This window comes from Dermochelys coriacea, chromosome 2, assembly GCF_009764565.3.
Source record: "Dermochelys coriacea isolate rDerCor1 chromosome 2, rDerCor1.pri.v4, whole genome shotgun sequence".
NCBI classification, from domain to species: Eukaryota; Metazoa; Chordata; order Testudines; family Dermochelyidae; genus Dermochelys; species Dermochelys coriacea.
The window spans coordinates 91,004,065-91,076,153 of record NC_050069.1 but is presented as its reverse complement, the minus strand read 5'-3'; the positions used below and the strand labels follow the sequence as shown (position 1 = coordinate 91,076,153).

At 42.8% G+C, this 72,089-nt stretch overlaps 1 protein-coding gene and 1 non-coding gene across 2 annotated transcripts; one reads left to right on the top strand and one right to left on the bottom strand.

The window, feature by feature from the left end:
- Positions 1 to 17,010: 17,010 nt before the first annotated feature.
- Positions 17,011 to 61,212, top strand: APCDD1 (APC down-regulated 1). The gene is made up of 5 exons (XM_038393116.2): positions 17,011 to 17,568; positions 35,601 to 35,784; positions 39,317 to 39,848; positions 55,114 to 55,435; positions 58,023 to 61,212. Exons 1-5 carry the CDS (start codon positions 17,187 to 17,189, stop codon positions 58,472 to 58,474), a joined length of 1,872 nt encoding a protein of 623 aa, XP_038249044.1. The 5' UTR covers positions 17,011 to 17,186; the 3' UTR covers positions 58,475 to 61,212.
- A 2,305-nt stretch (positions 61,213 to 63,517) lies between these two features.
- On the bottom strand, positions 63,518 to 63,590 carry TRNAK-UUU. Its single transcript has one exon. It is a non-coding gene; the product is annotated as a tRNA-Lys (tRNA).
- Between the last annotated feature and the right edge of the window lie 8,499 nt (positions 63,591 to 72,089).

Here is a 72,089-nt window from a genome sequence, read left to right as displayed (position 1 = left end):
CCTTAGCACTGCCAACTGCATTTTTAATGGCACGGTTAACGGTGCTGACCGGAGCTGCCAGGGTCCCTTTTTGACCAGGTGTTCTGGTCAAAAACTGGACACCTGATTACCCTAGCTCGGTGCCACCTCAGAGCACTTACTCACCCCATCCAGTTTCCTGTCATGCTCATCCCTGATGATTCAGAGGAAGAAGATTTAAAAAAAAAAAAAAAAAAAAACCACAGAATACACTGGGGAGAGGAATCCCTTCTGTACCTCTGCCGGTGGCTGTCTGAAACCCTGAAGAATGAGCCCATAGGCACAAAGATGTAAACTGGAAGTGAGACCCAGGTCTGCTAAGTCCTAACCTCCACTAACACAAGCAACCCCATCATACAATCGCACGCATAAATTTGTCCAGCTCTCTCATGAAACTAATTAAGTTGTTTTCCCCTACAACTCCTACTGGGAAGTTGTTCAAGAACCTATCTGATGGTTAGAAACCTTCTTCTAATTTCCAATCTGAATTTGTTAGTGGCCAGATTACATCCATTTTTTCTTGTGCTAACATTGTCCTTTATCTTAAATAGCTCTTCACCCTTCCTGGTGTTAATCCCCTAATGTATTTATAGACAGCAATCATATCCCCTCTCTGCCTTCTTTTTGCTAGCCTAAACAAACCACATTCTTATAGTCTCCCCTCATAAGATAGACTCTTCATTCCCCTGATCATCCTAGTAGCTCTTCTCTGCAGCTGCTCCGGATTAAATTCATCTTTCTGGAACCTCTTTTTGTTGCAGATAAAAATCAAGAATATTTCTTTGCTGTTCCAATAAATTATACCAGCTCAAAAGTTTCTACAACAGCTTCAGACAGAAAATAAATCTCCTTTTTTGTGTTTGTTGTCCCATTATTTTACCTCCAAAATGTTATTCTTTTGGTATAATTTTAACTCTTACATAAGTAATATCTTTCAGATGAGGTTTTGAAAGTGTTTTATAAAAGTTAAGGCTCCTCTGTGAGGTTTTATGTTTACATTATACTGATTAAACTGAGACCTAGAGGGATTAAGGAACTCACCCAAAGTTATACCAGTTGATGCTTAAGATGGTAGTGGAAACTAGGAGTCCCAAGTCTCAGCTGTTTGATGTGACCATTAGATTGTATTGTTGTGGGAAAGACTGACATCTTGGACTCTCAGAAGAAAGTGGTCCAGAACAAAGTAATCACTGGCATAAGGGAGTGTAACTCCACTAAAGTGAAGCTGGGGTGAATTGGGCAACTCATCTTCAAAGAAATAGAGTTTAATATATTCTTTGCATTTTGCCTTCACGAATATTACCCATATGTTGGTGAGAATGGGAGTCCAGGTATATTTATGCGATGCAAGTTTCAACATGCAAATTTACCGATTTGTTGCCATTTAAGTTGTTTGCACTCATTCATAAAGAGCCATCAGATGGTTTGTTAATGGACACAATCCTGCTTCTGTTGAAGCCAATGGAATGGTAAAACACTTATTGACTGCAGTAAAATAGGATTGGGCCATAAACCTGGAAGAAACCTTAATCAATTTAATTAATCAAAGGGGTGTCATAGAATCTGAAGAAGTGAATAAAGGAAGTAAGAAGTGAGTTTATCAGTACCTGACCTGACAGGAGAATTGTGACCATTTGTTGAAGAATTGCGCACCTCTATTCCTGAGACATAAGCTACCATGGATGGCACACCCTAAATCATATGCAATACTTACAGAGTATACTTCATAAATGAATAAGAATTGTATGGCTATGAAGAGTCCAATCCTACATTCCTTGAGCACCCAGAACCTGCACTGAAGACAGAACTCAGTTCCGTAAACAGAAAAAGAATAATGATATATTGGTAATGTGTGACCACAAAAGCATGTAAACTGCTAGAATGCATTTTTTAGAGTTTTTGATTTCAAGAGAAAGAATAAATTCCATGTTTTGTCAAAATAAGTAAGTGTTTTATATCCTCCAGTCATATTGCACAATACTAGGAATACAGCATAGTTAGGTGAGAGGGTCAGTGTTCATGTTACTGCAGAACTACAAAAATAATCTATCACTGTTAACTCTGGCACCACTCCTTCCAAAACTGTAAGAGTAAATAAAACAAAATGGCTCATTTCATAATGTGAAAACAATCAGCAGTCTGCATATTCTTTTAGTTGACAATAGTGGAAACCTATATGGAACTCCTAATTTTGGTAGATAAAATTACACAAAGTCAGCCACATGTTCTTGTGGTTCTAAGACTTTCTGTGTAGACTTTAGTTGAGGCAAATTAAAGAACAAATACATTTGTAAGTATCGAACATATTGAGAAAAGGTTTCCTAACAGCGCAATAGGCTGCTGTGGATATTTTTAGTAACATACTAGTTTTCAGATCACCCATGTATCTGCCAGTAGTAAGCCACACACAAGAATGGCTATAATTGTAGCTGCTAAGTTTATCCAAACAAATATTTATCTAGGCTCTGTATGTTTGTGTGTTTAAGAGAGAAAAGAGGGATACAAAGATCAACGTTCCTTTGAGGTCCCATGTGTGATGCATGTCCTTGATCAATTTTTTCCTCTAATAGTCTTTCTAGAGTTAAGTATCACACACAGGGAATCCACACAATACCATGGAAGTGCTAATAGATCATTTGTGCCCAGATGCTTTGGTAACCATAAAGGGTCATATGTTCCCCACCACTGCAGATCATAAAGGGCACAAAAAGAGGTGGAAATTGAGCTGGGGAGCAGAATGGAGAGGTTAGGCCATTAAAATCTCCCATGGGGCAACAGCATCAACACAGAATCAATGCATGATGCAGATACACATTTTGGATAGAGGGAAGCTAGCCAGAAGAGGGTAAACTGTGGAAAACCCACTCTGCACTGCATGCTCCTATGCAAACTCTCTCTGATCTACACAACAAAATGCTGTGTATATTTTTGATTCTAGTGGGTGGTTTCCACTCCCACTTTCAGAGGGAAAGGTAATTGCATGGCTTGGGGACCCAGAACCTGCACTGAAGACAGGGGAACCAGTAGCAATAGAGCCATCCAGCTGTCCATGCTGCTGCATGTGAGGAGGCCAGGAGGGCACATAGAGGGACTACCTCTTCATGGTGATGACCCAAAATCGGGGATTCCTCATGGATCCTCAAACTTCATGCAACCGGCAGGTAGCGTCCCTTATACTTTCTACCTCACCATTAATCCTTCCCACAAGAGAGGGAAAAGTAGAACAGCTTTCTTAATATATTGTACTCTATGTATTTTGATGCAAGTGTGAATGTAAGAATGTCCCTTCTACCCAAAAATTTGCATTAGGGGAAGATATGGGGCCTAATTCTCCATGCACCTGCCATACAGCATAAAAGGCCATATAGCAGGCTGAACTGGGTCCCAGAAAATATCTGGTGTTCTAGGGGTTTTCCCTGCTTGGCACAGTGGCCATGAAACAACTCTACGCCGCCGCTGAGAAGCCCCCATTGTAGGGAAACATTATAGGCAAAGAGATGGAGGGAAAGGTCATGGCCAGAGCACGTTGTGATCCAGCTATTCTCAACTGCCAGTGTACATTTTCTGGGGTGTGTGAGTTAAAACTGAGCCTAAGGCTTACGAGAGTCAGGATGTGTGAGGTAATATCTTTTATTGGACCAACTTCTGTTGGTGAGGAGACAAGGTTTCGAGCTTACCCAGAGTTCTTCCTCAGGTCTGGGAAATGTACTCAGTGTGTCACAGCTAAATATAAGGTGGAACACATTGTTTAGCATAGGTTTCAGAGTAGCAGCTGTGTTACTCTGGATCCACAAAAAGCAAAGGAGTACTTGTGGCACCTTAGAGACTAAAATTTATTTGAGCATAAGCTTTTGTGAGCTACAGCTCTGTTAGTCTCTAAGGTGCCACAAGTACTCCTTTTCTTTTTATTGTTTAGCATAAGTTGTTAACACATTTCAAGGGAACATTCAAGGTGAAGTGGCCTATTAACACCCCTCTAGTCACGGGAGGGGGGGAGGAGGAAACAAAAGCTGAGGTGGGGGCAGAGTGGGTTATACATTGTTGCAATAATTCATACACCTAATGTGTCTATTCAGTTCATGATGTTTAGTGTCTAACAGTTATGATTTTAAGACCCTGGCTTACTTTTTGAAGGTGCTGTGCAGGTTTACTTTGAAGATGTGAACCAACAGGTCAGCCATAAAATGATTGCTTTGTGATAGGGTACTTTTGTCTTACCCTTTTTCTGTGCGAGTTCATTTGAGAGCATAGTGATTTTATCATTTCAGCCAAATAGTTGTTATTGGGGCATTAAGTGCACTGGATGAGGTACACCACATTTTGTGATAGGTATATATAGGACCCAAGAATCTCGTAAGGTGTGTTGTGGGGGATGTTGATCATTGCAGCAGTGGAAATATGTCTGCAGGTTTTGCATCTGTTAGATCTGGTGCAGCTTTGAGATGGTATGTCTTGGTCTACGGGGAGCTTGCTTCTGATGAGCTTGGAGAGGTTGGGGGCGTTTGATGGCCAGAAGAGGGGGTTTAGGAAAGATTTCTCTCAGGATGTAGTCCCCATCAAATCTTGGTTGTAATTATTAAATAATACCCCATATGAGTTCCAGTATGGGGTAATAGGTGACAACTAGGGATGTGCAGTCAGAAAGGGTTTATTTCCATATTGAAGCAGATTCTCTTGGGGTATTCGGGTGGCCCATTCCATGATGCAATCTACTTCCCTTGTAGAGTGTCCTTGCTTGGTGAAGGCAGTTTTAAGTTTGATATCCTGGACTTTCTCCTTGGAGCACATTCTATGTTATCTGAGTGCCTGGCTGTAGATAACATTTCTTGGTGCGTTTGGGGTGGTTACTGGATCTGTGAAGGTAGGTGTGATGATCCAGGGGTTTCTTGTATATAGTTGTCTGTAGAGTTCCATTGTTAAAGACAATTGTGGTGTCCAGGAAGTAGATGTTAGTGTAATGTAAATATTCCAGAGAGGGTTTAATGGATGGTGGGTGGTTGTTGAAGTTGTGGTGGAAATCTATGAGGGAGTTTTGGTCATCTGTCCAGAGGATGAAAACATCATCTATGTCTCTCAAGTACATCATTGGTTTTGCAGTGATTTGTCGAGAAATTCTTCCTCAAGGTGGCCAAGGAAGAGATTGGCATATTGGGGAGCCATCCTAGTACTCCTGGCTGTTCCCATGGTTTGGACAGAGTGTTTGTTGTTGAATGTAAAATTGTTATGGGTGAGAATGAAATGGATGAGTTTGGTTTAGCTCTCTGGGGATTGTCCATTGTCTTGTAGATATCTGAGGCAGGCAGCAATGCCATCATTGTCAGAGATGTTGGGTGTAGGGAAGTGACATTCAGGTGGGGGGAAGGAGGGTGTTCTGAGGGAGGTTGTTCTGGGACTAACAGTCTGCAGTGATGTTGTGGCCAATACCTGAGGTTTTATGTCAGCGACGTGACAGTTTCCCAGACCACCCTGAATTCAGGAAGCATAGAAGCATCTTGAAACCACCTTTGCTGCTCCTGCAACCACCTGTTCTTGTGCCAAGCACATGAATAGAGAGAGATAAGCAAGCCCTGGCCCCTAGGATTAGCTGGCCATTTTTCTTTTCTGTGTCTACATTTATGTTCTTGGGGCTGGGCTGGGCGGGGTCAGCATGAAGAGATGCCTGGCCATGCCTCCAGCTAGGAGCAGCAGGGACATGTTGCTGCTTGTGGGGAATGGCCCAAGGTGAGTGCCACCCAGAGCCAGCACCCCAAACTCCCTCCCAGACCCTATGCCATGTACCCCCTTCTGCACCCCAATCCCCAGCCCTGAGCCCCCCTCCCACACCTAAACTCCCTCTTCGTTAACCAGAATTTCCCCCCCCCCCCCACACACACTGGCACCCTCCATTCCCACAACATGCCAGATAAAGCTTTTACTGTAATACCTTGTTTTCTGTTACAGGTCAAGGAAACTGCATCTGTATTTCCCCTCAGTGGTTCAGCAAAGGTGCCCACTCCCAGGCTTCCAGCTCTTCAACTGTTGCCTCTCTTGGGTGAAGACCTGCATCTCACTCCCTGACCAGTGTATGTGCAGGCTGCCAAGGGTATTTTATTTTTCTGAAATAGATGTAGCGTTTAGCCTGGATTTCCTTATGGAAAAATATTTGAGAAAACTGATTTGTGCATGAACATGCAATGGCAGAAAACACCTACAGCTTCTTGTCTACAAAAGGGGCCCACAGGAGGCCAATACAGCCCTAGAGCTGGGCTTGGATGTGCTGATTCAGCACTTTTACTGCAGACTCCACTGCAAAGTCTGCTTCAGAGATCCCCTGATGGAATGTAGCCCTCTTCTGGCTAACCCCTGAGGAGGGTGGAAGTAACGCTGCTTGCATCTCTAAGGAGTCACTCTTTTCTATAGCACAAGCAATCTTGCTGGCATAAGGAGGTTCAAATTGCCACATGCTGTGCAGCATAACGTGCTGCAGAATTTGACCAAGCAGAAGAAAGATAATGAGCAGAGCTGCATGGAGGATGGAAATTTGGCTTCGTGAAGTATTTTGACAATTGTTTTCATTCTGTTTCAGCATGACACCCAAAAATTTAAAAGTTCTCCATTAAAGAATGTTTGTAAATCATTGAGTCAATTGAAATGTTTTGTAACAAAACCAAAATGTTTCATTTCAATTTTGACCTTTTTACGTTGCAGTGTAATGTAGAATATATAATAGAGAAAATACAGATTTTGAAACAGTCATTTCTAAACAAAAAACCTAAATGTTTCATTCCAAAAATGTTATGACGTAGTCAGAACCTTTTCACCCTCATTTTTTTCCTAAGCATTTTGGTGAAATTGACATGATTTCAAAGAGTGTTTCAATTTTGACATAACCGCATTTTCTGCGGGAAAATGGTTTCAAATTTTTTCCAACCAGCTATAAAAATAATATCAACCACAAACACACTGCTAGGAACAGGTGAACAAGTGTACATCAGAGTTCTTGGCAAGTTTGGTAACTGACAGATGGTAGGAATAATGTTCCAATAGTTAGGGACACTAGTCTAGGACTTTGGAGACTTCTGTTCAATTCTCTGTTGTGCTGAAGGCTTCCTTTGTTAATCGCTTGGGGTATGTAAGCTCTTGTAGACATACCCAAGCTAGCTTCACACTCGCTAGTGGTGAAGTTGCAATAGCATGGGCTGTACAAACCCACCCAGAACCCTGGGTGGTTACTTGGTCAGCTTGCCTGCTGCGTGATAACTGAGCTAGATAGATTAAAGCTAACTTGCATATGTCTACATCAAGAGCAGTCACACCCTGTGATTACAGCGTAGATGTACACATGGGTTTATCTTCATATGCAACACTGCAGCGACGCCACTGTAGCACTTCAGTGAAGATGCTACCCTACACTGACAGGAGAAGCTCTCCTGTCAGTACAGTTAATCCACCTCCCTGGGAGGCTGGAGCTATGTTGATGGGAGAAGCTCTCCCATTGACATAGCACAGTCTACACTGGGTGGTAGGTGAATTTTTCACACCCTGAGCAAAGTAATTATACCAATTTAAGTGTGTAGTATAGACCTGGCCTTAGACTCTCTGTACCTCAGGTCTGTAAAATGGGGATAATAGTACTTCCCTACCTCACAGAGATGATGCGAGGATAAATGTGTTAAAGACTGAGGTGCTCAGAAATGGTAGGGTGACTTGGAGGGTGAACCATAGTCATTGAAATAGGATATTGGGTTCATGGACTTGCATATGTGCATAGACAAAACAAGTTACACTAAAAAAAATACCCAGACACTGCATCACTGATTTCTCCTTCAACAGGAGAACAACCTACAAGACCTGCTACTGCTCACCAGATGGATGACAATACTATGTCCAGTTAAAATTGCAGAGGGATTTATGCTGATGAAATGTCCTGGAATGGAACTTGACTAGGACAACAGCTTGAATGTGAACAGCACTGCATGTGTGTTTAAATTGTTCCAGAACATTTCTTTGTCTTCAGTAATGGAAACAGCCATTTCTCCAGTTGCATAATTCTGCATAAATATAAGTTATATGCACAGCAGTTTTGCCCAGACAGAGACCCATTTAACATCAGAAAATCAATGTAAAACCAGTAGAAAATGGACTCAATACCTTTATAGGCATTTTTACCACAATCAAATAAATGAATATATGAAATCAGTAGTAACATTGGAGATGGTTAAAATGGCTGCTGCACATACTGGATTAGAAGATACCTTTGGTCTCAGTTTTCCTTGCTTCCAGTTTAGTGCGTTGTGTGCTAACAGCAATATCAGGTCCACCTGGCATTCCTAACCTCAACAAGGGCTTGATCCAGCTGTCATTGCAGTTAATGGAAAGACTTCCATTGAGTTCATTGGGCACTGAATCAACACCTTAGAGCTTTACTTGCAGTGGCAGTACCCTGCAAATTGTCAGGGCCCATGGTTAAGTGATTATGTCAAACAAAGCAGTTTGACTTCAACTCTGAACAACCACTGGAACATTTTAAATATTAGAAACAAATGAAGATGTGGGGGAGAGGGAGCTTTTGGTTTTGTTTTTTGGCCAGGATTGTTTAATTCTGCAGGAGTCTTCTCTTTTCCTCACATTGATTTATAATCTTTCCTTCTCATTTTCATACTCCCGAGTCCCCTGCAAGGACTGAAAAAACTATTTTTCAACACTGCTTCTCACTCTCCTCCAGCAGAGAGAAGCTGGTATGCGAGTGTACTACTGGTAAAAAAAAAAAAAAAAGAATAACCAGGACTTGCATCCTAACCTGGGTTGAATCTATATTTTCCATACCTGGTGATTTGTGTACCAAAATTGTTGCAAAGTTTCAGAGTGTGTGTGCGTGCATGCATATTCACTGTGGCTTACAAAACTTAAAGCTCAATGCTAAAGTGTGCTTTTTCAGAATAGTGGTTAACAAGCAAAGGGGAGGGAGCAAGAATAGCTCATGTGGTCACTGTACCACCTCACAGACCCAGGACATGATCAGTAAGACCCGTATGCAGGAAAAGATAGTATTAGCTTGCATGATCTATTTGGTGACTTAAAACTCAGCTAAGGCCAGATTTTGCTCTCTAAAATAATCATAAAACTCCATTGAATTCACTGGGTGCAAAATCAAGTCCCTAGTGGGTTTGCAAATAGCTGAAAGAGAAATCAGTGGTAATAGAAATATCATGTAGGTTTGTGCACATGTCACCCAGAGAATGTTACCCAAGGGTTTGTCAGTCACTTTTGTTGCCAAGGAATTAAAAAAAACCCACACACACCAACCAGTTTGTGTCATTCTAAAAATTGACTATTAGTTCTTTTCTGAAGATACCAGAAGTCAAAATGATAGATTCAGCAAGAACAGTACTGCGAGCCTGGCTGAGAAACCCAGCTACATTAGATGCACTATAGCTTTTCAGCCACATTTGTATGGAGAAATAAAGCAATTGTAACATGTTCTACACTGTAGAACAGTAATTTCCCCCTCAAATAGCCAAAGCAAGACGTAATACATAGGAAAATGCATTGTATCAGACAGAACTTAACTTGTTTTGAGCATTTTAACTAGAGCTGAACAAGTCATAGGAAAACTTTTTGTAGCAGATTGAGCGCTCATCACCATAGCAGCTCCTGCTGGTTGCCTTGGGAATTAGCCTCAGCCCCCCACCATGTCACCCACAGACCCCAGTACCCCTTACCTAGGGGTTCTGCCCACAGCAGTACCCCCACACGCTGAGCCTCCCTTCCCAGAGGAACCCCCTTCCCCTATGCCCACCTTCCTCCAGTGGTGATTGCCAGTCATCATCTAGTCTCCTTTCTCTAGGAGCAAACTGCAGTCTGTGATGGCTACTCATCATTGGCAAGGGGATTGGACCAGCTGCCTCTGCCTATCCCCAGGCTGCACCTTCAGTACCTCCTTGGGCCTTTAACAAGGCCTTGGCCTTAGCTCCTAGACAGCTAGGTCCTTTCTACTCTAAGGCTGAAGTGAGACTGACCCAGCTCTTCCCATAGCCCTTATATCAGAGCCAGCTGTGGCCTGATTGGGTGTGGCCACAGCTGTGACGGCTTCCCCAATCAGCCTATCTTTTTCCCCAGGAGAGAGTAACTACCCTGCTACACTTTTCCATAAATATTCATTCAAATTCAAAACAATTTCAGTTTGACTGTGTTCACAACTCTTTTGTGTTCACTTTCTGCAAACATATGAGTGCTCAAGCTTGAATCACAAAAATTCTAGTGCCAAGTGAATTTAAGGGTGAATGTTCAGCTAAAGCCTGATCCAAAACCCACTGAAGTCAAAGGAAAGACTCATGCTGATTTTAATGGGCTTTGGATCTCGTTCTAATAAATCTTTACATCCTGCTCTTTTCAAACTACATTTGTTATTCAAAACAGTATTTTTTTTAAAAAAAATGTAATTAGCCAATCATAGTACAGTATGTAGCATTGGCAGAGCATTACTGAGTTCAAGACTAATGTCCCATCCTTCCCAAAAAGACTACAGTGTCCATATTGTCCCAACCTTCCTTTCTCTTCCAATGTTTTTTTTAAAAATACCCCTCATGGTGAGATTGGCATTGGCTGCCATCCAACCAGCCTGAACTTTATCTTGACAAATGTGATGCTGATATGCTTAGTTCTTTGAAGCAGTGCCAGGTTTACAATGGCGCCAGTGGCTCCATGGAGCCAGGCCCTGGCTCTGAAGAGGCCCCATCCTGCACTGCACTGCACCCCGAGACCCCACTGCCCCCCGCCCACCAATTGCTCCTCTTGGCCTGCCCCCTGGCTGGCCAAGGCCTCCTCTCCCCCTGGCCCCCCTCCTCTGCTCCTCTCTGCCCCCTGGCTGGACCCCTGTGCACATCCAGCTCCAGGAAGTCTCTGCTTCCCACCACGTGTGGGGCCCACCTGTCTCCCAGGAGCTAAGCTACCTGGGACTGGTGCAGAAGCCTGGCCAGTCTTAGCTGGGGAGGGAGGAGGGGGAAGAACAGGACAGTGGGGGGGGGGCTTAGCCGGGTCCCTCTAGGCAAGTGGGTCTTGAGGGAGCCCAGCCGGGGCAGGCCGTGGTCTAGCTGATTGTGCCACAGTCGCCTCCCAGCAGGGCCGGTGAGTGCGCCAAGAGGCAGGGCGTGGGGGAGTTTCTTGGGGTGTGTGTGGGGGGGGTGTTGGGCTGTGAGGGAGCAGGGAAGATGTGTGTGTTGGGGCACTAGGGAGTGGATGTTCTGAGTGGGGTGCCAGGCAGTTGTGCTGGGGCTGTGGGCAGGGATGGTGTGCAGGGTGCTGTGCATTTGTGGGGGGGGGGCCCTAGGGAGGGTGCTGGTCATAGTCAAGGGGAGGCTCTGGTCATAGGGAGTTGGGGGGGCTGTTGGGCAGGGGGGCTGTGTGGCCCAAACTACGTGCTGCCAGCATGTCCCAAGGGGAAGGGCTGGGCAGACCACTGTGTCTCTGGCAACTGTCAGTTTATAAATAGTGCCCTCGCACTGGGCTGGGCGGAGTGGAGTTGCACCTGCCATGCCATACCCCATTGCCTCTGGTTGGCCCCTCGCTCCGGGGATTGACCTCCCTGCACCATGCTTCATTGCCTCCATGGGGGCCCACAAATACATTTGGCGCCAGGCCCACAAAAGTTTAATCCAGTCCTGCTTTGAAGAGTCACACTATAAGTCCAATCAGTTTGCTTTTTTCTCAGCTTAATTCTTTTGCATGCATGGCTCCAGCCCTAAGATGCATCCCCTGCACAATTATTATTCAAAATGGCTGCTGGCATACTCAAACTTCATACTGACCTTCTTACTTCCTTCTTTAAATGTTTCTGACCCCGTGCTATTTATAAGAAACACAACCAAGGGCTGGATTTCAAGAAGATTACATTATATATGTGTTTAGGCATATATCCTGCATTGGGGACCCAGAAACCGGCCAATGGGAACTGCAGGGGTGGTGCTTGCAGGTGTGGGCCGAGCATGGAGATCACTGCCTTCTACCCACAAGGGGCGCACAGAGATGCGCCAGCCACAGCCACTTCTGGGAGCGGCGTGGGGCCATGGCATGCAGGCAGCCTGCCTGAGCCCTGCTGTGCCACGGGCCGGAAACCGCCTGTGGTAAGCACCTTCCAGCCACAGCCTGCACCTCACACCCCCTCCCGCACCCCAACTGCCTGCACCCAAACTCCTTCACAGACCCTGCACCCCCTCCAGCACCCCAATCCCCTGCCCCAGCCCAGAGCCCCCTCCTGCACCAAACTTCCTCCCAGAGCCCACCTCGCTCACCCTCTCCTGCACCGCAACACTCTGCACCAGCCTGGAGCTCCCGTCTGCACCCAAACTCTCTCCCAGACCCCACACTCCATTAATATAGGAAAAATGTGAGGCCCATGACAACTTACCAAAATTCGTGGAGTGGCCCCCCGTGAAAATTATTGCCCACCTCTGATCTACAGTCACATATCCTTAGCATCATACAAATTTAAGAAGACACATAAAAGACAAAATACAATCTGTGTTGTTTTTGCAAAGTTCTGTAGTGTCTAAGCCCATTAGGTACTGATTTCATTTTATTTCATGACCACATTTGAAACTACATTGATAGTAAATCACAAATGGAGCCTAATTTACAAAGTTGTTCAATGCAGTAATAAAGCCATTGCAGTTCCTTTTAATTTTTTTACATAAGTACATAGTTACCTCCATGGCAGTATCATTAATAACTAATTCCCAGAAGACACTGTTAACTTGTTGAATGAACTGGTTACCTACTGATGATTTTATCTGTTCACTAGTTTGCATTTGATTTTTGAGTGTGTATAGCAAAGTTGCACTGCACCCTTGATTGCAGGAATTTTATCTGTTATGCTCAATGATTGCTAGTCCTTCACTTCTGTTGTAATGACTGAGTCAGGTCTATCTTTCACATTCCAGCCCCAAGCTGTTTTGTCTTGGGACTTGTTGCTTCTTTGGGATGTGGTAATATGCTGGATGAGACAAGGTAGCAACAGTAAGAAGCCTCATTGGGCTCTGAAATGACATGCATTCATTAAGTGGCAGGAGTAGGTAACTGACACAAGCAGAGCCTTCTCCCACACACTGCATACTACCACAATCTGAATCTGTGCCAAGGGTATGTGACTCTTACAATATGGCTTACTCCTAACCTGTGTAATCTGTCCTTAATTATCTTGTCCCCATGTTCAACAGTTGCACATTGTGTTTTATGCTTCTTTTGTACTTATACTATCTCTTTGCCCGCAGTGCAGTACCTCGTTGCTCAGAAGGACAGGGATGTCTCATATCATAGCTCATTGTTGGGGTTACATCTGCTTTGTTGGGTGTCAGGTCCTCAGAAACCATAAATGCAGATGCTTTTACCATATTTAAATAAACATTGCCTTTTCATTGTTTATTTGATGCTTCCTCATTCACTGAAGCTATCCATTAACTCAATCACAAATCTACAGAGAAAAGAGAACTACTGGTACCTCTTCCTACCAAAGCAGGATTGTTGCTAGCAGTAGTAGTACTTTGTACAGTCTACTGATCAGACATCCACCAATTCCCCAGTCAAACAGATAGCACCTTCAGAAAAGTTTTCTGGATATTATCCTCATTTTCTTCTTTCTTCATTTAATTCCAATATTTCTAATTACTCTGTAATCGGTTCTGTTATCTTAAATTGTTTCTCTCCTCATTCACATCCTTTAAGTATTTGCAGACTTTGGTCCATCCTCACTTATTGTTTTGATAAACGACACATATTTAGTTCTTTTTGTCTTTCCTCATAAGGCAGCATGGTGTAAAGTAGGATTTCCAAACGCAATCACAGTATGTACTGCATCGTAAATGAGATATCGTGCCAAGAATTATCTCCTTTCCCATACAGGATTGTGAAGCATCCCTGTGGCTACTACAACAATTAGTTGAATGTGGAAAAGTTACACTGGGTACATATTCGTATATTTTTAACTGTCTTTAACATGAGAAGCATGTTTGCCTGTTTAAAAACAAAAACAAGAATTGCTCTTCATTTTATCTCACTTAGCAGGCAATATGGAGGACAGCCAACACCATCGGATCAGTACATATCTCCATTAAGTGTTCTGCAAACCATGGTCCACAGTTTGGGAAACACTTGTGTAAAGGAATGAGCAAGGGTTGAGAATCAGAAACTCCTGAGCTCTAATCTTGACTCTCTGTTAGGGTATGTCTCTGTTCCCCACCCCCGTGGTAAAAATGGGCATATTAATACTTATACATATCTCACAAGGGTCTTGGAAGGATTAGCTAATTAATGTCTGTACATCCCTTTGAACATTTCAAGTACTATGAAAGTGCTAATTGTTACTTAGTTCATCTATGCAGAACTCTAACTAGTTATGTTACTCTCCCTAGAACTCTCTTCAATTTGTCACACATTTCTGGCAATGAGGTGCAGGAACTGAACACAAGGAAAAATGGAAAGAGGAAGTTTCTGGCCAGAGGCTGCTACAAAATAAGGCCCTGGATCCTGAAAACATGCATGTATTTAGCCTTAGGCCCCTGAGCAGTTCCACTGATTTCACCTGCATAAAGTTAAGCACATGCATAAGTGTTTGCATGACTGGAGACTAAAGCTAGACTCAAAGCAAAACTAATCAACAACAGACATGGAGGAATGCAAGCAGCATAATGGAACTCCAAAGAAGGGCGCTTAGATGTTTCTTTTTTGTTAAAACACGCCTCATTTACACTGGGACTTCTAACAGTTCCCTCACATATATGTTGCCTAAGGCCTTTCAGGCAAAAGTATATAGTTTGTTTTTTATTTAAATCAATGTATGTCTTAGACACCCTTGCAGTTCAGGACTATCTGTATTTGTATACCTGTCTGAAAATGTTATTTATATACAGTAGAGTGAAACACTGCTGGCAAGACTCATTCCTTTCCAGTACAGCTGGTCAAACAGGGTATTTGCCAATAGTTTGGCTGATTTTGATTTTCCCAGCCAACTGATGAATAACTATTCCCAGTTGTTTTTCCAACTTTACAGGTGGTTAGATCCCATTTGCCCAGGCACATTATGTACAAATACAATGTTATTTGTACTGGCAAATAATTTCCCCTACTATTTCCCATAGTGATTCCAGGGGTGCAGGAACAATTTGTATAGTGGGGGTGCTGAGAGCCATTGAACCAAACTGTAAACCCTGTATATGATGGAAACCACTTCAAGCCAGGGGGTGCAACAACGGCAGCACCCTGAGCACCCCTGGTTCCAGCACCTGTGGGTGGTTCCAGGCCTGGAATGCTGGGGCAGAGGGACTGTTACCCACTTACTAACATGCAGTGGGGGTGTTTTGGTTGGCTAGCTCCCAGTACTAAACAGGGGGAAGGGTCGATGGGGAATCAGGACCCTGAGACTGACAGCCCCCAGGAACAATGGGGAGAGGCCAATGCTCCAGGTCAGCCTGAATGACAGGATGGACAGGCTAATCAGGGAGTCAGGAGGCCAGGGAGGTCCCGTCCTCCATGTGAGCTGGATTTGCCTGGGTCAGGCAGAGTGGGGCCGAGCTAAGGAGAAAGCGGGGGTCCAAGCTAAGCTGGGGAGCAGAGTTGTGCCAGATCCAGAGGGACCAGAAAAGCAGCCCAGAGAGAGCAGACCCTGTCCTGGGAGCAGAGCGGCAGCCCCAAAGCCAGAGGCACAGTCCAGAGAGAGCAGACTTGCGCTGGGAGGAGAGCTGCAGCAACCAGAGCCAGGGGGCCAGAAAAGCAGCCCAGGAAGCAGGTCAGTGCTGGGAGCAGAGTCACGGAAGCAGCCTGCAGAGCAGACCTGTAGCAACCAGAGCCAGAGGGGCCAAAGAAGCAGCCCAGGGAGCTGGAGGCAGAGCAGCAGCAGCAGCAGTGCTGAGGCAGAGTGGTGGAGCTGGGGCTGGAGCAGTCTGGAGCTGGGTGCGGTGAGCAGCTGGGGAGAGCGAGGGGGACCCTGGGCAGCAGGCCCAGCACAGGGAGACGCCTCAGCCAAGGGGCTCTGCAGGCCAGGCTTGGATCATAACCCCGACAGGGCGGGGGCGATGCTGGGAAGAAGGGTCCTACCACTTAGAGCCGGAGAGCGTGTGGCCACCACCAGAGCAAGTGTCCAACCCACAGCATCCCTGCAGCACAGCCAGGGCCTGAGAAGAAGGCCTGGGACTTCCAAGGAGCAGACTGTGAACTGCCCTGACATCCCAGAGACACTGTTTGTGATGTTCCCTGCCACAGAGCGGGGTGACGTGTTTCCTTTAACCTTTCCCATTATTCCTTATTCTTTTTAAAATTAATTTTGATTAAATAACTTGCATTTGCTTTAACTTGGATGTAATGGTCAGTGGTTCAGAGAAGTGCCCAGTGCAGAGAGAGTACCCCAGAGTGGGGACACCCTAGCCCCTGTCCTCGGTGACCACAGCAGGGTTGGGGGTCGAGCCCCCCAGGAATCCTGGGCCCAGCCTTGTTGGGGTTACGAGGACTCTGCCAGACAGGAGAGTGGAAGGGGAGCCCTCAAGGGCAGGGAGGCCACTGGATAAAGGAAGGGGGAGCGAGGACTCCGATCCTTTCGCTAGCCCACTTCACCGGGGTAGCGCAGAAGCCAGGAAAGCTCCCCACAGGAGCGGGACTATTCCCCCCCCTTACCTGAGTCACACTCCCTCTCCTCTGCCACTGCTCCCCTAGTTCCCTGGAGGGAGCTGTGTGCCCCCCTCGCCAGGATCCGGCTGGCCGTGAGAGGGGGCTGGGAGGCAGGAGGGGCTGGAGGGCAGCGTGGCCCCCAGCCTCACGGTGCCGGCTCGCTAGCGCCCCCCCCACACACACACACACAGCGGGGGCGGCTGGGGTAAGGGGGCAGCCGCCAGAAGCGGGCGGGGCCGGGAGCCCGCGGCTCGCGCCCTCTGATCTCCTCTCGGGCCCGGGTGTCTGGTTTCTGGCGGCGCGGAGCCCCCGCGGCCCGGCCCGGCCCGGCCCCGCCCCCGCCGCGGGAAGGGGGGATATGAAGAGGAGCCGCCGCGGCCGAGCGAGCAGACAAGTTGCCGGCGACGGACGGGAGCCAGCGGACGGGGCAGCCCGGCTGGGCAAGGAGGCTCCCCCGAGGCGTGACAGCCGGAGCTCGCTGCGCCTCCCCGGGAGGGAGCACGGCGGCCCCGCCAGCAGCCGGGCGGTGCCCAGCGATGCGACCCCCCGTCCCCCGCATGGGCGCGGGCGGGCGGCGGGGGCTTGGCGGAGTGGCGGGAGCGCTCCCCCGGCCGGAGGATCCGGCTGCGCCTTCTGCCTGGGCCAGTGGCCCTGCCTGCGGCGCCCCCGGCTCGCCTCCTTCCGAGCCGCGCGGCGCCTCCCCCGCCTGCCTGGCCGGCAGCTCCGCGCGGAAGACGGGACCGTTCGCCTGCCACCCACCAGCCGGCTTGCTGGAAACTGGGGGGAGCCCGAGAAGACGAGGAAGGAGAGGGAATAAGGCGAGAGGAGGAGGAGGAGGAGGCGGCGGCGGCGCGCTGGAAATGTCCCTTCCCTGTTGCAACCTGCTTAGATACCTGTTCCCGGCCCTGCTGCTGCACGGTGAGTGCCCGAGGGGAGATGTGCCCGTGGGGGTCAGTGTCTCTCACGAGGCGGCTAAAGGCTCCCTTCTCCCAGGCTGGCTGCCGGGGAGGGGAGGCGGTGCAGCAGGGTCCACGCCGGAGTTCCACACGATGGAGTTTGCCAGGGCGGGGAGTCGTGGGAGTCCTTTCCAAGATCCACCCTCGGAAGGGCGCTCTCGCTCCCTCCCCCGCGCCCCGCAGGGTTTCCAAACGGTACCCTGAGAGAGGCTTGTTAAAAACCCCAACCCCTAAATTGCGCTCGCTCTCCGGAGCGTTCCCGCGGGGCCACTCTTGAGGTGGCCAGAAATTGTAGGAGGTTATGAAGGAGTACGCCAGGCTCATGGGGGGGAGTTTGGTGTGTGTTTACGCCGGCCTTTCTTGGGAGTGGATATTTAGTCCACATGGTTAAGTTTTTCTTGCTTGTCAGAGGGGAAGGATATCGATCTATAAAGTCAAAGCATACAACGATCTCATTTCAGAGTAGCAGCCCTGTTGGCCTGTATTCGCAAAAAGAAAAGGGGGACTTGTGGCACCTTAGAGACTAACACATTTATTAGCGCATAAGCTTTCGTGAGCTACAGCTCGCTTCATCGGATGCACTCAGTGGAAAAGTTGGGGCTTCTATTTTTCCACCATGAAGTGAGCTGTAGCTCACGAAAGCTTATGCGCTAATAGATGTGTTAGTCTCTAAGGTGCCACAAGTCCTTTTTCTTTTTGCGAATGATTTCATTTATCTTGCTTAAACCTTCGCCGCTAGGAATCTTTCTTAATAAAACATTTCGACAAATTCTACAAACGGGATCACATGGAAGGTGCGCCACAAAGTTCTTGTTCGTCATGTTAATTTAAAATGTGTGTCTGGACCAGCTCTGGCACTGCATCCTATCTGGGGGCTCCATCCAATGCTGCTTTAAGGGGCTCTGAGTAAAATCCTACCCTTAATGAATTCAACCAGAGCTTTGCTATGGAGTTCAATAGGGCCAGGATTTCACCTGCAGGCTTTTCCTAAGAGGTGTTCTTTGGATTTGGGAGTATTTATTGAGAAAGAGTGGATAACAGAATATGTTAGTACTGGGTTTGGTGCTTATAACAATTTGATTTAGAACACAAAGGTTCTTTGGACCTTGTACTTTAAAATATGCCCACTTCTACTTTGATACTACCTAAACATATCACTAGAGTAAAAGTCTTCTGAAACAGCATTGTGATGAGTGCAAGGTTAATTTTAAGTGGTATGGGACAGAATGATCAAGGCTGGGTGCATAAAGCCACATTTAGGCATCCAATTTTCAGAAGTGCTGAGCACCACAGTTTCAAATTTTTTTTAAAGGTATTTGAAGGTGCTCAACACCAGTGAAAATTAGGCTATTTAATTCAATGCCTAAATAAATATTTACAGGCCTCCCTTTATGCACCCATGTTTGAAAATTTTGGTGAGATATTCCTCTGAAAGGGTGTCTCAACTTATTCGGGTTTCAGAGTAGCAGCTGTGTTAGTCTGTATTCGCAAAAAGAAAAGGAGGACTTGTGGCACCTTAGAGACTAACACATTTATTTGAGCATAAGCTTTCGTGTAGCTCACGAAAGCTTATGCTCAAATAAATGTTAGTCTCTAAGGTGCCACAAGTCCTCCTTTTCTTTCAACTTACTCAGTTACATCAGCATTTTGAGGACTATACCTAATACTGAAGTATTCTGCAGCATCCAGCCTTCTTCAATAAACTTCCTCAGGTCCCAAAATCTACTTTTAAAAGGAGGTGCCTCTTTCAAGTATACTAAAACTGTGCACCCCACTGGATCCAGCCTTAGAATAGGGGACCGGAGTCAGAACTTTAAAGTGCTGCTTAAAATTGTCTGTTTTGAAGTGGGGATTGTCTTTCTTTATGTTTGTACAGTTTTAAGCTAAACAAACAGATGGTGCTCAATAAATTTGTGTGTGTTTTTTTTTATTTTTATAGAGAGCATTTGCTCACTTCTCACAGCTCACCTCCAAAATATATAGACTATGTAAACAAGTCTAGTTGAGCCAGACCTGCCTGGACGCCAAGGTGTACCTTAAAACTCTCTGATCTGGGAATCTAAAAGTCAAAATGGAAGGTTTGAAGTTAGAGAGTAAAGAGAGAAGTTATAATTATAGGGTTGACTACCAGCCTCATCTGCTTGGAATTACAGAGCAGTTTTAAACTTTGGCTGAAATGAGAAACAAATGAGGGCCTATGATCAGATCAAAAGAAGATGAAACAGGAAAATCATCTATTTTTCCCATCTGCAGTTATGTATCTCAAAACAAAATATACTTAGTCAAATACTGTTTAGAAAGAAATAACTTGAAAACTTGTTTGTGAACATATACGTATCAGTAACATAGGGACTGAAGCGAAGATTTATTGTGGAAAAATATTGCCCCCTTGGGCTGAGATAGAAACAAACAGTGGGATACAATGCCCAAAGATGTAGTTTAGCCTAATCTAGTCTTTGCCCATTCTATGTTTGATAATAATCTCTAAACATTCTAAATGTATTGCACCACCCTCGGGCTTTTTTCAAAGGTCTTTTAGATCACATAACTATCTCCCAGTTAACTGGATTGCGCTTGGAAATCCAAGAGTCAATTAAGTGTGTGTGTGTGTATAGAAATAAGAATTAAAGCTTTTGCTTTCCTTTTTTAATTCAAAGTGCTGTTTGTTAATTTAATGGAAGTAAAACTATGTAAATGCAGTATAAGACTCAAGCTCATATTTTCATTGCTACATAACTCCTAATATTGTTGAGTTAACATTTTGAAAAACTTGTACTCATAAGTCAAAATGAAACCTGTAGAATGTCAAAAGAGGTTTGCAGCTGGAAGTTGTCCATTATCAGTATTTCTTTGCTTTTATATGAAAAGCCACAAAAGTTTCAGATGTCAAATGCTGCAAACATTCAGCTCCAGAAAACTTGATTAATCAGACCTATAGTAAAGTGGATTCAAAACAAAATGGCTAATTTATTTTGCAAATGACTAATTTATGTTACAAATGTGAGGAAATTACCACAGATTATTTCTGAATATGTGATTGTTAAAGTAACATGTATATTAAAAAAATTAAATAAAATAATAATTGGTTCCTTGTATGATAACATCCCCCACTAAAATATTCAGTTTTAATGACATTTATTCAGTCAGGACTGTTAGAGTTTTCGTGGCAGAATTCATTGTTTATGCAAACTAAATTAATGCATAAAAGTGCTCCAATAGTGTCACTGAAATTGGTTGGATAGAAGTTTTATTTCCTTTCTTGCCTCGTTCATTAAAATACAATTAAATTTATAAGAAAATATGTCCCCATATACATAGGGATGGGCAAGGCACGAGTGTGAATTGTGGGATGTATGTTCCCCTTAGTAAAATAACTGAATTCAGTTAGGATTTAGGAGAGGAGAAATCCGAAAGGGAGTTCCCTCTGTGCAGTGCTTACTATATCAAGCACGGAGGTAGATGAGGAGAGAGATAAAAATAAAATAAGCAGTTGTGGGCTGAATTCCACTTTCAGTTAAAATAAAATGTAAATCCAAAGTAACTCTATTGACTTTCAGTGGATTTATAATAAATTTATATTGGTGCAACAGAGCTGGATTTTGTGCTATGTGTATATACATGGAATATTTTGAAATAGAGAGATTGTGTCTATAAACTTAAAAATAAATCCATGAATGATGGAGAAATAAAATTTTCAGGAATTCAAGACAAGACTAATACTTTGTTATTAATGCAACTTTTGTACAGTAGTTATATTTGTAGTGTATGCTTCCTAAGCATAGATTGCATGATTATTTTGGTGTAGGATCCTGTCCTACAGTATTTACTCAAACTCCAATAAGTTTAGTGGTAGCTTTGATTGAGTTTTTCCCTAATTTGTATGTAGAATAGATCAGTGGTGCTGGAACAATTTTTATAGTGGGGGTGCTGAGAGCCATTTAACTGAACTGTAAATCCTGTATATAAAGGAAACCACTTCAAGCCGGGGGTGCGGCAGTACCCCTAGTTCCAGCACCTATGGTATAGAATAGATGTGTATAGATCTGAATTTTGCAGACATCTGTGGTGTAGATTAACATACGTTTGCTTGAAAAAGGGCAAAGTCGCTCTATTTTATACGTATTGTGTTGCATTTAGGGTCCAGTTTTCCCTCCTGGAAGTCAATAGGTGAGCTCCCATTGACTTTAAGTCTGCTTCCACTAAACCCTTAACGGTTCACAGAAATACACACTTGAGATGCCACCACTTTTTCTTCATTCAGTGATGGTGGTCTATTCTAGTACAAAATTTAATTCAACATTACAGAGCTCATTATTTTATAAAACTGCTTAAAAGGTTTTATATGAAACAACAGAATGTGAAAACTATTTGAACCCAGAATTATCCTACTCTCATACACTGGTGGGAATTTACAGTTGTGCCATTGGACTCTGGTTTGATTGCTATTTATTTTTCTTTTCTTTTTTATGTACAGCACATGTGAGCCTTTTGGTAAATGGTGCTTAAATGAAACTAAAGGGCACTGTAATTTAAATATCATGATAAATTCATTGATATTGTTATACAATATTTTATAACAATGCCTTGAAAGCATAACTCAAAAGTTGTAAACTTTTCTCCTTACCAAATCCATTCATTCTTCCACCATGCATACTGACTTTGTAGTGAAGTGGCTCATGAGGAATGCAGATCTGAGGACACTGATTCTGTTTTAAAGTAGAGAACACAAATGCATCTACTTAAAAATTTAAAGTAAAAGAATTTCAGTAGATTACGTGTGTGAAAAGTTATAGGGGCCTCAAGTTCTTACTGACGTTACTCAATTGTTGACTGAAACAGGTCTTTTGGAAGAGTAAGCACTGAAGGCCTAACTCTCCCAGGTGCTGAGTGAACTGATTTCACTAGGTTTGGAAGTCGTTCAGCCTCTCCTAAGAGATTCTCAGCCTATTTCGGTACTGGGCGTTGAGTAAGGACCTTAGGATTTGCACCATAAAATAACAGAAGATCTAATTCTGGGCCAGTCAGCCTTGATGGAGTTTCTAATTGTTGCATCTTAAAATCCTTGTTTTGTATCTCTATTCAGTAACTTCACCATTATAAACTGGCATTTCCCTCCTATAAACTACAGGTCTGTTTGCAGACCTATATCTAAAAACTATGTACACACACAAGAAAGGTAATAGGTACATATGAAACAAAAGCACATCTTGTTATCTTTTACATTTGTAAACTTCAACCTTCTCTTTGTTTGTTTGTAATCCCTTGCTATGATATATCCAATTTAAATCCCAATCCTGTAAGGGTCCTTTGAAGTATAAAGCAATAATAGTGGAGAAAAACGTGGAAAGTAAACACAGACTAATTTGTTTGCCAGTGGGACATTTTATTCTCCATTGTAATTACACAAGTTTGTACTGTAATTAAAAAGCTGCCATAGAGGTTATCTAGCATTTTCCTATATCAAGAGGAGATTGTTCTCTAATGTTAGTCTCTAAGGTGCCACTTTAAGTACTCCTTTTCTTTTTTTTTCCTCTAATGTATATTTATTTAATTATGTAGGGCAATTGACAAGATAAGTAAAGCTAAATAGTTAATCTAGTCAATTTATTCTTCATCTGTTTGTTAGAAAGATTTTTTACCATTTCAGACAAGTTCCAACTTGAAAATAGTTTGCTGCAGAAATAAAATACTAGTATTAAACGTGATTTCCTCCAAGGATGTAATGCTCAGAAATAATAGCAGTTTGGCTTCCACGTGAGGTTGTGTGTGTGAGAATGAGCTAAAAGGAAGCTACATGGGATTTACACTGGTGTGAATGAACAAAGAGCTTGGCCCTGTGTCTCAACTGGTATAAATTAGGAACTTCCCAGTTATCAGAAATGCCAATCCAGATCTAGGTTTGAATCTTATTTGCTGTTCCAATTTAACTCTCTAATAGGCCACATTTGAAATCTGAATATGAAAAATTCAGGGTCTCAATTTTGAAACTCCAAGTGTTTGAAGCCAAAATTTTGATGCAGCTCATTATAGATATATTGGTCCAGACTTTGCTGTCAGTTACACTAGTTTAAATCCATAGCTATTTAACTGATTTTGAAAGAGTTACTCTAGTGTAAATCTGGTGTAACTGACAGCAAAATTTGGTCTAAGAATTCAGATCTAGATCCTTTGAGCGAAACTCTAGTTGTAGAATCATAGTCGTAGGACTTGAAGGGACTCGAGGTCATCTAGTCCAGTCTCCTGTGCTCGTGGCAGGACTAGGTGTTATCTAGACCATCCCTGACAGGTGTTTGTCTAACCTACTCTTAAAAATCTCCATTCCACACCTCCCTAGGCAATTTATTCCAGTGCTTAACCATCCTGATAGGAAGTTTTTCCTAATGTCCAAACTAAACTGTCCTTGAAGCAATCAGCTTAAATTGAAGCTTGTCCTACCCTTAGAGGTTAAGGAGAATGATTTTTCTCCCTCCTCCTTGTAACAGCCTTTTATGTACTTGAAAACAGTTATATGTCCCCTCTCAATCTTCTCTTCTCCAGACTAAACAAACCCAATTTTTTCAATCTTCTCTCATAGGTCATGTTTTCTAGACCTTAAATAATTTTTGTTGCTCTTCTCTGGACTTCAATTTTTCCACATCTTTCCTGAAATATGGCACCCAGAACTGGACACAACACTCCGTTGAGACCTGTCATAAACATGAAAGGAAGGGTAGCAACCTTCCTGTATACAGTACTATAAAATCCCTCCTGGCCAGAGGCACAATATCCTTTTACCTGTAAAGGGTTAAGAAGCTCGGGTAACCTGGCTGGCACCTGACCAAAAGGACCAATAAGGGGACAAGATACTTTCAAATCTGAGGGGGCGGGTGGAAGGCTTTTGTCTGTCTGTCCTGTGTGCTTGCCGGACAGAGATCAAGAAAGCAAGCAATCCAACTCCATTTGAATTAGTAAGTACTAGCAAGGAAATGCGTTAGTTTACTTTTGTTTTGGCTTGTGATTTTTCTCTGTGCTGAGAGGAAGGTGTATTCCTGGTTTTCTTTTTGTAACTTTAAAGTTTTTGCCCAGAGGGAAATCCTCTGAGTTTTAAATCTGATTGCCCTGTGAGATTAGCTTCCCTTCCAATTTAGAGAGGTGCTGCTTTTACCTTTTTTCTTTGTAATAAAGTTCTGTTTCTTTTAAGAGCCTGACTGATTTCTCTATTGTCTTAAGACCCAGGGGTTTGGGTCTGTGATCACTTTGTAACCAATTGGTTAGGATATTCTTCTCAAGCCTCCCCAGGAATGGGGATGTAATGGCTTGGGGGGATATTTTGGGGGAATAGGAACTCCAAGTGGTCCTTTCCCTGATTCTTTGTTAAATCACTTGGTGGTGGCAGCGTACCCTCCAAGGGCAAAAAGTTTGTGCCCTGGGCAAGTTTAACCCTAAGCTGGTAGAAATAAGCTTAGGGGGTCTTTCATGCGAGTCCCCACATCTGTAGCCTAGAGTTCAGAGTGGGGAGGGAACCCTGACATGATGGCAGAGCTGGGATCATTTTGAACCAGAGATCATTTTAAATCAGAAGCACAAACTTTAGGAATCTTCTTTTTCTTTTCTTTTAGCTGCTTGGGGAAAGCAGGAGCTGAGAACAGTAGGGTTTTTTCCCCCCCTTTTCTCTCTTTGCCTGGAGGCAGAGGTGTTAGGGGTTTTTAACAAAGGTGTTAGCTACAGCCAGGAAATTCACAAGCAGGGTTTTTTCTTTTTAGCTCTTGGGTAAGCTAGGTAAGCAGAAGCTAGGATGGTGAAATGCAATATCTAGCAGCCACTAGAATTAGCTAAATTTGAAGCTGAAGAGAGAGAGAGACTTAAAATGCTTGGAGTTGGAAGCAGAGGAGAGGAAAGGCGAATCGCTTGGAGGCGGAGTTAGTGCTGAAGCACTTAGATCTGGAAAAGGTTAAGCTTAATCTACCAGCTAACTCTACCAGTCCTTCTCCAGGTGCCGCTCCTCACTCCAGAAAAATTTCCCACCTTCAAGGCAGGTAATGATACCGAGGCCTTCTTAGAAAATTTCAAAAGGGCCTGCCTTTGATACAGCAACTAAACAAACTATTACATGGTAGAGCTGAGGCCGCAGCTCAGTGGAAGCTGGCAGAAGTGGCGGCTAAAGTGCCTAAGGAGCATGTGAACAGCTACGAACCCTTTTTTAAGAAGGCCAGAATTAGAATGGGGCTAACACCCGAGCATGCCTGTCGGCGGTTCAGAGCTCTAAGGTGGAAACCAGACGTGTCATTTACCTGACATGCCTACCACACTGTGAAACATTGGATACCAGGAGCAAGTGTTAAATCTCCGGAGAAGTTGCCCTTCCTAATGCAAATGAAGCAGTTCCTAGAGGGTGTTCCTGAGGAAATAGAAAGGTACATCCTAGATGTATCTAGAAAGCCCAAAACTGTAGCGAAGCGGTGGAGATTGGAGCCAAATGGGTGGAGGAAGCAGAAAAGAAAAAAAAACTGGTAGCAGTTGGAGCGAATATCAGAAGGGGCAACCCGAGACAACACCCTACCACCGGGGGCAGCCCAAGGTCCCACCTACATCCCAAGGAAAACCACAAACACCTTATCGCCCCACCACACCCATTTCTAGCAACCCATCTTGCCGCAGTGATCAGTCAGCTGGGCAATGTTTTAAATGTAATGAGCTGGGGCATGTGAAGGCCAACTGCCCCAAGAACCCTAACAAACTGCAGTTCATTACACCAGAGTCACACCAAAGGTCCTCAGGCCCAGATACCTCTCGGGTACCGTCAGAGCGAAGGGAAACTGTGAGTGTGGGCGGGAAGAAGGTTACAGTGTGGAGGGACACTGGAGCACAAGTGTCAGCTATCCACCAATCCTTAGTGGACCCCAAATTCATCAACCCAGAGGCCCAAGTGACAATTCAACCCTTCATGTCAAACTCTTTAAACTTGCCTACAGCCAAGTTTCCTGTCCAGTACAAGGGTTGGTCAGGAATGTGGACTTTTGCAGTCTATGATGATTATTCCATTCCCATGCTGCTGGGGGAAGACTTGGCCAATCATGTGAAGCTAGCCCAGAGGGTGGGAATGGTCACCCACAGTCAGGCTAAGCAAGCTGTCACACCTAGCTCTGTTCTTGGGATTTCAAGGGCCCAGTCTTACCAAAGACCCAGAGTGAGGGGGTGGAACCGGACCCCATGGCAACGTCTGCCACAGCAGTAGTGTATCCAGTCATGGAGACCCAGCCAGAGCCAGTCCCAGAAACGGAACAGTCGGAGCAACCAGTACCAGAACCATTGCCAGCACTGAGTCCCACACTTGCAACCCTGTCTACTGCTCCAACACCAGAGGGCACAACTGAGCCTGCGCTGGCAACAGCAGCAGATAACCCTACACAAAAGGCTCAGCAAGAGCCTGAAATACCACATAGTGCACTAGCGGAGAGCAGTTCACAGTCAACAGAAACAGCCCCATCACCTACACTGCTTCCAGAGGGACCAAGCCCAAGTCCACAATTCAATGCGGAACTGATGTCTCCAGCATCAAGGGAACAGTTCCAGGCCAAGCAGGAAGCAGATGAAAGCCTCCAGAGAGCTTGGATGGTAGCATGGAGCAACCCACCTCCTTTCGGCTCTTCTAATCGATCCAGATTTGTTGTAAAAGAGGACTTTTTACAAGGAAACTCTTTCTGGTGGACACCAGGAAAACTGGCATACTCAGACAGTTGGTAGTTCCAACTAAGTGCCAGGTAAAGCTCTTGAGCTTAGCCCACGATCATCCTAGTGGCCATGCTGTGGTGAACAGAACCAAAGACCGTTTGGGGAATCCTTCCACTAGGAGGGAATGGCAAGGATGTTTCTACCTATGTCTGGTCTTGTGAGGTATGCCAAAGAGTGGGAAAACGTCAAGGCCAGGTCAAAGCCCCTCTCTAGCCACTCCCCATAATTGAGGTTCCATTTCAGCAAGTAGTTGTGGATATTCTGGGTGCTCTTCCAAAAAAGACACCCAAAGGGAAGCCGTACATACTGACTTTCATGGATTTTGCCACCCGATGGCCGGAAGCAGTAGCTCTAAGCAACACCAGGGCTAAAAGTGTGTGCCAGGCATTAACAGACATTTTTGCCAGGGTAGGTTGGCCATCTGACATCCTGACAGATTTGGGAACTAATTTCCTGGCAGGAACCATGGAAAGCCTTTGGGAAGCTCATGGGGTGAATCACTTGGTTGCCACCCCTTACCACCATCAAACAAATAGGCTGGTGGAGAAGTTTAATGGAACTTTGGGGGCCATGATATGTAAATTCATAAATGAGCACTCCAACGATTGGGACCTAGTGTTACAACAGTTGCTCTTTGCCTACAGGGCTGTACCACATTTCAGTTTAGGGTTTTTACCATTTGAACTTGTGTATGGCCGCGAGGTTAAGGGGCCATTACAGTTGGTGAAGCAGCAATGGGAGGGGTTTACGCCTTCTCCAGAAACTAACACTCTGGACTTTGTAAACAACCTACAAAACACACTCTGAACCTCTTTAGCCCTTGCTAGAGAAAACCTACAAGATACTCAGGAAGAGCAAAAAGCCTGGTATGAAAAACATGCCAGAGTGTGTTCCTTCAAAGCAGGGGACCAGGTTGTGGTCTTGCAGATGATCCAGGCCCATAAGATGGAAGCGTCGTGGAAAGGGCCATTCACGGTGCAAGAGCACCTGGGAGCTGTTAACTATCTCATTGCATCCCCCACCTCAAATCTAAAGCCTAAAGTGTACCATGTTAATTCTTTAAAGCCCTTTTATTCCAGAGAATTAAGGGTTTATCAGTTTACAGCCCAGGGAGGAGATGACGCTGAGTGGCCTGCAGGTGTCTACTACGAAGGAAAAAGTGACAGTGGCGTGGAAGAGGTGAACCTCTCAATGACCCTCAGACATATGCCGCGCCAGCAGATCAAGGAGATGTGCACTTGCTTCGCACCAGTGTTCTCAGCCACCCCAGGACAGACCGAATGGACATACCACTAACACAGGTAATGCTCACCCAATTAGAGCCCAACCTTACTGGCTGTCTCCTCAAGTTAAAACTGCTATAGAACAGGAGATCCAGGATATGCTACAGATGGGTGTAATCCGCCCCTCTGACAGTGCATGGGCATCTCCAGTGGTTCTAGTTCCCAAACCAGATGGGGAGACATGTTTTTGCATGGACTACCATAAACTAAATGCTGTAACTTGCCCAGACAACTATCCAATGCCATGCACGGATGAACTATTGGAGAAACTGGGACGTGCCCAGTTCATCTCTACCTTAAACTTAACCAAGGGGTACTGGCCAGTACTGCTAGATGAATCCGCCAAGGAAAGGTCAGCCTTCATCACCCATGTTGGGATGTATGAATTTGATGTGCTCTCTTTTGGGCTGGGAAATGCACATGCCACCTTCCAAATACTTGCAGATGGTCTCCTAGCAGGATTGGGAGAATATGCTGTCACCTACCTTGACAGCGTGGCCATTTTTTCTGATTCCTGGGCAGAACACCTGGAGCATCTACAAAAAGTCTTCAAGCGCATAAAGAAGGCAGGACTAACTGTTAAGGCCAAAAAGTGTCAAATAGGCCTAAACAGAGTGACTTACCTTGGACACCAGGTGGGTCAAGGAACTATCAACCCCCTACAGGCCAAGGTGGATGCTAGCCAAAAGTGGCCTGTTCCAAAGTCAAAGAAACTGGTCCAATCCTTCTTAGGCTTGGATGGATATTACAGGCAATTTGTACCGCACTACAGCCAAATTGCCACCCCACTGACAGCCCTAACCAAAAAGAAACAGCCAAATGCAGTTCAGTGGACTGAGGAGTGTCAGAAGGCTGTTAACCAGCTTAAAGCAACACTGATATCTGATCCTGTGCTAAGGGTCCCAGTCTTTGACAAACCTTTTCTAGTCACTACAGATGCTTGAGTGTGGCGTGGGAGCATTTTTAATGCAGGAAGGACCGGATCAAGAATTCCATCCTGTCGTGTTTCTCAGCAAGAAACTATCTAAGAGGGAAAGCCACTGGTCAGTCAGTGAAAAGAAATGCTATGCCATTGTGTATGCCCTGGAAAAGCTACGTCCGTATGTTTAGGGATGGCATTTCCAACTACAAACCGACCATGCTGTGTTGAAGTGGCACCCACTGTCAAGGACGATAACAAAAAACTTCTTCGGTGGAGTTTAGCTCTCCAAGATTTTGATTTTTTGAAATACAAGACATTTCAGGAGCTTCTAACCAAGTAGCTGATGCACTCTCCTGTGAAAGTTTCCCATAATCATCCTTGAAATGTGGAAAATATTGTTAGTTTTTATATAGTCAGTAGTATATCTAAAGGTACATGTGTCTTATTAACTCTGTTTTCTCCTAAAACTCCAGGAAGAAATCACAGCCAGTGTGGAACCAGCTGTCCAACACTATCTGTGATTTGGGGGGCATGTCATAAATATAAAGGGAAGGGTAACAACCTTCCTGTATACCGTAGTATAAAATCCCTCCTGGCCAGAGGCACAATATCCTTTTACCTGTAAAGTGTTAAGAAGCTCAGGTAACCTGGCTGGCACCTGACCAAAAGGACCAATAAGGGGACAAGATACTTTCAAATTTGGGGGGGGAGCAGGTGGAAGGCTTTTGTCTGTCTGTCCTGTGTGCTTGCCGGACAGAGATCAAGAAAGCAAGCAATCCAACTCCATTTGAATTAGTAAGTACTAGCAAGGAAATGCGTTAGTTTTTGATGCTACAGGGACAAACCATCCCGATGTGTAGAAAGAATAGTAAATATGGCAGGCGACCAGCTTGGCTTAACGGTGAAATCCTTGTTGATCTTAAACACAAAAAAGAAGCTGGAAGATTAAACAAATGACCAAGGAAGAGTATAAAAATATTGCTCAGCCATGCAGGAGTGAAATCAGGAAGGCCAAATCACACCTGGAGTTGCAGCTAACAAAAGGTGTTAAGAGTAACAAGAAGGGTTTCTTCAGGTATGTTAGCAACAAGAAGAAAGTCAAGGAAAGTGTGGGCCCCCTTACTGAATGAGGGAGGCAACCTAGTGAGAGAGGATGTGGAAAAAGCTAATGTACTCAGCTTTTTTTGCCTCTGTCTTCACGAACAAGGTCAGCTCCCAGACTACTGCACTGGGTAGCACAGCATGGGGAGGAGGTGACCAGCCCTCTGTAGAGAAAGAAGTGGTTCGGGACTATTTAGAAAAGCTGGACGAGCACAAGTCCATGGGGCTGGATGCACTGCATCTGAGAGTGCTAAACGAGTTGGTGGATGTGATTGCAGAGCCATTGGCCATTATCTTTGAAAACTCATAGCGATCGGGGGAGGTCCCAGACGACTGGAAAAAGGCTAATGTAGTGCCCATCTTTAAAATAGGGAAGGAGGATCCTGGGAACTACAGGCCAGTCAGCCTCACCTCAGTCCCTGGAAAAATCATGGAGCAGGTCCTCAAGGAATCAATTATGAAGCAGTTAGAGGAGGGGAAAGTGATCAGGAACAGTCAGCATAGATTCACCAAGGGCAAGTCATGCCTGACTAATCTCACTGCCTTCTATGACGAGTAACTGGCCCTATGAATGAGGGGAAAGCAGTGGACACGTTGTTCCTTGACTTTAGCAAAGCTTTTGACACCGTCTCCCACGGTATTCTTGCCAGCAAGTTAAAGAAGTATGGGCTGGATGAATGGACTATAAGGAGGATAGAAAGCTGGCTAGATTGTCAGGCTCAACGGCTAGTGCTCAATGGTTCCATGTCTAGTTGGCAGCCGGTATCAAGTGGAGTGCCTCAAGGGTCAGTCCTGGGGCCAGTTTTGTTCAATATCTCCATTAATGATCTGGAGGATGGTGTGGATTGCACTCTCAGCAAGTTTGCAGATGACACTAAACTGGGAGGAGAGATAGATATGCTGGAGGGTAGGGATAGGATACAGAGGGACCTAGACAAATTAGAGGATTGGGCCAAAAGAAATCTGATGAAGTTCAACAAGGACAAATGCAGAGTCCAGCACTTAGGAAGGAAGAATCCCATGCACTGCTACAGGCTAGGGACTGAATGGCTAGGCAGCAGTTCTGCAGAAAAGGACGTAGGGGTTACAGTGGACGAGAAGCTGGATATGAGTCAACCGTGTGCCCTTGTTGCCAAGAAGGCCAGTGGCATTTTGGGATGTACAAGTAGGGGCATTGCCATCAGATCGAGGGATGTTACCTAGGGAGGTGGTGGAATCTCCTTCCTTAGACGTTTAAGATCAGGCTTGACAAAGTCCTGGCTGGGATGATTTAGTTGGGGATTGGCCCTGCTTTGAGCAGGGGGTTGGACTAGATGATCTCCTGAAGGTCCCTTCCAATCCTGATATTCTATGATGCTATGACCTCCACCCTAGAGTTCAGAGTGGAGAGGGAACCCTGACGAGGCCTAAACAGCACTGAGTAGAGCAGAAGAATTACTTGTCTTTCTTACAACTCTCCTGCTAATACATCCTAGAATGATGTTTGCTTTTTTGCAATGGTGTTACACTTTTGACTCCTATTTAGCTTGTGGTCCACTATGATCCCCAGATCCCTTCCTAGGCAATCATTTCCCATTTTGTATGTGTGCAACTGATGGTTCCTTCTTAAGTGGAGTACTTTTCATTTGTCCTTATTGAATTTCATCCTATTTATTTCAGACTTTCTCCAGTTTGTTCAGATCATTTTGAATTTTAATCCTATCTCTCCAAAGCACTCACAACCCCTCCTGGCTTGGTATCATCTGCAAACTTTAGAATTGTACTTTCTATTCCATTATCTAAATCATTGATAAAGATATTGAACAGAACTGAATTCAGAGCTGATCCCTGCATGACCCCACTTGATATCCCCTTCCAGCTTGACTGTGAACCACTGCTAACTACTCTCTGGGACTGGTTTTCCAACCAGTTATGCACCCACCTTATAGTAGCTCCATCTAAGTCCTATTTCCCTAATTTGTTTATGAGAAAGTCATACGAGACTTATCAAAAGCCTTACTAAAGTCAAGATGCACCACATCTACCACTTCCCTATTTTTGTTGCAAATGTATCTCGTATTAATATTAATTCACTGAAATTGAATATGTAATAATTGAAGACTTTCTGCAAAATTGCTCATAGAATACTTTTTCTTACCAGCCTTTGGACCTAATACTGTTATCCAACAGAATACACTGCCAACATCTTAATACTTGTAAAAAATTTATTTTATTCTCAATTGATTGCTTAAGAACTTGAAAATAACTTCTTTCCCTATACTTGTTTTCCGTTCTTCATCTAGAAAATACTATTTTTTCTTGAGTTTCTCATGGAGCTGCAATTATTATGGGTTTCTTATTTTACTTTTTGACTTACTGTCTTGTTTACGTACCAACGTGATGAGTGATGCCATCTTTGTAACTAGTAACTCATTAAATAACTGAAACTACAAAGCCAAAAGAAGTTTTTACGGCATTATTTTTGTGGGTCATATTTAAAATGTGGATTTTGTTTGAAATCTTTCAGATATCTCAGGAATAGATTGGTAATTACCCCTCTGGTAATTTTGTGTTTTTTTGTTTTGTTTTAAAAAAAAAAAATCCAACTTTTAATAAGCTTAAGGTAAGTCAAATCCAGAGTCTAAATTACTTACATGCCCCTTTCATTGTTTATCATTTCCTTAGCTATCTTGCAACAGACATATGTATAGATTGTGAAAGCCCCTTATTTGCCTTGGTTGTAGAAAGTAGCACATTTGGATCCCTTTCAGTGAAAGCCAAAGCTCTAAGTATATAGCAATTATGTTTGGTCTCCAATGTTATTTGGAGTGGTCTTTTAAATAAACTTCCACATTTTTGCATTTCACAAAAGCACAGTTAACCATGAGGCTGCCAACATCTTTCCATTTTATATCAACCAAAGGAATGCTATGAAGTTAATGGGACTACTCACTGCTTAAAGCTGAACACATCCTTAAGTGCTTTGCCTAAAAAGCATTTTAAAAGACTATTTTACATGTTGTACTGCAACGTACCTTAATACACCAAAGTAATTCTAAAATCCAATAATCATGTGGGTTTTTTTCCTTGTAAATTAGGATGGTATATTTTTCAAAGCAAATAATTACTTGCCTATCCCAGTGTGCCATGCTCCAACTCTCTTCTTTTAAATTGCTCATGAAAACCCACTCCTTCCATTAAGCCTTCAAATGCTAAGCCACGTTGCTGTGAGCTAGCAGCAATATCTAAACAGATTTTTGTGTGCTGTACAGCACCATGGAAAATGACAAAGATGAATAAATAAATGAATAATGTATTTCATCAACACATTTGCTCTTTATGCAATTTGAATCATGGATCCCTTTTTCTTTAATGAAAATGCACCACGTGGATTTTTTGTTTATTTAGAATGTGTCATTACCTTCAGAGTATCCTTAACCTGTGGATCCTCACTGCAGAAGGAAGAGGAGAAGGAAAACATACTGCTGCAAAACTTCCCTCTGTGTATAGAAAAGCATACAAGGACATAAATGGTGCTCAAAGGGGATCTTATATCCTACCCATGTCCATACTCTTTCAAGCCTCTGACAGCATCCAGGAATGGGAACAAGCACACTTAAGTTGTATCCAGGAAGGACAGATGTGTAAAGGCAGTGGCATGGTTGTTTACCAAGCCATTTACTGATGTGTCATAGGCTGGGATGGAGAGCCAAAAGGGAACAGTGTTTGACAAATGTTGTATCTGATCTTAAGGCCATCTACAGAGGAAGTATGATCCCACATCTGGGTACTTTTGTACGATAACGTGTACAAAGATGCAGAAAGGTGCAAGCACTGAGACACTTATTATTATGCTGATTAGATGGGATGGTTGGAGCAGTGAGATTTGTAACTTGTCCATATGCAGAACCAATAGATGAGACTGTGTTTTGACACAATATGGGAAAATTAAAGTATAAAATGCTAACAACCCAATGCTGAGCAATGCTGAATTTATTATAAAATCACTAGACATATTGCAAGTGCTGCTGAATTATTAATTACATATTTCCTATCTTCACATAGTTGTTTTCAACTGTGGTTCATCTGCATAGCTGTTAAAGCAGTAATAGGTAGTCATTTTAATAAAACAGTGGCTGCCTTCTAATCGGTAATCTAAGATTCGTATTTGTTCACCGGTTAATCCTAGATGTGCTTTTCTCTTGACCCATATTTTCCTACACCTTATATAGCATGCAGCCTAAAGGAGTGCAAGAAGCATTCTTTCTTACGCTACATATTCATTTTGTTTGATTAATTTTGTGTAGAAAGATTGCTGGTGAGTTTCCTATGCAAGCATTACTAGAAACCAAAATTACTGAGTGCTAGAGATAAAATTAGCTTTAGAAATTCCTTTTCCCCTGAAAATAGCAGAATCCGCCTTTAATTGACCACCTCAATCATCACAGAGGCTTCCTGTGTACAGAGGCTGTGTTTTGAATATTTGTTTTCCTTTGATTTTAAAAGGTGGCTTTTATTTGCAAGTTTATTATAGAACCATTCAAAGTAGAGGTGGGCCCAAGCTACAAAGATCACAACTGGATCTGGATCCAGCTTTCCCACAGTTACAGAGGTGCTTGGGTCCAGGGTTTGGGGTTATCCTCTTACTGACAGACAGACATAAGAACCAGTTGTGAAGTTCAAGTCCAAATCCACACTTCAGAGGTATTTGAATCCAGAGTTTTGGTTCTGCTTCTGTTCTCATTTTACAACATTAGTGAAATCTAGTCAGGATTTGTAATTTGTTGGCAGAAAGGGATATTTTCCAATAATATCTTTTTTTTTTCCACCCCCCCTCCCCCCACACACATGGAACAAGTAATATAATCAATTCTTTTCCCAAGCACATAATATTGCTAAGCAAATGATGTGTTAGCACTGTTACTCAACCTGCTTTACTGTGTGTCTATCAGTCATCCTTGCCAGAATCCCCTGGTAACTTACACTTTTATTTCCCAGGGCTGGGAGAGGGTTCTGCCCTTCTTCATCCAGACAGCAGATCCCACCCTCGATCTTTAGAGAAGAGTGCATGGAGGGCTTTCAAGGAATCACAGTGTCATCACATGCTGAAACATCTTCACAATGGAGCCCGAATCACTGTGCAAATGCCTCCCACCATTGAAGGACATTGGGTCTCTACTGGGTAAGGATAACAAAAAAAGATGCTTGAGTGACTTTGGGGGGAAATATCTACAAATGTAAAAGCACTTTTTTCATAGATACTTAGAATGACAGACATTTTAGTTGTACAACAGAATAGCATGCTGTAAAGCTATCTTGTAAACCACTTTGCAGTCTGCATTTTAAACTGTAAGGAATGCAATATTTTCTAAACTTTTTTTTTATTTAGAAAGAACAAAATATTGTTAAAACCTGCTTATATGAATATTGCACTGTATTACAAGACTTTATACAGTATATCTAAGGAATGGGTCCTTGTTTTTAAGAGCTTTTGCATGAACAAATTTCATTAGCAAATTAAATTTTAAGAAACTTTGTTTCATCAGCCCAAGCATGTGCAAGTGCTTATCTGTACATCATGATGACATTCAGTCAGACTGAGATTTCATTTCCAGTGTCTCCGCTGTAATATTCATCAACTTATTTTAAATGATTTTTCTTTAGACTGTTTTGGCGGTTTTAAGATGTTTATGGGGCCCAATCCTGTAATCGTTACTCAGACAAAGCTACAACAGACCTCAATGAAAGTGGTTCCTGAGTAATGACTGCTGGATTTGGCCTGTAATTACTCCTGAAAACTCCTGTAGATTTCAGTGGGAGTTCTGCGTGTGGAGCAATTGCAGAATAACGATAGAATCTTTTCTGACTATCCTTAGCAGATAAGCCACAAAGGGTTTAAACAGACAAGCTGCAAACTTTACTTCTATTACTGCTGTAACTTTTTCAGTTACTGTACTTTATAGTCACTGTTTTATAACAAACCCAAAGCTACAGCAAGTTCACAGTAGCTAATACACTTTCTTAATGGAAAAGTTATGTGACCTTTTGTCTAATAACTAAGTCAGTAAATTATTTTATGTTAATGAAACCCTTTTTGGATGGGATTTAATGCTCTCCTGTGAAATGTGTAGCAAGAGTTCCTTAATAGGTTTTTTTGCCTACACTTTCTTATTAGTAGAGTGGAACCACTTAAATGACTAACCAAAGAATACATTTTCCACACACGTATAGATATACACGAAAAAAGTGAGGACCTGATCCAAAGCCCATTAAAGTCAATGGGAGTTTTTCCATTTATTTCAGTAGACGTTAGACTAGGCCCTGAAACCCTAAAACTATTATCTTATTATAAGGGGAGCAACCCCTCTATTTATTTAGGTTACCTAGCACTTTTGAGGGGTCTTGTGAAAGAAGGCAGTATGTGGTCATGTAACTGAAGCCTGTATCATAACACGTATGCACAAGGGTAACGAATCAAGGTTTGCATGGGCAACCTAATTAGTACTTACTAATTTTCAGCTGCTTCACTTTGAAACCTAAACAACATTCTTCTAAAGTAGTTTTTTCTCTACAGACATATTGCTATGATCATAAAGAATAAGTTCTCAACTAAATGAAAAAAAAAAATTGAAAATTGACCTGAAAAGTATAACCTTCTGAGCTTATAATTCTTATTAAATTTTACTATTTTTGAAAAATATTTGTTAAGCAGCCTGGATGACACCCAAGAGAGAGTTGGTTTGTTTTTTTTTAAAGACGCAAAGGGGAGTTTCGCAAAAAGAAAAGGAGGACTTGTGGCACCTTAGAGACTAACACATTTATTTGAGCATAAGCTTTCGTGAGCTACAGTTCACTTCATTGGATGCATGTGAGTTGGGAGCCTCACCCCCTTTGTGCCTTTGAAAATCTTCCCCAAGATTAACAATTTAGCCTCTCGCCTCTAGGTCACGCATTCAGGTGGCAAAAAAGCATTACCATCTGATGGCTGTTCAGTAGCCTGTGAGTTGGTAGTTTGAGTCCAAACTCTGCTGAGCTGGTGTCACATTACTATCTATATATAATATATAAATTTACACTAAGTGTTTAGGAAGTTTGCACAGCTGCTACCAATACTGTACCTGTTCTGTGGTCAGTTAAGGTGCTTCATATTTCAGTGCTCTTGTCTTTCTCTAAATTCACTATTTTTTTTTTAAAGGAAATAAATATATATTTTTGCAGCCGCTTCCTCTGAGGAAGAACTGCTTTACATGACAGTCCTGAGACAAAACTGAAAATATAAACTTCAAAAAAAAAAAAGCGAAGATTTAAACATTCAAACCAATATGGTCAAAATTAAGCTTCATATTTAATAATCCATGTAATCCTAGAAAGAAAATATAATTGATAAAATGACAGATTGGGGGTAAATTTTTTCCTAGGAGCAACTATACATAAAAACTACACTTTTTTTTTTTTCCTTCCAATTTAAAGCAGTGTTAGCTAAAGAGAGAACATAAGAGCTCATTATTCCAGTTGTGCGAGTGATAGAAGAGGAAGGGTTGCCCAGAGATTAACATAGGAACCTGGGACTTGGGAAAACCCAAGTTCAGTTCCCTCTTCAGTCACAGACTTTCTTCGTTACTTTGGGCAATTCATTTAATTGCTTCTGTGCCTGAGTTCTCCATCTGTAAAATGAAGATGATAGTACTTCCTTACGTCTTAGGTAGGGCCCTACCAAATTCACAGTCCATTTTGGTCAATTTCACAGTCAGAGGATTTTAAAAATCATAAATTTTATTATTTCAGCTGTTTAAATCTGCAGTTGCACAGTGTTGTAACTGTAGGGGTCCTAATCCAAAAAGGAGTTTGTGGGGGGTCGCAAGGTTATTGTAGGGGGTGTTGCAGTGCTGCTACCCTTACTTCTGTGCGGCTGCTGATGGCAACACTGCCTTCAGAGCTGGAGAGCAGCGGCTGCTGGCCGGGAGCCCAGCTCTGAAGGCAGAGTCTCCGCCAGCAGCAGTGCAAAAGTAAGGGTGGCATGATATGGTACTGCCACCCTTACTTCTGCACTGCTGCCTGCGGAGCTGAGCCATCATTCAGCAGCTGATGCTCTCTGGCCACCCAGCTTTTAAGGCAGCAGCTCAGAAATAAGGGTGGCATGGTATGGTATGCACTTACTTCTGTGCTGCTGCTGGTGGGGTGCTGCCTTCAGAGGTGGGCATCTGGTCAACAGCTGCCGCTCCCCAGCCACTGAGCTCTTAAGGCAGCACAGAAATAAGGGTGGCAATGCCGCAACCCCTGTAAAATAACCTTGTCACCCCCTGCATCTCCCTTTTATGGTCAGAACCCCCAATTTGAGAAATGCTGGTCTCGCCCATGAAATCTGTATAGTGCAGGGTAAAAGCACACAAGACCAGATTTCAGAGGGGAAGACCAGATTTCATGGTCCATGACACATTTTTCATGGCCATGAATTCGATAGGGCCCTACTCATGGGGGCATTGTGGGGATAAATTATATTAAAGACTGTGAGGAGCTCTGATACTAGTAATAGTCGCTATGTAGATACCATAGGTAGTTGAGTGGTATAAAAAGATAATGCATTTAAAGAGGTTTCTACAGTACTAATATACTAGTGCACACTATAAGAATTTGGCTATCTTATTAATTGTAGCATGATAGTGTGGTGAAGATCTCTAAAATTTTGTTTTATATTATTTTCAATCCTCCTACAGCTGTGAAGTTAGATCAGGCCCAGAGTTTACCACAAGATCCTATAGATTCTATCACAACAACACATTCAAGGCCTACCAGTTTTATTATGGTGGTAACCGCTGCACAAACCCTACCTACACCTTAGTTATCCGTGGTAAAATTCGTCTTCGTCAAGCATCCTGGATCATCCGAGGGGGAACTGAAGCAGATTACCAGTTGCATAACATTCAGATCATCTGCCATAGCGAAGCAGTAGCCGAAAAACTACGTGAGTTGGTGAACCGTACATGTCCTGGATTTGTACCAGACAACAGTCCCTGGGAGCAGGATGTGAGCTACAATTTATGGAGAGAAGAGAATGGCTGTGAATGCACCAGAGCTCTTAATTTTGCCATGCATGAACTTCAACTGATCCGAGTAGAGAAGCAGTATCTACATCATAATTTAGATCACCTAGTGGAGGAGCTATTTCTTGGAGACATCCACACTGATGCTACTCAAAGGATGTACTATCGGCCTTCTAGTTACCAGCCTCCTCTTCAAAATGCGAAGGTACATTCACTTTATTTTTTGACAAAAGAAGCAAACCAAATTCAGGATCTTTTATGAATGAATCTAAAATCCCTAAACCTAAAATCCCACTGTTATTTCAGAATCCGAGATGGATTGCTGGGTTACAGACAATGCAATTTGATCAATTTTTAAGTGATGATTCATGGGAGTAGTATCCCATTTGTGAATTATGAAATTGCATTAAGTGCATTATAAGTTTGGGTCAACAGGAGGGTGGGCTGCTTGAGCACGAAAAGAGTGCCACTCTGGGATAGAACCGATTCCCAGAATGGGGAGATGAGAATTGCTATAGAAATCGACAAAGTCCGTGGACTTTGATGAAAGTCAGCATCAAAAAGGAGAGACAATTCAAGGTTTGAGGCAGAAATTGGGAGAGAGAAAGGGAAGGTAGTAGCAGGGGGTGGAAGGTGGTACAAAGGCAGCAGTAGTGGAGAGGGAAATAAAATTGTGTGACCACATAAGGAGGGAGCAATTGTTAGACTGTGCAGGTAATGGGTCCAGACTCCAATGCATACATTATTTGAAATGAAAAACAGGGACATCTTGAATCTGAGGCTATAATTCCATTTTAGGATTCCATTTTCAGTCTGCCCTCAGTGTCCGTGTGAGCTGATTAAACCATAGTGAGTTTAAAAAAAAAAAAAAAAATCAGAGAAGTGCAGTGGTATACTTTTGCAGTGGGTCTGTCTGTACATCTTTTCTGATGACATCTCAAAGAAATGTAGCAACTGGAACCATAGGCACTGAGTTTCTTCTTTTCCCTCGAGGTGCTCCACCCCGACCCTCAAGGCCCCACCTTTTCTCCACCTCTCGCATCCCCTCTCTGCCTGCTCGCTGCTCTCCGCCCTCCCCCAACTTCTCCCCCAGACTTTAATCAGCTGTTTGGTAATGCCTCCAATCAGCTGCTTGGTGGTGCCCTGATCAGCTAATCAGGGTGCTGCCAAACAGCTGTTGCTGATGGAGGCTGAGCACCCATGGAGTCAGCACCTATGATTGGAACCACAGTTGAGACTTCAGTTGCCATTAGTAACTTCCAGACAGTCATGTCCACTTAATGAGTTATCACAATTTTTAACTTTTTTTCACTATAACTGTTACAAAAATTGATCACAACATGCCGAGTGTGAGAGAAGACACGACTGGAGAAGAGAGCAATTTGGGGAGAGTGGGTTTGGGTGCTTCTTTCATTTACATAACCCTTCCACCTTCCCAGAGTTGCTTCTGTCCTCTTTCCTCACTGGAATTCCAATAGTATGACACCTCTAGATTGGTAGTGTTGGTTAAAAGCCACAATCTTGTGTGAGGCTGTGCAACCCTGGCCGTTATTTTTGTCATCTTAGCTCACCTCAAGTGGGCCTGAAACAACTTTTCATTTACTTTTTAACCCTACGTCTTCCCAAAATAGACAGATTCTAGCTGGAGCAGAGACACCCATAATCAAAACACCTGAGCTCAAAACAATTTTAGTTTTTCTATTTCATTTGATTAACTAAAATAACTTTCTATTTTAGATTTTTCTCTTTACTTATTTTGGAGTGAGGGTCTTTGTTTGAAAGGGATCCTTAAGTACAAAAGTACACTAATGTATGTTGTAGCTATACTCGCAAATTTTGTAGGTGTTTTCAGAACCGTTGGAAAGGAGACAAAACTATGACTTCAGTATAACAGCTAAGACTCTGGGACAGTCCCATCAAACCTGGTTATCCTGATATTGGCAGTTAAATGACATGGTAAAAATGTCTGCACTTCATTTTAGAGAACTTTACTAGAGGTTCAATGTTAGAATGGTCGGCTTTACTGCTCAGCTGGCTATACAGAAACCAGGATTTTCAGTTCTATTGTCACCTTGATACATTCTGGTCACCATTCAGCTACCTTGTCTCTGTGTTGCAATGGCATTGCTAGACTGCTCAACTCTAAAATGCAATGCTCTAGTTAAAAAGAATCTTGCTAAACAAGTCTCTTTCTTAGACCCATATTCCTGCCATGTGAAGTCTAACTATTAACAATCATCAGCACAAGCTGGGTCTAGTAAACTTTAAGCTGAAAACAATATTTATACACTGTTCCACATATCATTCTGTAAAATGCAAGCTGAAGAAATATAATGGATAAGCTAAAAGACTTTATAGATATCCCAAAATATTTAAAGCAGGGTAACTAATTTCAGGCCATACTGGAAATTTGCCAGGAGCCCAGAAACCACACTCAATATTGAGAATAGCTAAAAGAATGTAACCCCCATCATCTTCACTCCCAGGGTTTGTCTCACAGAGACCACAATGCAAAATGCACTATTTTGTTTTGAGTGGGTCATGCTTGCATATTGTCGACCAGGACAAACAAGTCGTGGTTTTGTTGTTGTTGTTGTTGTTTATTGTGTAGAATCTGACAATTTTCATCTGGGCTCAGGACCAGGTTGTGGCAGGAAAGGGGTAGTCAATCTGCCTCATCGTGTATAAGAAGTTTATATACCTATCTTATAATCTCCTTGATGGGCCAGATTCTGCCTTCAGAGGCATGTGCAGAACTCCCATTGAAATCAGTGGGAGTCTACTGTATGGATTCTAGACAGATTTTGGTCCTATATGTTTACCAGAACTAGTGGAAGAAAAAAAAATCTTGAAAGATCAATATTTGGGGAGCTCAGTGCATCCAATCATAGGCTTATCTGTCAGCATATAGGCAGAGTCCAAGTCCTGAGGCTGAATTAATGGCATTGGAACATCATTCACATAAGTATCACTGACAACAGAGAATGACATTACTACACGGCAGGCAAGCTATTTCAGAGTATTCTCAAGGTACTCAAAAGTGCAGACAGATGCAAGTACTGGGTAATAAAAAAAAATAGTGTAGTTAAATGGATAGAGCAGTGAGTGAGGAGATCTGGCTTTATTCTCTGTTCTGTCATTGAACCGAAGTCACTTCCTCTGCTTCTCCTCCATCCTTTGTCTATATAGTCTGTTTGGACTGAAAGCTCTTCAGGGTAAGAACCATCTCCCACTATGTGCTTGTACAGTGCCTAGCCAGTGGGGTCCCATCTTAGTTGGAGCCAGTAAGTGTAACTGTAACAAAACAATTAATAGGACCTATACAACTCCTGAATATGCAAAAAAAAGATTCTGTAGATATTTTTAGTTTTGTGCATCTTGTTCAGTCACTTGTGACTTTTTCAGATACTTGTGAATTTGGGCATTGAGACTATACACTTTCACTATGATAGCTAGAGGTAGGGAAAAAAAGTGTGTATTTGCATTAGCCATCATAAAAAGCTCCTTGGTTTGGATGTGTACCTATCCATGAAGTCTTCTATACCAGCAGGCTGTTAACCTGGCTCTGGGCTGCAGTGTTTTTTGAATGTAGGAAGAATGGTAACAGAAGATGCTGCTTTTTTTTTTTTTTTTTTATATATAAAGACCACACAAACATACCCATTGAAAGGTTATAACCCTTCTTCTTTGAACTCCTTTCCTTTTCTAATTGCTGGTCCACAGGGACCCAGCTGAAAATGAGTTTAAATGCTAAATTGAGTTTAAAACCACCAGTCACAGACTCCTCTGGAAACTGGACACCTTAAATAAATAGAAACATTAAATCAACTTGTACAGCTTTCTACAGTCATGCAGCAAGACTGGGGAGGTAAGGAAATGGCCATTGAACTGAATCAGGTGTGTTGTATGGAATTTTTCACATATGGCTTGTTTCATTTCCTTTTTATTTTATTATTATTTTTAATATATAAGGACTTGGCTAAAATTAGTTTTTAAGAAGATTCACTGTCTGAATTAAACTTTTATAATTGGGCCTCCATGAAGATGATAGCACCACCCAGCTTATAAATTTATATAGCCTAAAAGTTGGCTGTGATAGCCACCACATTCATTACTTGTGCAGTTGAAGCAAATGGTAATTAAAAGCAAATGGCTGCTGGATCAGTTAGAAATGCTAAAGCCACATGATCAGACTTTAAACAAATAGAGTTGGGCCTTTTCCAAATTCCTGCAGTGATTTAGCCACAGGATGGTAAATCAAAGGGGCTGTCCAAAAACCAGACCACTTTAAGCCACACTTCTAATCTAAGTAAATTCACAAATGCCCAGATCTTAACTCGCGTGTACATATGAAATTGGAGAGCTATAAAAAAAAATCTAATTTGTAATCTCTTAAGGCCTTACAAATTCTCTTAGATAAGAGCTAGTCTACACAAATTCCTACTTTAAAATATTGTACATAAATTCAGCTCAGCAATTTGTATCCGTGATGGGTCAATATGCTGATGGAGCTGAAAATAATCAATTCAGATCTGACTTTGAAAGTTGCTGAGCATCTTCAGCTTTTGTTGAAATCACTGGGAGTTCAGATCAGGTACCCTGAACCTTGCAGATTCAGTCTTCTAAATAATATCTGAGAACGGAGAGAGGCAGAAAGAAGGTTGGAGCTACCTTAGTGGTGTAATGGTAGCAATAATTTGTGCTGTGTCATAGGGAAGATCTAAGGTCAAGAGTGACTTCAGGGATTCTTTCTCATTAGCCATAGAAATTACATCATTTGCAGAGGTGGTGAGAGATATAAGGCCCCTAATGGTCTGAGAAATCAAGAACAGGTGTGGAGCTCAACCTGCTGTTAGTGAAAATAAGAGCTCTATTTAGAAAAGATCCATATGTCTAAAAATGGAGGTAATATGCATGGAAATTGTACTGGCATCCAGCTTGCACACACAATTTGCACTAAAATATTGTTTACTGAACATTGAACTCCAGGTGCCTCTTTCTCTTTATTCTGTCAGGCTACAAAGGATCAGAGTAAGGATTATGTTAATAGGTTATTCTACTGACATCGTGGTAGCTATTAGAGTGTTAGGATGGAAGTTTTTATAATGTCTTCAGAACCCAAAAATGTGTTTGAATATCCTTATTTACCACTTTTTTTAGCTCAAATATTTGATGAGGCATGCAATTTTAATGAGAAACATTCTCATTCAAAACCATATACTAAGTGTCTGTCTTCTCTCTTGCAAATATTTTGGGGGGGCTGATTTTCAGAAGTGCTTAGCACTTGCAAGTACCATTGACTGTAGGTGGAGTTCTGGGTACTTGGAGATATCTGGAAAATCAGGTTTTAACTGAGCATCCAAAACCAGAGGTGTCCAAAATTAGTGGACACGTTTGAAAATTTGGTCCTTAATCTCTGAGTTTCTTCATCTGTAAAATGAAACCACTACTTATTTGCCTAGTACCCAGGATAATTCCAAGGATAAATTAATAAACATCTATTAAGTGTATTGAATTCCTCAGATAGAAGGTGATATGTGTAAAAATATTACCTCAGCCAAGAAATGTAATTGTCTGAGGACAGTATTTTTTTGATTGGCCAAACCATAAATACTGCTACTAAAACATGCAAAAGTCTGTTCTAGATACAGTGGGAAATGAAGGGGTTTCACATCTTTGTATTTGCGTAAGACAGTTGCTTAAAGAAATAGGGTGGGGTGGGGGGAAAGGAGAAAGCAGAAGAAAACCATTTTTAAAAAACTCAATGATTTCAAGACAATTATGAGTAATAGAATGTATGGGATGGTCTTTAGAGATAAATTAACCAATCATTTAGTTGAGGCTTATTTTCACATTACAAAACTACTGGGTATAATGTTGCAAAGAATATGCTACTTTTAAAAGTTTTCGTCTTACTTTTAAAGTAACACACTATATTTACTCTTCATAGAAAAAGCCATTCTTTAAAATGGTAAGGTGAAATATGACTTTTGCTCTTGTATAAACCTTGATTTTAAAAATGTTTTTTATTTTGTCTTTGTGGATTTAATTATTATTTCTATTTTACAATTGTAAAAGCATAACTAACATTTTAAGGCAGCTTTATTCTTGCAGTTCTTCATGCCCAGAGTCTTCGAGTTCAGGCAAGTTCAAGTTCAATCAATCACTTGCATCACTTTTTCCAGGACCTTGTTTGTTGCTTCTGCTTCCCAAAATATATATGGTTTGTTGCTTCTATTTCCGAAAATATATGTGATTTGTCACTATAAATTAGCATCAATTTAGCTGGATAGATGACAGCTGCAGGCACGTTCCTCTGAGGAAAAAGTTGTTTTGGGTCTCATTTCATCCTTTGCTGTAGATCAGGGGTGGGCAAACTTTTTGGCCCAAGGGCCAGCCACATCAGCATGCGAAACTGTATGGAGGGCCAGGTAGGGAAGACTGCCCCCCTCAGAACCTCTGACCCATTCAACCACCCCTGCTCTTTGTTCCCTGACCACCCCCTCCCAGGACCCCCCCACACTCCTCCTGAGATCACACCCCCTATCCAACCCTCTCTGCTCCTTGTCCTGTGACTGCCTCCCAGCCCCCCCGACACACACACACCCCGACAGGCCACCAGGGACACCCATGCCCTATCCAACCCCACCTGTTCCCTGACTGCCTCAGAACCTGCACCCCATCCAACCGCTCCCTGTCCCCTGACTGCCCCCCGGGACCCCCTCCATTGCCGCACGCACCACCGCCACCCCAGATCATGCTCCTCAGAGTGGCAGGAGCTTGCAGCCCCCCTGCCCACATGACGTAACAGCAGGGGAGGGGCCGGGGGCTAGCTTCCCCAGCCAGGCGCTCAAGGGCCAGGCGGGATGGTCCTGCAGGCCAGATGTGGCTCACAGCCATAGTTTGCCCACCTCTGCTGTTGATGATGGGATTTAAATTCAGGAAGAACAACAATTTAAGACTTTTTCATACTTTATTTTGATTTTATGTGAAATTCAGTTAAAATCATTTATATCAGCCAATGGTGCAATTATAGCACCTTCAGCTTCCTTCCCTGCCTTTCCACTTCTGGGAGCATTTGACACATACAATGCCCTAAAATTTGTGGTATTCATATGTAGACAAATCTCACTGCTTCCCACCCTTCTGCCTGCTCTGAATTCCCAAAAAAACCTGGCAATGGTGCAGCAGGATTACTGATTTTTTTTTTCCAACCATACGAAACATTTTTCATTCGTTTCATGACTTTTTAATTAAAAGTTTTAAATCTTCTGTTTTTATGAGTAACTTCATCCCATTTGGCAGCCTGAGTTACAACTGCATCAACCATACTTCAATGACCAGCAATCAGCCTTCTATGTTAGCTACCTTGGCCACATATGAGGTCATGGCAAGCCTACATGTTACCACTTTTGTGGTGGAGTTCGTTAAAGCGTTGTCTTGGTCTGGAATTCTCTTTGAGGGTGGAGGAGTGGAATGAGAAATTGTACTGAGTATCCATGAAAGTGACAAGGTGGGTGAGGTAAGCTTTCTCTCTCGCCCACAGAAGTTGGTCCAGTAAAAGATATTGCCTCCCCCACCTTGTCTCACTAAAATATCCTGGGACTGACACAACTACAACATGGCATAGCCTTGAAAGTGCTCTTTATGTGGCCCGAGCTAGTTGGCAACATGAGATGAAGTCCAGCTTTTTGCATTTATTTTAAGACCTTTTTAGCCTCCCTGTGAATTTAATGGCTCCAAAGGAATTTTTTTTTTAGGTTATTTTTGTTTCCATCTTGAGATGTTTTAGTTGCTATATCTAGGATCTGCCACCTAGATTCTCAGGTGATGAGCTGCTTAGAAGTGTTTATAGTAATAATCGTGACCTGACATGCCCTTTTCTGCTATTAGCCAGCTCTGCCTCGGCAGACTAGCTTTGTGGATTTTTGCTAGATTATTGGTAAGAGTCTATTTTATTTTTCCCTTCTCTCCTACCTCACCCTCCCCCCACACCCACCCATTCACCAATGGCAATATTTTCATCCAGCTGATTTCAGTTACTTGATTCACAACTCTGACATTTCTAACTAAATAACTGCCTGTTATTAATTTGTCTGAGACACTAGCTAAAGAGGACCTGCTTCTTGGGGCACAGCCTCAGGTGTTGTGAATTGGTGTTGCTCCAATGACTAATGGAGTGATTTACATCAGCAAAAGATCTGGCCCTTTTGAAGCAACCTGTTGCATGAAAGGTGCTAGAGTAGACAAGGGAGTGGAAGGCAGTAGGAGCAGGACGTTTTGGGAATCATTTTTGTTTCTGTATAATTTTATGAAGCCCAGTATTTTTATAAAAAATCTAAAGTAAAGTATGTGAGTTATTCTAATTGAGCAAGATAGGGGTGACAGCAGCATAGGAGAAGAGCTGGTAAGCTGGCTCAAGCCACAATGGTAGAGTAGGGGGGAACTTAAACCAGAAGCATTAAATCTATCCCTGAGCTGAGTTTAAATAAAAAGTGAAAGTTAAAAGCATTGGGGCTCCAAGTGGGGCATTACAGAAAGAAGCAATCGCTCTGCCAAGAGTTTCTGGGTTGGGTTTTTGTTTTTCATTGGTGTCACTGGAAAGGAGAGAGTAGGATAAGGAAGAGTTCAAAGGCAGGCAAGCAGGATCAGAAAGAACTCTTGCAGAGTATATGCTTGTGAATATTTTACTGGCCTTATCATTTAAAAAGGACATGTTCACCATTCTGTGGCTCCAGAGAAAGAAGGCAAGGGCATTGCACGCAGCTTTAGCATGTGTGAAGGGAGGAATGACTTCCCAAACCCCTTTCCAAGTTAATGGAAATGGACTGTCTTTTCACTAGGCTCCTGTTTTTATTTTTATTTATAGTGTAGTTTGAGTAGTATAAATGTAAGGGATTGACAAGCTCTAAAGAAGTGCTACTCAGAAAACTAGTGTTCACAGCTGTGGGTCCCCCGCCTCAAAATTCTCAAGGTACATCTACACTACAATTAAAAACCTGTGGCTAGCCTGTGCCAGCTGGCTCAGGCTAAGGGGCTGTTCAATTGTGGTATGGATGTTTCGGCTCAGGCTGGAACCTAGTCTCTAGGACCCTGAGTCACCTGGCATAGGCCAGCCGCAGGTGTCTAATTGCATTGTAGACATACCATCACTCTCACCTCTCCTTAGCTAGTGTCACAGCCCTAAACAGCTGGAGTCGTACACTTGCTCCTGATTCAGACTCTCCTGTAATAAAGTGCTAGATTCCAAACTTCATAATCAGACTTCGAGAGCTATGTGACACCATTATCCTCACCACACATGCTTCTGTCCTCTTAATGTGCCCCTGCCTGAGCAATATAAACTCTTATTAAGAGCATGAGTAAAGCAGGTTAGGAAATGGTAAATATATGCTGTCAAAATATTCAAAAGGAACAAAACAATTTTTGTTTTCCTGAATTTTTCATGGAAATATTTTAATTTTTCTGTGAAAAAACAAACACTGAAAATGCTTGGTTTTCACTTAAATTTTTTTCAAAAGAAGTGACCATTTTCCCTGAAAAACTTTGTTTTGAAAAAAGAATGTTTATTTTTAAAACATTGAAGTTTTTAGTTCTGTCCCCTCTATACTATCTCAAGATATAGGCTCATTATGATCAACACAATAGAGAGCACATTAGTTGAGCACCTAAAAATAACTACATTTTTATGGCACCCCCATCACCATTGTCTGACATGTAGTTCTCAGGATCAAGTCATTGTTCTTGGCTGGTCACTAGACACTACTGTAATAAACACCATCAGTAATAACATACTTATCTGCAGGATGTATCCTCATTGATATAAAAAGTAGGGCAGGGCTGTTGGATTCCACTTGAATTCCAGTTGCCTCTCTACTTTAAAGAAAATGTTCTGCTTTTCTGAAAAGGGCTTAAAGGGCTTTTAATTTTGCAAAGTAGGAATGAAGTACAAATGTGTTCAGTTCAGACCAGGCAAATACCCTTCAAGGAGAAAACATTAGGCTTTATTTTTAAGATACATTTTACCATCGCTCGGGGTGCAGAAAACGGCCATCTCCCAGATGGAGTGTCTATAGCCCTGGCACTGGTGTAACCACCACGACCAGCTCCGAGAATAACAAGTCCCTGGCAGCCAAAGGATTTGTAAGAAAAATAAAATGTACTGGGAAAGGTTATTTCTGAATTCCCAATCACAAGGGGACTTGGAAACAGTCCAAGGAACCCCACTCCTACTGCTGTTTTAATGGGGCTTCCCCCAAGTGAAGGCAATGGCTCCCTGACCCGATCAACCTTTCAGTGGAAGCAGCCGCAGAGAATAATGAAGAGTGGTAGTGGTGGTAATCTTCAAATCAGTGGGATCCTCTTTTGTCCCTGAGCTCCTGAAAGGAGCTGTCAACTAGGGAACCGGCCTTAGTCTACATGACTAACTTTACAATCGGACTCAGAAAAGTCACCAGGAACGGAAAAGATTTGGGTAACCATGGAGTCAGCATTATGCAGCTACTAGCAAAAGAAAAGCCCTCTGCAGAATAGGAAAAAGCCCCTATAGCTCCATAGCTTGAGAAGCTTGTAGAGTTTTCATTTGGCAGCAGCTATGGTACAGGCTGTTTCTTCTAGATAGATCCCATTGTTAGAAATACTTATTCACACATAGAACCTTACTTTTTTGTAAAGCAAGAGCTATCCATCTTATCCACAGTTCATTTTAAAGCATTTTAGCTTATTTTATGCTCAAGTGAGTTTTTTATTAGAAATTATTTTTGTGGTGCTTGGAGAATGCTTTTTGCCTGTTTAAGGTTTTCTTTAACTGTCTGTGTTTAGAAACTAGATCCTATTGCCCTTGCTAAAGACATATGGAAAGAGTGATTTTACAAGGCCTTAAGAAGTCTGATTTAGAGCCAAAAGCAGTTGGCCTAAAAAAGAAAGATCTCACAAATGAAAGCAACATTGAAAAAAGAAAAAGCCACCCTCAAAAATAATTACTCCATAATTAGACCCATTCACTTTATAACAAAAACAAAATGTCTTTAATTGGATAAAAGGTACATTTTCAGGGATTTTGGAGCAATGTATAAGCATACACTTGCTATTAAAAAGTTCATAGCTCTCTTAAAACAATTTTCAGTCAAAGTTATAATTAATCTGAAAGGGGTTTATATGGAATTGGAGGGAATAATCTGAATCACAAAGGAGCAATGTCTTCAGTGGAGCTCCTACTAGAAGGCAGCCAGCATAAGTAAAAAGAAAGGTTAGAAACTTTATATTATAGCCCTGCTCATGAACAAACCCTAAAACAAAATCTGATGAAACTTTTGTTTCCTCCTTCTGTTCTATCATAAACTTACCAGGCTTGCTTGGGAGTTTTGAAACTCATCTGTCTTCTTCAAGTAAATCAGAAAGTTTTCTCCTGAAGATTTATGGTTCAGAATTGCTCATGGGCTAATAATTTTTTAAATGAATATCAAGTGAATGAGTGCTTGTGAAAGGTGTTGGACTGACAGCTTAGAGACTCACTGCACATCCCATTCTCCCTTGCCGATATGCCTCAGCCATGAATGGGGAAGAGTGCAGTTCAGTCTTCATGTCCATTCAATCCTGAGCTCCTCTGCTGAAACTGCTAGCAAGATTTTTTGAATGAGAGGTGGAGATCGGCTCACTGCCCTTCAATTTCTTTTAACTCAGGCTGGATGACACAAAGCCAGTTAACTTCCAGTCTATCTTAGATGCCTTCCATTGCCTCTATTACCATAGTATCTGAGCACCGCAGAGTCTTTGATGTATTTACTCTCACTTCATCAGTGCTTGGCAGAGAATGCACAATTTGTAGATAGGGAAACAGGAGTCTGGTTGTTTTTTTTGTTTTAGCTCAAGATCACACAGGCACCCTGTGGCACAGCCAGGAATTGACCTCGGGTCTCCCAAGTTCTAGACTAGTCACTGAACCATTGGACTTACAAACTCCAAATAGAACCCTCAAGCCTCAGAAATGCCACACTTTCACAATCCTCATATTATCAGTGCTTTTTTAGTGTTCATGTAAGCTAAATATTCAGGACAGAATTCTGTTCTCAGTTACAGTCATGCAAATCTCTAGTAGCTCCACTGGATCAGTGAAATTACTCAGTGGCATCTTTTTGTTTTTATATGGGTATATTCCATGAAAGGGGAGAAAGGCACAAGACTGTGTGTTCTGTACCTTTCCTTCTAACTATAGAAGTTTTTTCAATCTAGTGTAAAGTACCAACCACCGTATTCTGTATTTCAGCAGCCCTTTATAGAAGTACTACCATCAGATCCAAAGATGATATGTAAACAAACAGTATGTAGCAAATACACAACAGGTGCTAGAGCAGAAAATTTTGCTTTTGTCTAACAGCGCTCTAGTTATTCTGCATAATTTAATTATTTATAGACCTAATTCATATTAGCTAAAAGAATGTTTCATAATACTTTATCCTTCAATAAACTGTGGTTCAAAGTTTGCTTAGAAAGGCAGAAAAAGTTTCTCTTGCAGCTGAGTAATCTGCAGTTTGAAATCAAAATAGCTAAACTGCCCTCTCTTGCCAAAAAAAAAAAAAAAAAACCCCAAAACCCTAAAACTTTGTGAAGTCACAAACAATTAGTGCTAGAAACTACATAAAAGTCTTTAGAGTTTTCATTTCTGATGTTAGAGGAATGGGAGCCTTGGAAATTGAATTCCTCCCTACTAGGGACCTTGAACCTGACATCGAAAGAAGGTTCATTTTGCATGTTAGTTCAGTTACTGCACACCCAACAAGCCGCATCTCATACCAAAATGAACCTGATGTGTAATCATTTGATCATTGTGTCAACATTTATCCATTAGAAAGAAAACTGAGACTCCCCCTTCCCCCACATCATACACACTCATTTTAGTTTCTGTGGAAGGCCTCTGAGAGCATATTTATAATGCTAAACCACACCCAGCTCTAGCCCCCCTTCATGTCAGGTAAAAGGACCAGAGCTGTGCAAAAAAAGCTCTAAAAGCATGGGAGCTGGTTTAAGGGGGGGGGGAATTCTCCAATACTGGAACTGAGAATGACAGCCTAAGGTTGCCCTCCCAAGGCCCCGCCTTCACACGTCCTCACATAGGGGATGGGGCCACAGCACCGTAGAGGTTCTGGGGATCACTACAACTCCTAGGCAGCTGGAGCAGCTGTCATAACTTACACTGGTCCCCAAAGCTATCAAAATTACACTGGGAGTCATGGAGCAGGCCAGGATTGGGAGGGCACCAATGGCTTAAAGTCTCCTTAGCCTTCTTTCTCCCCCTGGGGTGAGTTCTGTGCTGCTCCTGGTGGGGCACAGCTCAGAATCACAACCCATATGTCCATACAGGGCTGAATCTTGCTGAGTGCCCTCATCTCCAGTGGGGGGGGCGTCAATGGAGGTGCTTCACACCTTGCAATGTCAGGTCCATTTAGACTGTGAAACTGTGCCAGATAAACAAGCCAAAGTGTGTTTCCATTGAAATCAATTGTATACCTCTCACTGATTTTAATGGCACTAAAACATAGCCCATCCTGAACTAGATGCTTGTATTATAAAAAGGATAATATGTCAGGTAGGCTTGGCCCAGAATGTAGGAGTTAAAATATCCATTAGAAATGTTTTCTTGATTTTTTTTTTTATTACAATGAAGACACATGTAAACAAGGCAACCCACATACCACATCATTGTCTAGTATACAAGTCCAAGAAAGTGACACTAGGCCATAAGGGAGACAAGGTGGGTGAGATATCTTTTATTGGACCAACGTCTGAAGAAGAGCTCTGTGTTACCTCAAAAGCCTGTCTCTCTCACCACTAGAAGATGGTCCAATAATAGATGTCAGCTCACCCACCTTGTCTCTCTAATAGCCTGGGACCAACACGACAACAACAACACTGCATAGTAGGCCATAAGATCATAAGAATGGCCATATTGGAACAGACCAATGGTCCATTTAGGAGTATCCTGTCCTCTGACAGTGGCCAATGCCAGATGCTTCAGAGGGAATGAACAGAATTTGATTTCCAATTTTTAAAGGATACCTTTTTGCCTCTTTTTTATTCTCCTGTTTTCTGGTGGCAGTTTTTGGGTCCTCTTGCAGTTTTTTGTATTTGGGGTGTATATATATCATTTGAGCTTCTATGTTCATTTGTGATGTTTTTAAATAGTTTCCAGGCAGCTTGCAGGCATTTCATTTTTGTCACTGTATCTTTTAATTTCTGTGTAACTAGTGTCCTCATTTTTGTTTAGTTCCCCTTTTTGTACTTAAATGCTACTGTGGTAGGTTTGTTCAGTATTTTTCCCCCTATAAGGATGTTAAATTTGATTGCTCTGACCGAGTGGTTCAGCTATATTCAGTTCTTGGACCAGATCCTGTGCTCTGCTTAGGACTAAATCAAGAATTGCTTCTCCCCTTGAGTGTCCCAGAACTACCTGCTCCAAGAAACAGTCATTCATGGAGTCTAAAATTTTTCTCTCTACATCCCATCCTGAAGTGATATGTACCCAGTCAATATGGGAATAGTTGAAATCCCCTGGTATTATTGTGTTTTCTGTTTTTGTAACCTCTCTAATCTCCCTTAGCATTTCACAGGTCACCATCACCATCCTGGTCACATGGTTGGTAGTATATTTCTGCAGCTATACTCTTACTATTCAAGCATGGAACTTCTGTCCATAGAGACTGATTGTCCAAAATGAGTGAAAAGCAAGAAGTAAATCAGTTGTGAAAAATACATAGTCACAGTTTAATCATCAATGGTGTTTTATTAGTAGTACACAGGAGAAATTTGATGTTCTGTTTTTAAGTTTAGGGCCAAACTTTGCTTACCCACACCTATGCAATTACATTTAAGTGAGTGGAGTTGCATGCATGTCATTGACAGGAGAATTGACAGAGTCCCTTCATGCAGATACACCTGGAAATGAAATATTTTTGCGTTGATATTTTACACTAAAGCCTAAAGTTTAAATAGCAGGATATTAATTTTCCAGACTGCTAACCAAATTAAAGTTAGGAGGATGTATGTACATATCCACCGCATCCAAAGTTAATCATTAAAAAGAGGTAATTAATACAAAGTCAGAGCTGAACAAATGTGTTATTTTTAATGAAATGAAGAGCAGGTTTTTAAGGCACCTACTTATGCGTTAGCCATTCTGCCAGCATTATAGATTCAAAGTTTTTTTTCCCTTCCAAATGAAGGAAACAAATACCTGAAATAAAATATTTGTTCAAGGTAAACCCAGGACAAGAAATTAATCTTAACCCTCTCCCTGCTGCAAAATATGCTGTGTGCATCATATTTCAGGTACATCACTCTGACGTACGGAATCTACAGTAAAATAAGGCAAACATTTGAAATCCTTAGATGTGAGGTTAATTTCAACATGACACAAACATCATGGTCTTCATTGAGGAGAGTGTTTAACAGGGGTTTTCTCCGCTTTGTTTCAGAATCACGATCATACCTGTATAGCATGTAGAATCATTTACCGGTCAGATGAGCATCATCCTCCAATCTTACCTCCAAAGGCCGATTTGACTATTGGATTGCATGGAGAATGGGTGAGCCAGCGGTGTGAGGTGCGTCCTGAAGTCCTCTTTCTCACCAGGCACTTCATCTTCCACGATAACAACAACACCTGGGAAGGTCATTATTACCACTACTCTGATCCCATCTGTAAGCACCCCACCTTTACCATCTACGCCAAAGGGCGCTACAGCAGGGGAGTGCACTCTTCCAAAGTGATGGGAGGAACAGAGTTTGTGTTTAAAGGTACGACCTCTACATTGCGCAGTTTTGTTCCATTACTGAGAAAGAAGATAGGTTGTTCATAGCTGGGTGAAAGTTGCCAATGATAATGATTCAAAATTTGTATAGTGTCAAGAACTTCCCGAACTGATATGCAAACTATGCAGAGGGGTCACGTCTCATATACACACACACACACACACACACACACACACACACACACACACACACGCAGCAACTTTTGAGGCAAAATGTAGTAACTTTTAAATGCACAGCAAAACTACAAAACAGCGTCAGTCACTAAATGAAGAATATCTATTGAAACTACAGGAGCATATGGGCAGAATTCAATTATCCAACTGGTGAGATAAATGTGGTGAAAGCACTCGCCTCTTATAAAGAATACTGTAGAATCTTTCACGGCAAGAGAGCAGTAGCTTTAGCATCTTAAGACAAAAGACAGTCCCTCCTCTCTTGGTATCACCCTGGGAAATTGGTTCAGCATTGACAATGTCACCTATGGAATCATCACCAAGCACTGACTCTACCTTCCTGCTTAGCTTGAGATCTGGCAAGATTCACAGCCCCATGTGGTCTAACTTGAAATGACATTTGAGAAGCCTCATATGCCCTTTTAGATTTCCTATGTCTCCAACTTAAGAAAGAGCCTGACTGGAGGAACTAACAGTTTAGGACAGAATTTCCAAAGGAGCCGTGGTTGGTTACCTGGAAATAATTACATGGGGTGAAAACTTCAGTAAGGTCAGTATTTCACCCATGCTGCTTATTTATAATGTATTGTTCAACCTGCTGCTGAACATATGAGAATCCAGCACTAGAAAAGCAAGAGGATGAACTGTTAGTTTTCTTCAGTTGATCTTTGTGTAGCACCTGGGAAATAATATGGATCGTGAGACCATCCAAACACATACACGGTTATAAAATCTCAACGTGAAAATTCTGAGAAGTCCTGCTTTAAAAAAATTCTGGAATCACATATAAGTTGCTAATGTCCTACAGCAGAATTTACATTTCTGGAGGGTTGTGAAGGATTTTGTTTTATTTTTGGTGAAGTTTGTCAATGCTTTTAGTACCATTATACAAGGCACTGGTGAGACCTCACCTAGAATACTGTGTGCAGTTCTGGTCCCCCATGTTCAAAAAGGATGAATTCAAACTGGAGCAGGTACAGAGAAGGGCTACTAGGATGATCCGAGGAATGGAAAACTTGTCTTATGAAAGGAGACTTAAGGAGCTTGGCTTGTTTAGCCTAACTAAAAGAAGGTTGAGGGGAGATATGATTGCTCTCTATAAATATATCAGAGGGATAAATACAGGAGAGGGAGAGGAATTATTTAAGCTCAGCACCAAAGTGGACACAAGAACAAATGGGTATAAACTGGCCACCAGGAAGTTTAGACTTGAAATCAGACGAAGGTTTTTAACCATCAGAGGAGTGAAGTTTTGGAATAGCCTTCCAAGGGAAGCAGTGGGGGCAAAAGATCTATCTGGTTTTAAGATTCTACTTGATAAGTTTATGGAGGAGATGGTATGATGGGATAATGGGATTTTGGTAAGTAATTGATCTTTAAATATTCAGGGTAAATAGGACTAATCCCCTGAGATGGGATATTAGATGGATGGGATCTGAGTTGCCCAGGAAAGAATTTTCTGTAGTATCTGGCTGGTGAATCTTGCCCATATGCTCAGGGTTTAGCTGATCGCCATATTTGGGGTCGGGAAGGAATTTTCCTCCAGGGCAGATTGGAGAGGCCCTGGAGGTTTTTCGCCTTCCTCTGTAGCATGGGGCATGGTTGACTTGAGGGAGGCTTCTCTGCTCCTTGAAGTCTTTAAACCATGATTTAAGGACTTCAATAGCTCCGACATAGGTGAGGTTTTTCATAGGAGTGGGTGGGTGAGATTCTGTGGCCTGCGCTGTGCAGGAGGTCGGACTAGATGATCAGAATGGTCCCTTCTGACCTTAGTATCTATGAATCTAATCCACTGAAAACCCCAGTTCTCTTTTTATGTAACATACTGGGCCAAATTCATCCCAAGTGCAAACTCCATTTAAGTTCCCCTAAACCCATTCAGTTTAGCTTTTCTTCAGGTCTGTTGCAATTGAGCTGATGAAAATCAACGCTTGCCAAACGCATGCCAAACTCCACTGAAATCTGGTCAGTATAACTAGAATTGTAGAAAGTTGTAAGACTTATGTTTGAAATTATAAACTGTGGTTATTTTTTAAGACATGGCATAGGGTCTCTCTCTATAATTCAGACCTAAAGATGTAATTCATATGATGGTATGGATAGTCTATGAGAGATGGTGACACTGTTACATTTTCTGAGGTTTGAGGTTTCCATTTGGAAATTAGGTCATTATCTTTGTGGACTATCTTAAATTCTCATATTGCCCGTGGAACTAATATTAATTAAATTCTGAGTAGTTTTATTGTATCCTCCTTCCTCTGTCTGTATAGCTAAACCAACCAATCGAGGAGAATCAAGCCCTTTGTTGCATCTCTGAATTCAGGGCTAATAATAGGACTGTCACCTTGACTTTTGCTTTGTCCCTCAGAGATATTTAGCTTTCTCTTTTTCCTTTACAGTAAATCACATGAAAGTCACCCCCATGGATATAGCTACAGCCTCTCTACTGAATGTCTTCAATGGGAATGAGTGTGGAGCAGAGGGATCGTGGCAAGTTGGAGTACAACAGGATGTTACTCATACCAATGGCTGTGTTGCTTTGGGGATCCGCCTACCACACACAGAATATGAAATCTTCAAAATGGAGCAGGATGCCAGGGGTAGCTACTTACTGTATAACGGCCAGAGACCTAGTGATGGGTCCAGTCCAGACAGACCAGAGAAGAGAGCCACTTCTTATCAGATGCCATTAGTTCAGTGTGCTTCATCAGCACCGAGACCTGAAGAATCACCAGAGGAGAACAAAATAGACCGCTATAGCAGTGAGGCACCAAAAAAGGACTCCATTGTATTTGTCCTTACCCTGATGCTGTTTGTTTGTACTGTGTCACATTGGAACATTCTCAGTTGAAAGGAAAAAAATATTTTTCATGACTATAAAACTAGGATTCCATATGACTGAGGGTTTTTCTTTTCAGAAAGAAAAGGACATTTATTTTCTTGATGCACTGGAATGCCTGAGAACTGTTCTTTTCCTTATTTTTTTCCCCTCCTTGAATCATGAACGGCACTCGTTTGATGTTTTTGCTTTGAACTTCGTCCAGTCTGATCCCTGGCCTGACATGACTGCACAACAGTAATTGCACTTTACGACTGCAGACTTCCTTGGCTTTTTAACTACTATGGTAACCCTAAAGCTCCTGCTTCGGTTGGCTCTGCCATTTTGCTGTTGTGGTTCATTTCCCCCTAGCGCTCAGTTTCTCATCAATCAGGAATCACTCTGTGTAGTATTGTGTTAATACTGTGATAATGGCTTTAGTCTTATTCTTTAGGACTCTGCTGTAGATATGTATATATGAAGAAACCCCACAAGGATCTATCTTACAGGCTTTACACAAAAGAAAAAAATATATAAAACTATCCTCCTGTCAGAAGTTAAATGGAAAATTATCTCTAAGTAACATCCAAAGTAATTTAAGCTATTTTTACATATCATTCTTTCACTTGTAAAAACAACCAAAGGTTTAGTGGGATGCAAGTATTTTTCTCATTCAGTTACATTACGTATGCAATTGCTTCATACCTCCCATTGTATTTACTAACTAGTTACAAAATCAGATAGAGAAAACATTTTTTCATCAGATATGTACAGTATATGTAAGTTGCAGAAGTATTAGTGGATTGCTCCATGTTGTTGTTCTTACTACCCCTTATACCCTTTCTATGCAATGTTCCTGCCTTGAATTTCATTTGGTATGGGGTAGACAAAATAATGAAGGGGCTGGGACCATAACACAAATCGTCAAAAAAACCACCCCTCTGCTAAAGTAGATTAAGAATGGTAAAGTGGCACTAGATAGGAAGTAAAGAAAGGATTCTAGCAGCAAGCATACCACCCAGGGCCAAATCATGTCTTCCTCCTTTCAACTTAGAGACCAGAGAAACAGCAGAAAATTTGATTGAAAAGGTGGAGCAAATTTCACCAGAGGGAATGGGGTTTCACAAATAGAGAGCACTCCCACCTTTCCTTTCAGTACACAAGCCCCTACACAGGGTCACATTGAGTTTGAGGCTCTACAGGGTTGGGAGGATGTGGCTGGGAAGGGAGGGGGCACGCTCAGGGGAGAGCTCCCCTCCACAACATCATGTGAAGGGCATCTGTTTAAAATAGGGAACTAATTCAGTTGAATCTAGTATCAGCAGGGAAACAAATCCTATTTCAGTGGTGATGGTTATGCTCAGAATCCCCCATTGACTCCTATTTCACAGGCCCCAGAATGTTTTCTGTAGAATTGCCCCCTCTTCACCTGAGTTTTCCAGGGGTGGTCTCAGCATTTAAAGACAAACTTTGTGGGAAATACTCATTAGGTGATCTGGTCCTTCTTTCCATGTGACTATCTAATAGAAACCAAAGTGGTTAAATTAAATAATAATAATAATAGTAATAAGGGCGGGACTTTGAATTACTAGTTTGCGAGGAGTTGGCTTTGCATAGTTTTCTTAATTAGACCACTTGTTGATGTGACAAAAGTTTAATTCACAGCTATGCACAATTCATATTTTCACTACCATAGACATGGTTAAAAAAGGCATCACTAGATGAACATTTTTATGTTGCATTAGTATAGGAATTCAATCTAGGATTTTTCCAGTTCACTTGTAATATTGCCTGTGAAACAATGTTCAGGTACATATTTATGAACCAGGTCCTTTACATATTCCTCATCTACTTTATTTTTTTTTCAAATGAAAAAAAGAAATGCCTCCCTGTGTCCATACACAATGTATATTGTTTTAAATATTGTTATTAGTACCCATTAGCTTGTCTTCAATATTACACGGCTGAGCTAGGAACTAATCTTCAAAATTATGAGTAAAATATGCCATCTCTATTCTCTACAAGATGTATGCAGTTAGGTCACATATGCAAATGAGATAGCTGAGAATTGCACAAGTTATTGATCCTTTAATTTCATCACACTCTTAAGTTGTATAGCACCATGTACACCTATGGCACAATACAAATATATTTCAATCTATAGTTTGTGTGACGTGGCTCCATAGCCTGTCAGCTTAAGGTGTAAAGACTCAGCAATGGAGGACCTGTGCAGGGAGTAATTTATATCATCTAGGTTCAAATATTTTTAAAAAGTGAAAGGATAAAGCAGGGGTTTTTTCACAGCCGTGCAACTTGACACTGGAGTTCTGTAGCAACATTGTTACATTCTGGCCCAGAAGAAGTTATTGCACCTGAAATAAAAAACCCAGAATATAACCAACAAGAGAAAGAAGCTGTTGTGCAAATCATTTTTACACATTTTTTTTAAAACTAACTTCTCTCAAAGCACAAAAGGGAACAAAGACAAAAAAAGTGATCAGAAGACTCCTTGTGTGTTTTACTACAGTTTACACATTGTGCCTGCTGTTGTAGGTCAGATCATGACAGAACATTTTTTGAGATATAAAGTCATCCTTGTCAATGGTGGAGTGCATTAGTTTAAAGCCCAGGATTTTAAAAAAATAATTTTATTTTTGTAAAGTTATAGAAAATATTTTTCTTCCCAATTTAGTATTCCAGATTAAACTGCCAGGGAACTTTGAGCACTTGTTAAAATACTGATTGAAATAAAAGACTCAGTGAAGAACTAAGAATTCCTCAGTATCTTATCTGTAATGGTTGTGTTTTGTCTCCTTTCCACCTGTAAAGAATAAAAAGCCTCTTGGTAAATTACACCCAAGCTAGATTGAAACACTTTATCTAATAATTTAGCTGCAGAAAACAGATTTTTATTACCTAGTAAAGAGTATTTTGCATCAGATCACCTCAGCTGAGGTTAGAAAGAGCTCTGATGAACAAACAAGGTATCATTATTTAAGTTTCAAACTAAAACTCTTCAGGTTCTTTTGATAAAACGGACTGAAATATATTCTGAAAGCACACAACAAGGAATGATACTGTTGGCCTAAGAGGACTGTATAGTCATCCAGTCAGAACAAAAGGGTGTGTGGTTTCAAAAGAAAAAATATTTTCATAAATGAGCTTTATCAAATTTTTTTGGCAAATTAAAAGGTAGAAAAATTCATTTTGGATCAAACAAAATGTGCCCTTTCGATTTTGACAACTTTTGAATGTTTTTGATTTTTTTTTATCAAAGCAAGTTTTGAAATGAAAAGTCCTTTCAAACACAAAAAATGAAACATTTCAGAAATGCTGAAACAAAACATTTAGCTTTTTTCAGAATGTTTTTCCAGTTGAAACAAGTGAGCAAAATCAAGACCAATTTCTGAAACATTTTGGTGTCGCTGAATCTGCATCCCCCTTCACCTCCTCTCCCCCCCCCCCCCCAAAAAAAGAGTATGGAAAAACTTTTTCCAGCTCTAGTCAAGTCTTTGGAAATTAAAAGAAATTCTACTGAAAAATGAGAGCAAAAAACTGCACAGGATAATAGTTTCTTCATTCAATACATTAAAGGCTTTCATCTTGAAGGGTTTGCTAAGTAATGGCAGCGCAAATTTACACTTTGAGATACTCTATATAAGCAAACTGAATGGAATTCAATAGATTTGTCTATATAAGAGGTATGGCATTAGGCCATATATATCACAGGTTAGACAAATTCCAGAAAGAGAATAAAATGGATATATTAAATGTCTCTAGACATTTCACTAAATCCTAACCATATTCCCAAATAATTTATTTTTCCCTCTCAACCACAAGCACTAATATTTTGGAGACTACAGGAGGCAAGCAATAAAACAGTAAATTTGCATTAGTTTCATTTGATTAACTGCACAATAATATATATTTCTAGATTCAGTCATATCTTCCAGTAAGTAAATGTGTTAATAAGCCACCATAATACTGCTGATTCATGAAACTCCACATACCAAATATTTTGCTTCAAAATGAAATACAGATCCCAAAGTTGTATCACATGTATTGTGACTTTAAAGTTATCTTAAAGACTTAATCAATTGATCTTGTGATGTCTCCATACCAGTATCTTTAAGCAGTTCATTAGGTAGTTTAGAACTCAGGGGAAGAAATGAAGCTCTCTCAAAGAAAATAGTGGATAGGCATAAGAAAATATTGCCATCTAGTGGTAACATCTTACCTTATATTAATTCACTAAGTCCTACCACCACACATTACACCAGTGGTCCCCTAACTTTTCTTCTTGTGTCCCACTCTTACCACTAATAGAATGTGTCTGTGCCCCCCCTCACCCTCCTGGCCAGGAGCAGAGTTGCAGCTGGGCTAGGGGCTGTGACTGGAAACCGGGTGCCGGCAGCTGAGAGGGGGCCAGCGGCCAAGAGCAGGGGCCAGCAGCTGAGCTGCAATCAGAAGCAGGGACAGGCCTGGGACGGGAGCAGAACAAGTGCTACAGATGTGGCTGGGGGCAGGGCTGAAGCAGAGTGGGGGACAAAGTAAAGCTGAATGGTGCTCCCTGCCTCCTCATGGGGTCTGGCCAGGCCCGACTGTGACCCCCCTACCTTCCCCAACATTCCTCCACGCTACACAGAGAGACACCAGAGCTCATTGCTTAATATGAAGAGAACAACAAACATTTATTTTTAAAAATAATTAAATAGGTGCTAAATATCTAGCTACAGATTTAAAGATGATCCACTTATTATGTGAAAAGCTTGCGTATCCTTAATTTGGAGCCTTTGTGTGCGTGCATTATGATACAGTCTTTAATTAAAATCATAGAATCAGGATTGGTAGGGACCTCAGGAGATCATCTAGTGCAACCCCCTGCTCAAAGCAGGACCAATCCCCAATTTTTGCCCCAGATCCCTAAATGACCCCCTCAAGGATTGAATTTACAACCCTGCGTTTAGTAGGCCAATGCTCAAACCACTGAGCTACCCCCCTAAAGAAAGGAGTAACATGAAGCAGGACATGCCTTCTGAAGATCTTGGAGGATGCCACATGGGGAAAAGTTCTGCATGCCTGACCAAGGACTTGAATCCTGGACCCTCAGATTAAAAGTCCGATGTTCTACCAACTGAGCTAGCCAGGCTCATCACATACTATTTTTTCCCCACAGGACCCGTGTCATTTAGTGCACATGATGGAGCATGCTCTGGGGATGAATCAGGATTTTAGAGTGAAGAAGACAGTCTCTAGGACCCTGATTCATTTCTTGCAGAAACTGAAAGATGTATAGTGAATGAGGCAGGGAACTTTAAGAAGAGAAAGGATGGTCTCATGGTTAAATCAGTTGAATTCTACCCTGGAGAACTGAATTCTAACCCTGCCTCTACCACGGAGTTCCTATGTGAAGCTAGACAAGTCACTTAAATCAAACGTATATAAAATAGCTACAAGGAATCCCTTCTCCAGCTCCCTCTCCAAAGTACTGAAAAACTTGGCTTGTCTGCATAAGCTTACAGTTTATGCAGACAAGCCATCAGCCATTTCTATGGGTTTTTAAAAGCCGTGAAATGGATAACGTTGGTGTTACCTTGTCAAATGCTGCACATATACTATACATCAATATTTCATTTAAAAAGGTATATGTACACGTACACACACATGCCATGGCATAGTATAAAGGTTTATCAGCATATATTAGGCATGATAACGTTACTCATGAATGCTGAAGCCACAAGTTATGCGAATGATCCCAAATGAGTACCAATTAATACATAATACATCAATCCAATGCCAGTATTTTTACATCCGACCATCATATAGTCTGCATATACCACACATTACAGGAAAACTATTTTACAATTACTTAAGAAAAAAATTGTTAGGACCATTTTGTTGTCTCATTCTGCCTATAAAACCAGGTGCCTTAATTGCCATGAATCCAAACACATATGGCTCAGAGGAAGCTCTGAACAACATCTGATTAGATTTTCTGTACCTAAATTACCTCGGCTTTAAGGTCTGATCTCTCAGCATCTTACATAGGTAAAAGCAGATGCTGTGTCCCACATTGGAAAGCTACGGATGTTCCTTTTCTAGAGCCCTAAGGCTCCTATTCCTATCTCTGCAGGGTCACAAGCTATTGGACCTGAAACCTTTCCACAACTGAATAGGGAGGTGATATTTCAGGAAAGGCAATTCCACTTTTGGTGAGAAAGAAGGAAATATTTCTCTGGCAGGTTGCTTCAAAAACATAAGTGACCCTGAAGCGGCTCAGAAGTTTGAAATGTCAGCATTCTGGCAGAAGATGAACAGAGGAAAACTGAAGCAATCACATGTGTGATAAAATTCAGAACAGTGTGGTACTCACAGCTCCTCTATTTATCACATGGCTCCACAGTTATATAGATATGTAAAAATACATGTACGCACAGACATACAAACAGTATACAAGACATCTTTATAGCTATAAAATGATTTCGAGAAGAAAGTGCCTTGACCATAGGATCAACCTGTCTGGGACCCAGACACACTGTTCTGTTCCTGGCTCTGCCACAAATTATTGTAGGACCTAGCAGAAGTCAGTCTCTCTGTGCCTTTGTTTCCCTATCTTTGTCACAAGGATATTAAGTATAAATTTGCTACTATTTGTGAAGCACTGCAATGGAGCAGTCAAGGGGGGGAGAGGAGCAAGTAGGACTGTACCTAGGTTGATATTTCCTGGAGTTGCAACATTTCTTCCCTATGGCTTAACTGGTTCCAGCTTAACTGCATGGAAACAGCTATATTCCAAGTTGTGAAAAGGCATTTGAGAATGGGCCAGCCTTTCATTCTGGTGCCTTTGAAACAATCAGGGATATTTTAACAAATACATTGACACTCTTTTCCAATGCAATTCCAATTAAATGAACCTGGTTTCCTTGAAGTTCTACAGGTTGAGGAGAAAAATCATTTTAATCAGGAAAATAATCTTTAAGTGAAGCTGGAGCACTGGGAAAAGGCCATAAGGGCAGGGGTCCTGAAACTGATGCTCCTGCTATTGCCTCATTGGGCAAGGATGATTATGTGGCAAGTGGAGGTACAGGGTCCTCATGGCCCTCTACGTGCCTGGGTTGCTCCAGTGCTGAGCTAGGCTCCTCTACTGGCTCAGCAGGGGCAGATGTCCCCTGGGCGATCGGTAGGTCCCAGGCTGGTTCTGTCAACACCTCTGTAATCTGGGGGGGGAGCGCGGTCTGGAGAGAGCAGCTTCCGCTCCTCAAGGGGCAGATCTATCTTTAGGTGACTGGGAAAGGTGGCATGCCGAGGTCACAGACCTAGAAGCCCTTGAAGGGGTACCCTGGGCCTGATAGTTAGCTCGTGGGTTCCAAAAGGGCCATTATGCAGGAGATGGCCACTGTGGCTGCTAGGCCGCCTTCACATCCCTTCGGCCCTACCAGGACTTATGCCAAACTGTGCCTCGAATAGTATTAGTCTGCATCAGACTCTGAGGGTGATGACCACGGTGGTGCTGAAGACCCCTGTGCTGGTGCTCGGTGCCATGTAGTGGAGGTAGGGGACCAGTGCCATGATGACCTCACCAAGAATCTGTGCCGGCTGTCTCGTAACAGAGACCGGTACCATAGGTCCAGTGCTGGTGAACAGCTGCTGTGCTCTGGTGCCGCATGCCGGTGCTGGTCCTGTGATGGTATCATGGAATGGTGCTGACCCTCAGTGCCAGGGAGATAGATCACCGCGCCCCTGGTGCCATGCGCGTTCTCACTGAAGCCCGTGCCAGGGAATGGTGGTGCGGTGCTGGGGACCTGGAGCAGTGCCAGGTGCGGTGCTGGTCCAGCGACTAGGAGCGCCGCATCATGGCAGACTTGCCTCTGGATGGTACCAGTCTCAACAGTGCCAGAGGCTTGTCTCTAATAGCTGAGGGCTGAGCTGCAATCATCTCAGTGTGTCTGGGGTGAAGGGTGGTTCCAACACCTCCACCTGGCACTACCCTGCCAGAGAGTCAATGTGAGCCGGACTTGATGGTGCCTTCTGGGGCGCTGGAGTTGACAGCATGGACACTTGCTGCCTGGGAGCCAGGTCCTTCCTCTGGTGTAGTGAAGCATCCCCTGGCAGTCCCACAGCGCTCTGAGGAGAGCGCCCTCCATCAGCCTTTTTGCACTTGTGGGGCACCGGAGAAGTAGAGCGGTGCTGGGCCGCTGCTCTTTGTTGCGGTGCCGGGGATTGCCGGTGCCGAGGGTCTCTCATGCTAGAGTCCTTCCTTGGCACTGATTTGTGGACCAATGCAGGAGCGCGCCGCACTGATGCGCTCGGACCCGGGCCTTGGCAGTTAGGTGCTGCTGAACAGAGCGCGGCCTCCATGAGCAGCTGTTTTAAACGGAAGTCATGCTCCTTTTTAGTCCTGGGCTTCAAAACCCTACAGATCTTGCAGCACTTGGACTGATGTGCCTCCCCCAGACACTTCAGGCAACAGTTGTGGGGGTAGCTATTTGGCATGGGCTTGTGGCATACACTGCACAACTTAAAGCCTTGGGCTCGCAGCATCCCCTGGAGCCCAAGAAGGGGTGAAGGGATAGGGATGATCCCGCTCACCAATCTTGATGCTAACTATACTAACTATGCTAACAACAACCACCATACAAGAAACAAAGAGAACTAGATAACTAAGCTAAGGGAGCACTGGTAAGGCAAGCGAGACGCAGTTCTAACAGCCACCATGGATGGTTAAGAAGGAACTGAAGGGGTGTTGGGTCAGCAGCGTCATATATTGAGCACCATGAAGGCGCCACTCCAGGGGGCGCCCCAGCCAACCCAACAGGAGCTACCAAGGGGGAAGTTTCCCACAACCATCCATGCAGCTTGAGCACACCTGGTTGGAACTGATGTGAACAAGCACTTGAAGAACTGGATTGCGTAGGCCAATCTGACAGTGTCTAGGACTCAGCTGTGGGAGGTAATAGTGTCCCATGCATTGTAAAAGCCAGCCAGCCTGTCTCCAAAGGGACAGGGGGATGGAATAATGACTGGACTAGTACTCACGTCAAAGGAGTCAAAATGGGCACTTGGCCTGCGCCCAGGGAGGGTGCGTGGACTGCCCGAAGCCCAAGCCCAATTACTTCTTCTTATGGGATTTATCCTTCTTTCTAAGCCAGTCCCATTGTTGTGGGGTGGGGAAGGTTGCACAAAGAAATGCTGTAGGTGATATTGTCGCTGCTGTTGTGTCCCATGGCATCATCTTTGTGTGGATAGCACCGGAATCCTTGAAAGAGTGCAAAATGTCATCAGTCTTGTCTGACAGAAAGACTCAGCCATCCAAGGGCAAGTCTTGGATGGCTTTCTGGATATCCAGAGAGATACCAGAGTTTTGCAACCAGGAAGACCTCCTTATAGTTACTGCAGAGGCCATAATCCTAGCCAAGGTGTCCACCAAGGATGGATTGTAGGGTCATTTTGGTCACCAAGAAGCCTTCTGCAACAAACACCCGGAACGCCTCACTTGAGGCCTTAGGCAATTGGTCCTCAAATTTAGCCAGGCTGACCAATTGAGGAAATCCTACTTGGCCAGCAAAGCCTGTTGATTTGCAATCCTCATCTGTAAAGATGATGAGGTATAGATCCTCCTGTCCAGACAATCCAACCACTTGGAGTCTCCATCCCTTGGGGTACTTGGATCTATTCTGTCAGGCCCTGTCATTTACCACTGTTACAACCAGGGAATTCAGGGCCGGGTGGGAATAGAACCCGTCAAATCCCTGCATAAGAACAAAGTAGCACTTTTCCAATTGTTTTGCCACTGGAGATACCAAAGCCACAGGGCACTCACCAGCTCAAGGAGTGTATCATTGATCAGGAGGGCTGCTCTTCTTGGGACAATGGACTATAAATGTCCACCAGTTTGTGCATTTTGTCTTGGAGGAACAATGCCTGGATGCCCAGCTATGCAACTATGTGGCGTAAAAGGTCCTGGTATGCCTTAAAGTCTTCCAGAATAGAAGGGGAGAACAAACCAGGCCGCAGAGCATTGTTCAGCAATGAGGACAAAGATCTCAGCTAAGCCAAAACCAGCTCTTGCTCCCAGAAAGTCATACCCGGAAGGGAGGACTCCATCAGCTCCCAGGAGAGGAAAACCATCTATTGCTGGGCTCATGGTTGAGCCAAACCAACCACCAATCTGGCGGGTGACTTTGGCATCAAGCGGAATGAAGAGTAAGATCTCTGCAAACAAGGAGTGTCCCACTGACTCCAAGGCCATTGATAGGGGTTGGTCATTGGTGGCCCACATGGGGCCAGGCCAGGGTCCTCCATCCTGGCTACGGGGCACACACCAACTCTGGGATCCATACTGGTCCACTGGCAGACTCCAGAGTTCATCAGGTGATGTAGAGTGGGAGGATGACTATTCCAACTCTGAATGAGAGCCCTGGGATCTTGGTGACATGGGAAGAGCAATATCCAAGAAAGCCAATAAGTGGTCCAATTCATCCATCACCCAAAATGAGGCAGGATTGGCACCCCCCAATGAAGGCAGTACTATCGGTACCAAGCATGCCAGTGCCACAGGCAGAATTGGTCCCAGTGGAAACTGCAGTACTGGAGCACCCAAATGCACTGACGTAAAAGGTGTGAGAGCCACAATCAGAACACTTGCAGCATCAAATGTGGTGGGTCTGAAGAGGGTCCCCCAGTGCAGAGGTCCCCGTGCACAGATTCTGGTACCAGCTCCATCCCCATCATGGGAAGGGAGCTAGATGCAGTGCTGACAGACATGGAGATCCAGTGGCTCACTCCATTGGAAGAGCCATAGGTGGCACAGCCCTAGAAAAGTCCTGGACCAAGGCTGAGATCAGGACCAAAAGGCAGAGGAGGTCTGTGGCTGCCTGGTATGGCAATGACATAGATGTCCTAGTCAGTACCAGACTCATGTCTGGAGGCCAGAACCGGAGCCAATGGTACAGAGTTTCTGCCCTTCCCATTCAGTATTCAGAAGTGCTCATGCCTTCCTATAGGCTGGTCCAGGATGAGGCAGACAAGTCGCCCTATTACCTGGAGTTGTCATGATCGATCCTATGACACCTCTTCCTCGGTGCCAACGGAGAACAGTTCCTCCATCTCTTCAGCGAGTCACCTGCCTCAGAATGAGAGGCAGCACTGCCCTCCCAGCCAGAAGGTGATCTTCAGCCCAAAGAGGGCCTCAGTACCAAATCAGGTACTTGCCTGTTCAAGCAGGTGCTGTGCCACCTGAGTGCGCTTCTTAAACGGTTCACAAATAAAATAGAGCTCTTTAAGGTGGGCCTCGCTGAGACAAAGCAAGGACTATGTGTTAAGGTTGCTGTTGGGGATTGACCCTCCACACAAAGGAGAGTGTTTCAACTCCAGTGAGGGCATCACTGGGGAATACTCACAGTCAGCTACCACTAACTATATCCAATAAATTGGGCTAAAACAAAATGCAAGGTTGTGAGACGACCGCACGGAACTCCAACTCCAGCCACAGGCACTGAGAAGGAACTGAGGGGGTTCTGGGTGGTGCCACCTCATACAGCCAGGGGAGGGGCCCCAACTATGAGTGCCACCCTTCTACATGTACTGCTAGGCAAAAGTCTGTCTGGGCACACACACCCCCAATTGGAATTCACATCTGCATCTACTAGATGAAGCAGCAGCCAATCTGAACAGGTTTCTTCCATGGTGTCACTTACCCAGCCTCCCTTACTGCAACCTGCCCACAGTCCTTCCCAAACCCCTAACCCCACATTTCTATTCCTACCAATCATCTGCCTTACCCTCCCCCCAGCTTTCCAAACCTCCTCTGAAATCCCAGGTTAGGTGTCACCTCCGCCTCCTACCCCCACCCTGGGCCATGTGACAGATGCCTTGATTTTAAATAATGACAATCTGTTCACCTATACAATAGTTTTGTTCATCCTCAGCAAAGTGTGCTATTGTCTGATCTGCTACTCCAGGCAAGGGCTCCCTTTCTCTTCATGAGCCCAGTCACCTTCTAGTAGGTATTTCAGGTTACGTGTTGGGGATATTTTGATGTTTGGCTGAGTTTTGATGTTTGATAACAGGTTTTGTTTTTTTAAAAAGGAGACTACCATTAGTCTCACACTTTGGCTCCCTAAACTCCCCCACTAAATACAGTGCATTAAGGTACTGTAAAGGAATTATTCCAGCCAGTGCTCCTCAGACACTGAGCCCTAGCACACCCACTATCTTATTGTACTCAATGGGGTAACAGATTCTTCCTCTGATATATGTTAAACTAGTTGAAATGCCAGCCACTTTCAGCTCCCACCACCACTTGGGAACCATTGATAAAAGCAATGGGTTTATGAATTTTTAAAGTTGCCCATTTATTACAAATTAAAAAATGGGTTGGTGTATTAACCTTCCTAAGAGCCTTATGATCCTCAAATACTTTAACCACAGAGTTCAACATTCTTTCAGTCATTGTCATGAACTGCCCTGAAAAATCTATATATTCAATCTCTTCCAGAGCTTACAGGAAGCGCTTGATGCAGGACTGCCCTCATGTCTTCAGAAAATTTACTTTACTTGAACTATAAAAATGACAATTGAAAAAATATTCCCCACTTCCCAATATTACTAGTACAGTAGATATGCTGTTTGCCCACATGACTTTGAACAGAACCTACTTATCTTTCGTGTCCCTACTTTGTAGAGCAGATAGATGCAAAACACCATCAGCACCATCGAAAGCTTTCGCTCACAGGGGATCAGCATTATGCCCTAATACATCACCAGGGTACTGGGACCTTTAGCAACTACTTTTGGTGATATCATCACTGTATAGGTTTCAGAGTAGCAGCCGTGTTGGTCTGTATTCGCAAAAAGAAAAGGAGTACTTGTGGCACCTTAGAGACTAACAAATTTATTAGAGCATAAGCTTTCGTGAGCTACAGCTCACTTCATCCGATGAAGTGAGCTGTAGCTCACGAAAGCTTATGCTCTAATAAATTTGTTAGTCTCTAAGGTGCCACAAGTACTCCTTTTCTTTTCATCACTGTATAGTATACCTATCTATCTACTGATGTGATGAGCCACTCTACAATAAAAGCAACTCACCAGCCCCAGACTTCCTCAAATCCCCATTCCACCCACTCACCTCATGACTTCAGGAACAAGGTATCAGCCCACTCCTCTTCAAGAAGGTTCTCATGGCACCCACCAGATAAGTTTCCCCAATTACATACAGCAGCATCTTGGAGACCCAATAGAGCAGTGTCTTCAAGAACCCAAAGAGGTCTGAAGAGGGAGCCATGTGGCACAGTGGAGCACTCAGGCTACCTGGCTTCATTTCTGGCTTTGCCCCTCGCCTGCTGGATAACTTTAGGCAAACCACTTCACCTATGTGTCTCAATTTCCCCATCTGTAAAACGGGGATAATTACACTGAACTTATTTGTAAAGCACTTTGAGATCTACCGCTGAAAAGTGCTATATGAAAGCTAGATGTTATCTACCCTGAAAGCAGATTGGGCTTGGAGATCAGCAGCAACCAGCCTGAACATGTTTCACATACATAGATGACATTGGCTATAGTTTGGAGATATTTTAAAAATACATTGGAAGCACTGATCCCCAATTAAAGTTATTATGCCAGGAAAAGGAGATATGGGGGAAGGGGT

Excerpts from the sequence above, each read along its gene's own strand:
- APCDD1 (XM_038393116.2), top strand. The coding sequence starts at position 17,187 with ATGCGACCCCCCGTCCCCCGCATGGGCGCGGGCGGGCGGCGGGGGCTT. Across the intron at positions 17,569-35,600 it reads CCCGGCCCTGCTGCTGCACG|GGCTGGGAGAGGGTTCTGCC; the intron begins GTGAGTGCCCGA and ends TTTATTTCCCAG. Across the intron at positions 55,436-58,022 it reads AACAGAGTTTGTGTTTAAAG|TAAATCACATGAAAGTCACC; the intron begins GTACGACCTCTA and ends TTTCCTTTACAG.